This window comes from Moschus berezovskii, chromosome 8 (genome assembly GCF_049115385.1).
Source record: "Moschus berezovskii isolate FMDL1 chromosome 8, NW_MosBer_1.0, whole genome shotgun sequence".
NCBI classification, from domain to species: Eukaryota; Metazoa; Chordata; class Mammalia; order Artiodactyla; family Moschidae; genus Moschus; species Moschus berezovskii.
In genome coordinates, this window is record NC_142467.1 from 34,105,486 (window position 1) to 34,177,574 (window position 72,089).

At 37.1% G+C, this 72,089-nt stretch overlaps 1 pseudogene; it reads left to right on the forward strand.

The window, feature by feature from the left end:
• The first annotated feature begins 20,701 nt into the window (after positions 1-20,701).
• On the forward strand, positions 20,702-52,667 carry LOC129558965 (mitochondrial adenyl nucleotide antiporter SLC25A23 pseudogene; annotated as a pseudogene).
• Positions 52,668-72,089: the final 19,422 nt, after the last annotated feature.

Sequence of the window (72,089 nt, forward strand, 5' to 3'; positions counted from 1 at the left end):
GTACTTTAATTCCTAGATTGAATGTGGATTTGCACTAAAAGAATCTGCCTGAAATGCAGGAGACACACAGGAGATACACAGGAGATATGGGTCCAATCCCTGGGTCAGGAAGATACCCAGGAAAAGGAAATGGCAACCCAATATTCTTGCTTGGAAAATCCTGTGGACAGAGGATTCTGGGGGGTACAGTCCATGGGGTCTCAAAGAGTCAGACATGACTTAGAGACTAAACAACAACAACATTATTACATTTGTTTCTTGGTTCTTCTGAACAACAGATATGGAGTAAGCTAAGACTAACTCCGCTTAGGGAGAAGGCTAAGAATAGGGAATAAAAGAAATTGCAACACATCCTTCTTTGTCAACCAATAGCATATATCATTGTAATGTAACCAACCTACAGCAAAAACAAGAGTAATGTTCTTCTAATCTAGTGAAGCCAGAGGAATAAGATGGTCTCCAACACGAATCACTAGGATAAATCTCCTCCACGGTATTTGATAGGTTCAGTTCACTTCAGTCGCTCAGTCGTGTCCGACTCTTTGCAACCCCATGAATCACAGCACGCCAGGCCTCCCTGTCCATCACCAACTCCCGGAGTTCACTCAAACTCATGTCCATCAAGTCGGTGATGCCATCCAGCCATCTCACTCTCTGTCTTCCCCAGCTCCTCCCGACCCCAATTCCTCCCAGCAACAGACTCTTTTCCAGTGAGTCAACTCGTTGCATGAGGTGGCCAAAGTATTGGAGTATCAGTTTTAGCATCAGTCCTTCCAATGAACACCCAGGATTGATCTCCTCTAGAATGGACTGGTTGGATCTCCTTGCAGTCCAAGGGACTCTCAAGAATCTTCTCCAGCACCACAGTTCAAAAGCATCAATTCTTCGGTGCTCAGCTTTCTTCACAGTCCAACTCTCACATCCATACATGACCACGGGAAAAACCATAGCCTTGACTAGATGGACCTTGGTTGGCAAAGTAATGTCTCTGCTTTTTAATATGCTGTCTAGGTTGGTCATAACTTTGCTTCCAAGGAGCAAGCGTCTTTTAATTTCATGGCTGCAATCAGCATTTGCAGTGATTTTGGAGCCCAAAAAAATAAAGTCTGACACTGTTTCCACTGTTTCCCCATCTATTTCCCATGAAGTGATGGGGCCAGATGCCATGATCTTAGTTTCTGACTGTTGAGCTTCAAGCCAACCTTTTCACTCTCCTCTTTCACTTTCATCAAGAGGCTTTTGAGTTCCTCTTCACTTTCTGCCTTAAGGGCAGTGTCATCTGCATATCTGAGGTTATTGATGTTTCTCCCAGCAATCTTGCTTCCAGCTGTGCTTCTTCCAGCCCAGCGTTCCTCATGATGCACTCTGCATATAAATTAAATAAGCAGGGTGACAATATACAACATTGACGTACTCCTTTTCCTATTTGGAACCAGTCTGTTGTTCCATGTGCAGTTCTGACTGTTGCTTCCTGACCTGCATACAGGTTTCTCAAGAGTCAGGTCAGGTGGTCTGGGATTCCCATCTCTTTCAGAATGTTCCACAGTTATTGTGATCCACACAGTCAAAGGCTTTGGCATAGTCAATGAAGCAGAAATAGATGTTTTTCTGGAACTCTCTTGCTTTCTCCATGATCCAGCCGATGTTGGCAATTTGATCTCTGGTGCCTCTGCCTTTTCTAAAACCTGCTTGAACATCTGGGAGTTCACGGTTCACATATTGCTGAAGCCTGGCTTGGAGAATTTTGAGCATGACTTTACTAGCGTGTGAGATAAGTACAATTGTGTGGTAGTTTGAGCATTCTTTGGCATTGCCTTTCTTTGGGATTGGGATGAAGACTGACCTTTTCCAGTCCTGTGGCCACTGCTGAGTTTTCCAAATTTGTTGGCATATTGAGTGCAGCACTTTCACAGCATCATCTTTCAAGACTTGAAATAGCTCAACTGGAATTCCATCACCTACAATTCCATTGTTCATAGTGATACTTTTTAAGGCCCATTTGACTTCACATTCCAAGATGTCTGGCTCTAGGTCAGTGATCACGTTATCGTGATTATCTTGGTCGTGAAGATCTTTTTTGTACAGTTCTGTGTATTCTTGCCACCTCTTGTTAATATCTTCTGCTTCTGTTAGGGTCATACCATTTCTGTCCTTTATCAAGGCCATCTTTGCATGAAAAGTTCCCTTGGAATCTCTAATTTTCTTGAAGAGATCTCTTGTTTTTCCTATTCTATTGTTTTCCTCTATTTCTTTGCATTGATCACTGAGGAAGGCTTTCTTATCTCTCCTTGCTATTCTTTGGAACTCTGCATTCAGATACTTATATCTTTCCTTTTCTCCTTGCTTTTCGCTTCTCTTCTTTTCACAGCTATTTGTAAGGCTTCCTCAGACAGCCATTTTTCTTTTTTGCATTTCTTTTCCATGGGGATGGTCTTGGTCCCTGTCTCCTGTACAATGTCACGAACCTCCATCCAGAGTTCATCAGGCACTCTATCTATCGGATCTAGTCCCTTAAATCTATTTCTCACTTCCACTATATAATCAAAAGGGATTTGATTAAGGTCATATCTGAATGATCTGAATTGATAGGTACCAATATTCAATCTCACCACAAGCTACTGACAATCAGCTAGTATCTGAATATTAATATCAACCCAGCTGTTAAAACACTCAGATCCTTTTCCTTTTATTTTCTCTCCAATAGAGGATATTTAGATGAAAGTAAAAGGAAATATGCTACCACAGTGTTGTCCTGGGAGCTAGCAATTTTCAACATATAAGTAAATATAGATAAAGCTGATGGACAGATACTGATTTATTTTGAGTAGCACAGTCTTTTAGAATTAAATTCTTTCTAGATGCATTTCTGTGTTACATATACTCCTGAGGCACCTATTCGTTGGGAATGGAGAAAGACAAATTTCAAAGACTTTTAGAAGGGAGAATGAGAATAAGTCCTAGAAGAAAACTCTCAAAAAGCATTGAATGACAGATGGTCATAGTGGAAAAGGAAGGAATGATCAAAGGCAAACTGCCCACTGTGAATTTGCTTTGTTTGCCTGTAATTTCAAATAAAACACTCCCATGGTTGGAAGAAAATAAAATGGTTGTTGGTAATTGGAGGATACTCTGAACTGTTGTGCCACAAAGATGAGAGCAATGAGATTGCTTTCAGAAAGCTAAACTGCACCCAGCACCTCCTTAAAGTATTCTTACTAAACCCTGAACCCAACCATGTTTCCAGAGCTAACATCCATTAACAAGAAATACAAGGGAAAGAGAACACAGTAAAAAAAACACACCACAAGAAGGCAAAGAGAAAAAAGCAGAACATGGCATGAATGAAATATTGTTAACTTTGATAGATGGCCTAAAGGCACTGGGATAATCAATCTTATAAAATTATATTCCTTTTTAGAGATATATTTCTCTTGAAATATATAAGGTTTAAATATCATGATATTTGGAATTTTTTTTGAAAATGTTACAGTAAAAGTGAGAAAACGTAATACATGAAGCTAATGTGATAAAATCTTGATAATTCTGACTCTGGGTAATGAGTACAGAAAAATCTATTTTTCTAGGTTTTTTTCTTTAACATTAAAAATTTTTTTATAATAAAAAAGAAACATGTTAAGCTGAAAGAGTGATATATAATGAATCACTGTGAAGTTTTACAAATTCACTGGAAGAAGGCTGAATAGTTTCCAGGCCAAGAAGAATTCTGTATATGCTGATGGGATGGACTATCAGACTGAACGAATATGGCACTCTTCTGTAAGGTCAGAGAGTTAAAAGGAGTCACAGAAGCAAATACTTGTCTTTCCAGTTATTAAGATAGCAGGAAGTCTTCAACATTGGATTCTGAATATTTCTTGCCCCAAGGACAAGATGGTTTCTATACTGAAATAAACTAAAGGACAGAGGCAACAAACTGGGTCTTATTTGATACAACAATATCTTTTTTAAAATGTCTTAATTAGTTGGCAACATTTAAAAGCTAGATTATTTCACATAAACATTCTTTGTTTTTTAAAAAAATCTTGTCGACTCGGTTCTATTGTCTGATGTGGTCATTCAGTAAGACTAAGGATCCACTCATCCTTCAGATATGGACTTGCACCCTCCAATCTCCACGAATGGGTAACAATTCATGATAGTATCACATCCATGTTAGGCACTATTATCCTGGCTCCTGTATGCATTCAGTTTTGTAACACTTGATATGCTGTGTTCGGTACTCTTCCAATAAGACCATTTGTTACACATAGGATGAAATAACTGTCTAGGCTTTCTGCATCAAATACTACTTAACATTTGTTCATTATGTTCCATGTTTTTAACTCCAAACTCACCAAGCAATCTAGACATTCTCATGGAGAACTGTCTGCAGGGTACGAATGTGCAGTACTTGTACATTCATAGATTTGAATCTCAGTTCTTTTGTTCCCTGACCTCAAATCTTTTATGTCTAAGTTTACTAGTCACTAACATGGGGTTAATAAATTTAGATGGTCATAAAGTTGTTTTAAATATTAATTACATAAAGCATTTAGTTCAATGATTGGCATATCTTAAAAATAGTAGCTGTTTCTTTTACTAGAAGTACAATAGTAATGGTACTGGTGTTTCACGAGATTTGAGTATATTTTAGCCTATGACAGTGAGGTCTTGTTTCAAATGAGTAAAATGTTTCTAAGGTATGAGTCAACTTTCCATGCTATGTGACTGTAGAAGTTGAAGAGATTGATAAGGCAAAAATGCTGTGGGTCAGTTATCAACTTATTTAGTTGCTTAGCTTAGTTCCACAACTACTCTTCTTTGCACAATTCAGTTTGATCCTGTAAACATTTCTCCTTTAGCAGCTGGCCCAATTGTTGACTAATAGTACTGGAGAGTCACAGCAACATAAAGAGTCTTCTCTTCTTTTAATGCACCTAATATGTTGCTTTTTTGCCCCCACAATAGATGGAATTGAGCAGGACAGCCAGTGGTGCGCAGTCTCCAGTGAGTTGGCCCAGCATACTGTCAGGAAGTCTCCCAGTAAGTTTCGGTGGAACTTACTGCAAGTTCAGAAGGATACTTCCCAGAAAACGTCAGTATCCTGGTGAGAGTCTTCATTGTTAGTGCTTCCAGCAGGCCAAAATTATCCTAGGGACTCTAGCATGGTTCTTTGGTTTTCTTTTATCTGCTGCCAGTACTGGCCTACAGCATCTCAGCAACCATTTATATCATCTAAAGGACCGCAGTTACATCTCTTGGAACGAGGCTTGAACCTCATTTTGGGGAGGATACAGACCTCCTCCAGCTTGGTTCCTTCCTCAAATGCTCTCTCTTAGCATTTGAGGAAATAGCTGATCCCTACATCTGCTATTCCTACATTCTTGGGGCTTTAGACTTCTTAGAAAATAATTCCTTGTCACTGGTTAACAATTTTTATTTTTAGTAAAATTTCCCTTCATATTACTAGTTTGGTGCCTGTTACCTTACTGGACCCTAACTGACAGAGTACTTAGTATTCAGAGGAGTGTCTCGATAGATATATCAATAACAATTTATATCTATATTTGTACCTTTATCTATAGTAATATCTCTGTCTATGTCTGTTGTTTAGATCCACCTAGCATCCCTGTTCTAGAGAAGGCAGTGGCACCCCACTCCAGTACTCTTGCTTGGAAAATCCCATGGATGGAGGAGCCTGGTTGGCTGCAGTCCATGGGGTCACTAAGAGTCGGACACGACTGAGCGACTTAGCAGCAGCAGCAGCATCCCTGTTCAGTGCCTCTGGTAATGTTTATTTCACATCCTTGGAGAACTAACTTCTTTCCAACATTTGTGGTCCTGGAGTAAATAAAAATCATAGTCCTTCAGTCTCATCTTTTCCTCCCAAGTCCCAGGCTTCCCTTATGTAGTTAACATATGATGTAGACTAGATAAATCACAGCAGTTCATCAATATTGATTCATTCTGAGATGTCTTCTGATCCAATTTAGGGAAATCATAGTTTGGATTTATTTATTTATATTTGGCTTAAGGGGAGAGTCACATTTCTCTTTCCTCTTGGATTATCAAATCAAAAGATGTGAAATGCCTTCCTCCAGCCTCTCCAGAAGTAAAATAAGACCCAAATAGAGAGAACTAGAGGAAAGCAAAACAGAGCAAGTGAATTGTGAGAGAGCTTGGGAGAAAAAAGGAAAAGAAAAGAGCCAGACTCTAGGCCAATAGCATTATTAAAAATCATGAATTTCCTGAATCAGTTTTGACCTTAGGACTTACAATGGCATGAATCAACTTTTTGTTTTATTTTGTATGGTATTTGTGTTGTTGCAAAAAAAGGAGTCAGAACCAGTCCCACTGTCAATAAATTGAAATCATATGCTATCTCAATATCATGGTGATGTTAGTTTTTTTGAGCCTGTATTTCATGGCATGCCAACCAATGGTATTGAGGAAAAAAAAAATCTTGGTATTCAATACAAAGAACTATATACAAATGAATTTTTCATAGCCAAACATTTGTATTTCTAGGTGTTCTTTTAATTTGTTTACATTTATTGTGCAATATGAGAACCTTCTTGAAGGCATCTCTGAAAAACTAATGTCCACTTCTTCCTAGAATCCTTCCAGATAAGGGAACTCTGGAGACCAAATAAGTTATTGAAGTTAGTTTTAAATACATTGTTTTTAAATAAATGAGGTCACTTTTCTCCAACTATTGTATCACTTCCAATTATTCACTATTTCTACCCCTTGTGCTATATAGAAAAAGCATTATAAATAGCTTTTCAATTAAAAGTTGTATAGCTAAAGAACCCACTGAATGTCATCAAAGTTTACTCAAAAGTTATCTACTTTCTACATACTGAGATTCACCAACTTTTTATAGTTTTTCCAAAGCATTTTTAGTTAAAAAATTAAACTCTATACCATTTTTGAGTTATAATTAGTGTATAATGAAATGCACAGATATAAAGTGCAGAGTTTGAATCATTTTGACAAATAAATTCATCCTTGTCCTATACTCAATAAAGATAGAGGACATTTCTATAATCTCAGTTACTTAGTGCCTTTTGCAATTAATGTTTATCATACTCAGAAAATACTGTTCTATTTACTAGCAGTGTAAGATATCAGTTTTCCCATATTTAAACACCACGTAATACAATCATACTATTTAGATTCTGAATTCCTCCATTCAACATGATGTTTTGGAGTTCTATCCATGTTATTACATGCATGTATAATATTGCTAAACACTATTTTATTATATGAATATATAACTCTTTTCTTATCCATTCTCCTATTTGTGGACATTTTTTCATGCTACAGTTGTTCACTATTAGGGATAAACCTGTCTTGAACACTTTTGTATGAAAGTTTTGGGGCATTTTAATTTCATTTATCTTGGATAAATCCTCACAAGTAAAAATTACTAGTTCATAGGAGAGATGTAACTTTAACTACATAAGAAATATGCAAATATTATATGAGAATTGTAGTTGCTCCACCTCCATGGAAACATTTGACATTGGTTTCAGTTTTATCCATTCTGTTAAATACATAGCAGTGCCTCATTGTAATTTTAATTTGCATTTCGCTAATGAGTAAGGCTGTCAAGAGTCTTGTATGTGAATTTCCTTTTGTGCTAATTGTGTCTTCGAATCTTACGTCGTTTTATTTTTTGGGGGGCTGTTACCTTTATTATTTGGTCATGAACTTCACTGTATATTCTAAATATGCCTTTTATCAGATACACACATTGCCAATGTTTCAGTTCAGTTCAGTTCAGTCACTCAGTCGTGTCCGACTCTTTGTGACCCCATGAATCACAGCACACCAGGCCTCCCTGTCCATCACCAACTCCCGGAGTTCACTCAAACTCATGTCCATCGAGTCAGTAATGCCATCCAGCCATCTCATTCTCTGTCATCCCCGTCTCCTCCCACCCCCAATCCCTCCCAGCATATAAATTGTATTTTCATTGTCTTATGTTTGTGAGAAAATTATTTAAATTTTGATGAAGAAATATTCATTTTAGGCATTTTTTAATGGCTAGTGCTTTTTGTGTACAATCTAAGAAATCTTTTCCAGTCTTAAACATAGTTTTCAAAATAAATTTTATGTTTGGGTCTATAATATACATCAAATTAATTATTGTTTATGGAGCAATACAGGGGTTGAAGTTACTTATGTTTCACACATCTACCTAGTTTCAGGTTGGTTTATTGAAAGGACTGTATTTTCCACCATTAAGCTGTTTTGGTGTTTTTCTCAAAAAACAGTTGAGCACTATATTAGAGATTTATTTCCAGACTTTGTATCCTGCTTCATTTCATTAAGATGAGAAACATCATTGTGTTTCCATAGAAAGGGTCCTGTGCCCTTACCTACTCCTTGTCTTCACCAACAAGATGGGACAAAGACAGAAACCATGGGCAGTTTCAGGGGCATAACAGCAGAGAGAAATTGTGCTTCACTCAGCAGTTAAAATTAGCTTAAATATTTACAGTGGTGAATAGAGAGAGAGAGATATAATATAGTGGAGATGGCTGGTGTAGGAGCATGTCCAGGTAAAGATAGTTTAAAGCCTTTCTGTGCCTCCAACAAAGAACATAAGTTTGAGCAATGAACATGAGTTTGAACAAAACTCGATGGACATAAGTTTGAGCAGGCTCCAGGAGTTGGTGATGGACAGGGAAGCCTGGAATGCTGCAGTCCACGGGGTCACAAGAGTCGTACCTGACTGAACGACTGAACTGACTGATGTGCCTCCAACAGAGCATTCAGGTGTACTCATACACCTCTAAGAGATCTGAGGCAGCAGCTGAGGAAAAAAACCTGTAGTCCTGCAGAGTCCCCAGGATCACTAACTGGAGATTACAATCATCACCACCGCTCATCAGACAAGGGTACAGATAGCTCAGAGGAAACAGCTTAACAGACAATGTCCCACAAGTACCACATACCCCTTTCCAATATTGCCATGGCAATAGATACACCTTCTAGACCTGAGACTCAACCAGGTAGAAATGAAAAGGTAGAGCTTCCAACATGGCTGAGAAGACTCTGAATTGACTGGATTATTCTTGACTTCACAAAGATGGTAGCATTTTCCTTTATGTTGATTTGCATTTTGCTGATAATAAATATGAACTTGAGAGTTAAAAAAAAAAAAGAAAGGAGATTCTTTTCTTTTAATAAAATTTACAATTTGAGGAATTCATGTTAGCTAAATGAAATTTCAATTTGTAAATCTGGCATCTTTCGTATAAAAATAGAAGTGTGGTGTGTAAGAAAAAAATCAACGTGGAGTCAAAAGACTTTAATACAGTCTCAGTCTTGCTGCTTTTTAGCTACGCACCACTGGGAAAACATCTTTAAACTTTATTATTTTTTTATATTGCTTTTTTGTAATATCAGAATTACTTATTAAATCTCTGGAATGTACCAAGCACCCTGATACCTATTTATAATAAATGTAAAATTCAATTTATAAGACAGTCCAGAGAGATAGGTATCATGTTATTTCCATTTTACAGAGGAAGAAACATTAAACCTTTCATTGAAAGGCAAAACGGTAGTCACATTTCTGTCTCAGAAGGTTGTATATGTCTCATTGTTTGTGACAATGCATGTGAACATGTTCCACACATCAAAGAGCCAAATCCTTGCTATCGTTATTTATATTCTCAGGGTTCTTCAAGTTGATTTATATTTCTCTTTTCTGGATTCATTACTCTACAATGCCCCTTAGCAGCAACTCCAATTCATCTGCTATCCTTTATGCAAACTGTTTGCCTCACCTATAACCATACGTATGAATACAGTTTTTCCTTTACCTGGAATTAGATAAACTTAAGCCCATTTGAACTCAGGTGTCTTCCTGTTTGAAATGCAGCTAAAAACCAACCATGTCTAGAATCTCTTCTGTGAAGACCTCTACCCATCTCCATTTTGTATTTCCTGCTCTCTTTTGGAGTATGTGCATTTAGGATATACTCTATGTACGCATTTCTCTAATCATTACAATTGAAGAGAGATGTTTTAAACGTAGTTCAAACAGCCTATTTTATAATCTTTGAACTTCAACTCTAAATATCAGTAGTGTTCCAAATATATAAGCTTATGCTCATATACATATGTGTATGGAAATTTTCCCGTCCATTTCTAAAACACTTGGTTGCTATAGTTTCTAAGCATACAATCACCATAATACTTTTTAATTAGCTTAATGCAATACTCTGTTAATATTAAAGCATTCATGTAACGTTGAACAATAAGGTTGTATTTTTAATTAACTATAAACTCCTTGAAGTTAGAGATTATCTCTTAAATTTCTTTGTAGCACACATTTATCAGTTCAGTTCAGTTCAGTTCAGTTCAGTCGCTCAGTCGTGTCCGACTCTCTGCGACCCCTTGAATCACAGCACACCAGGCCTCCCTGTCCATCACCAACTCCTGGAGTTCACTCAAACTCATGTCCATTGAGTCGGTGATGCCATCAAGCCATCTCATTCTCTGTCATCCCCGTCTCCTCCCACCCCCAATCCCTCCTAGCATCAGACTCTTTTCCAGTGAGTCAACTCGTCGCATGAGGTGGCCAAAGTATTGGAGTTTCAGCTTTAACATCAGTCCTTCCAATGAACACCCAGGATTGATCTCCTCTAGAATGGACTGGTTGGATCTCCTTGCAGTCCAAGGGACTCTCAAGAATCTTCTCCAGCACCACAGCTCAAAAGCATCAATTCTTCGGCAATCAGCTTTCTTCACAGTCCAACTCTCACATCCATACATGACCACGGGAAAAACCATAGACTTGACTAGATGGACCTTGGTTGGCAAAGTAATGTCTCTGCTTTTCAATATGCTATCTAGGTTGGTCATAATTTTCCTTCCAAAGAGTAAGCATCTTTTAATTTCATGGCTGAAATCAGCATTTGCAGTGATTTTGGAGCCCCCCAAAATAAAGTTTGACATTTATAGAGCAGTGTTAAGATTTACTGATTGGCAAATTTTGGGTATTAGTAAGGTGTCAATCATAATACTAGCTAATAAGTAAAGCAAGCATATGTGCATTATTTACTCTTTTTATCTATGAAAAGTATGGGAGTATTCTAGTAGCATTCATTTACTGCTATTTAATTTCAATTTTTTCTGAGTATGACTGATTTGTAAAGTCTATTTTTGTTCTTTCCTTTTTGTACTTCTTAAGCAATCAGACATGACAGAATTTGCAATTATTCTGAGGGGTGGGGCCATGCCCCTACTTACATAGATTTTGCTTTACTCATGCTTTCAATTATGACAAATATGCAATTATTATACAACTGTGTTGAAACCATCAAAATAGTCAGTTATTTATAAAAACAAGAAAGAACCTACACAAATGCATTTCCAAATTAGACTGCTGAGATATTTTCATTCCAACTTAACATTTGTATTTCTAAGTAATTATGAGCCTGCTCTTTGTAGATTTCTTAGACTATCCTACATATAAGTATATTCATTATTATTTTGTTCATATTTCTCATATATTAAAAAATGTGGTTTATACTTTGTTTTTATTTAGTCACTAATTTGTGCCTATCTCTTTGCAATTCCGTGGACTGCAACATGCCAGGCTCCTCTGTCCATGGGATTTTCTAGGCAAAAGTATTAGAGTGGGTTGCCATTTCCATCTCCAAGAGATCTTCCTGACCCAGGGATCGAACCCAAGTCTCCTGTATTTGCAAATATTGGCAAGTGGACTCTTTACCACTGAGCCACCAGGGAAGCTGATTTATACATATATATATAACTCATTGACTATTCAGAATGAATCTCCCTAACTCTAATTTAGCTATATTCATTTTTAAATAATAAATAATTGGATAAATATAGAAAACAAATTCAATGAATTTAAGCCTCAAAATGTAAAAAGCATGGATATTTTTCTATGCATTTGGTTCGGAAATATCTGAATGCGAGTAAATTGAACTTTTTGCTGAGTAAACACAAATGCAGGCTGAGTCTATCTGAAGCATGCTAGACTATGAAATAGTAAATATCTCATTCTCTTGTCCCTAATGATATGATAAAAATGTGGGCTCCCTACATGGCTTTACAGCTAGTACACTAAATGTTCTAATGCCTTTTAATTTGGTGAGCTTCATTGTTCTCTTTTCATCAATAATATAATAAAATTGAAACAAAATGGATAGCTCCATATTTCTACAGACTGCTAATATGTTCAATCTGAACTCTCAACATTTAATTCTTCACATAAAGCTAAGGTATATTAGTAAGCCAAATGTTTAATATAAAGTTTTACTTATGACTAGAGATGGGTTACATAATTTGGCTACAAGCCAAAAAATAAATAAATAAAAGACTTTCTTCAACTCTTCTTGATCTGATGACATCTAACAATCCTAAAATGGACTGGAATAACATATTGTACCTTAATGATGGACGTAATGTAACGTTTAATTCTGATTATGTTTTAACTTGGTTTGGGGTGGGAGGAGACGGGGACGACAGAGAATGAGATGGCTGGATGGCATCACTGACTCGATGGACACGAGTTTGAGTGAACTCCGGGAGTTGGTGATGGACAGGGAGGCCTGGCGTGCTGTGATTCATGGGGTCGCAAAGAGTCGGACACGACTGAGCGACTGAAATGAACTGAACTGAATGACAGTTTTGCCTTACATCTGTAACTGCAGAATAGGGTTCGTTTGTAACCATCTGAAAGTTTTAAGTTACAAATGGTTGTCCAGTCTCTTAGGAGTGCCACAGCCTCCTCCAACTATTACTTGGGGGCCCTAGATTAGAGAGCCTCAATATGAGGGTTAGGAGAATATGCTGCCTCAACAATTTAGGGACAATGCCCCTCAACAGCAGGAAGTAGTTACGGAATGAAAATGGTGCTCCCTTTGCTTAGTATCATAATTCTCCTAAAAGAAAGGGAGGAGTGAGAGAGTCAATTGCTAGGCAGGTTGATAAGACGTCCTGTTTCCCCAAGGATGAGAGGAAGGTCTGGGGCTCTCAAAGAGGAGATAGGGGTCTGGGATTCTCAAGAAGGAGGAAAGGACAAATGTCTTTTTCTTTTTTCTCTCTATAATCCTTCATTTTAGTCACCTAAAAGGTTTTTCTTTAAGCCTGGAACTGATGATTACAGAACAAACAACTCAGTTTAAACTCTGTACTAAGGATTATATAACAACAATATATCATGCTTGAGGACAGTTTCTCCTTCCTAAAAAACTTTTGACTAATCCTGATAGTTTAGACTGTATATAATGGGAGTGGGTCTGGTAAAAATCTTACTATTATTAAGTTCTAATCCTGTTATTTTAAAATGTAAATTGGATAGGAGCGATCCAAACGTCTACAAGCAATAAATGCTGGAGAGGGTGTGGAGGAAAGGGAACCCTCTTACACTGTTGGTGGGAATGCAAACTAGTACAGCCACTATGGAGAACAGTGTGATTTCTTAAAAAACTGGAAATAGAACTGCCATACGACCCAGCAATCCCACTCCTGGGCATACACACCGAGGAAACCAGAATTGAAAGAGACATGTATTCCAATGTTCATCGCAGCACTGTTTATAATAGCCAGTACATGGAAGCAACCTAGATGTCCATCTGCAGATGAGTGGATAAGAAAGCTGTGGTACATATACTCAATGGAATATTACTCAGCAATTAAAAAGAATACATTTGAATCAGTTCTAATGAGGTGGATGAACTGGAGCCTATTATACAGAGTGAAGTAAGCCAGGAAGAAAAACAGCAATACAGTATACTAATGCATATATATGGAATTTAGAAAGATGATAACAATAACCCTGTATACGAGACAGAAAAAGAGACACAGATGTATTAAACAGTCTTTGGTACTCTGTGGGAGAGGGTGAGGGTGGGATGATTTGGGAGAATGGCACTGAAACATGTATATTATCATATGTGAAATGAATTGCCAGTCCAGGTTCGATGCATGATACAGGATGCTCAGGTCTGGTGTATTGGGATGACCCAGAGGGATGGGATGGGGAGGGAAGTGGGAGGGGGGTTCAAGATGGGGAACACATGTACACCTGGGGCGGATTCATGTCAATGTATGGCAAAACCAATACAATAATGTAAAGTAACCAAAGAAAGGCAATGCCAAAGAATGCTCAAACTACCGCACAATTGCACTCATCTCACACGCTAGTAAAGTCATGCTCAAAATTCTCCAAGCCAGGCTTCAGCAGTATATAAACTGTGAACTCCCAGATGTTCAAGCAGGTTTTAGAAAAGGCAGAGGCACCAGAGATCAAATGGCCAACATCCGCTGGATCATGGAGAAAGCAAGAGAGTTTCAGAAAAACATCTATTTCTGCTTTATTGACTATGCCAAAGCCTTTGACTGTGTCGATCACAATAAACTGTGGAACATTCTGAAAGAGATGGGAATCCCAGACCACCTGACCTGCCTCTTGAGAAACCTGTATGCAGGTCAGGAAGCAACTGTTAGAACTGGACATGGAACAACAAACTGGTTCCAAATAGGAAAAGGTGTACGTCAAGGTTGTATATTGTCACCTTGCTTATTTAACTTATATGCAGAGTACATCATGAGGAACGCTGGGCTGGAAGAAGCACAAGCTGGAATCAAGATTGCCGGGAGAAATATCAATAACCTCAGATATGCAGATGACACTACCCTTATGGCAGAAAGTGAAGAGGAACTGAAAAGCCTCTTGATGAAAGTGAAAGAGGAGAGTGAAAAGGTTGGCTTGAAGCTCAACATTCAGAAAACAAAGATCATGGCATCTGGTCCCATCACTTCATGGGAAATAGATGGAAAAACAGTGGAAACAGTGTCAGACTTCGTTTTTTTGGGCTCCAAAATCACTGCAGATGCTGATTACAGCCATGAAATTAAAAGACGCTTGCTCCTTGGAAGGAAAGTTATGACCAACCTTGATAGTATATTAAAAAGCAGAGACATTACTTTGCCAACCAAGGTCCGTCTAGTCAAGGCAATGGTTTTTCCCGTGGTCATGTATGGATGTGAGAGTTGGACTGTGAAGAAGGCTGATCGCCGAGGAATCGATGCTTTTGAACTGTGGTGTTGGAGAAGACTCTTGAGAGTCCCTTATACTGCAAGGAGATCCAACCAGTCCATTCTAGAGGAGATCAATCCTGGATGTTCATTGGAGGGACTGATGCTAAAGCTGCAACTGCAATACTTTGGCCACCTCATGCGACGAGTTGACTCACTGGAAAAGACTCTGATGCTGGGAAAGGTTGGGGGCGGGAGGAGAAGGGGACGACGGAGAATGAGATGGCTGGATGGCATCACCGACTCGATGGACATGAGTTTGAGTGTACTCCGGGAGTTGGTGATGGACAGGGAGGCCTGGCGTGCTGTGATTCATGGGGTCGCGGAGAGTCGGACACGACTGAGTGACTGAACTGAACTGAACTGAACTGAACTGAATTAGCCTCCAATTAAAATTAATTTAAAAAATTAAAATTAAAAAAATAAATAAAATATAAATTGTGGGAGTGGGTCTAGTAAAATGTTTGCAACCTTGAGACATTCTTTTGATTTATTGAAATAACTATTTTAAAAAGTATACAATTGCCTTGCTAAAGACTAGCGAGGGGGGCACTCTCCGTCCCCCTCCTGATGTCAGTGTCAGAAGTTTTCTCTATCCCTTTTTCACTTTAATAAAGCTCTGCTACACACACACACACACAGAAAAGTAGCTCAATTCAAAGAATGACCAGTAATTTGCAATAATTTACTACTTGTTTCTGCTCCAATTATCAAATACCTTGCTTCTGGTTTCTAGCTGTCCTCTTTTTTTATCAGACTAGTTCAATAAATGATTTCTAAATGCACACCTATCTTTTATACTCAAACATTGGAACCTTTACTTCAAACATCAGGCAATCATCTTTGAAGGCTTACAATACATTATGCACTACACAGGAATAAATTATTAAACTTATTTTTACACTCTGGATAGCAAAAGACTGAATACCCAAATATAAGTGTACATACTGAGACAATATAATTGAAATAAATATGCTGAACATATGTCCAAAATTTAAATATGTCCATTTAAATTATTATGAAAAATAGCAATGATAAAGGTGAGGGTTAGATAAAAAAAAAATATGTTCAGGTCAAATAGGTTTAGCATATGTTGTATACCATTTTTCTACTTGAGAGGTTCACAGTACACATTTGCATGTTAAATGTTCTGAGAAGTACAAAAAAAACCTAGTTTTGTTTATTACTTATTACCAAAACTGGGATATGTATTTTATCTATTTATGTGTCTATTTTTTAGAAAGTCATATTTATATACATGGAACATCATTTTGTGTTATGCTACTTCAGAAAATGTTATTCTAGAAAAATTATCTGAATAAACAAAATCAGAAGCAGTTTACATTAATGTTATCATTTTTTATTACTATAATTATTACTATTATCATCCTTTAGATCAGGGAATTTTACTTAAGTTGAAGGAGAAACCAGAATTGCAGAATCACTTTTTAAAAATCTCTCTCTTTAGGCCCATCCAATAATTGTTGAGTCATATCTGAATGAGAAAAGCCCAGGGAGATAAATCCTTTGGAAAAGCTCTACAGATGATTTGAATACTGAGATAGTAACACTTCCTCCTCCAGTTTTGTCTTCCCCTCAACGATTGATCTATGTAATCGTTCCAGTGTTTCACTTCACTTTGGCTTCCCTGGTGGCTCAGACAGTAAAGTGTCTGCATGCAATGCGGGAGGCCTGGGTTAGATCCCTGGGTTGGGAAGATCCCTTGGAGAAGGAAATAGCAATCCACTCCAGTACTCTTGCCTGGAAAATTCCAAGGATGGAGGAGCCTGGTAGGCTACAGTCCATGGGGTCGCAAAGAGTCGAACACGACTAAGCACCTTCACTTCGCTTCAGTTTATTTTGTAAAAGAGCATAATAATTTTTCAAAACCAAATCTTACAAACATAAACTTTGAAATTATTCTTTAGCTTTAATTGTTCAGCACAAGACTTGTTCTTATTTCCAATTTTAGTATCATCATCTAAACTGTACAATTTTAGATAGCTATATTTATATATAAGTATTAATCTATATGTTATCTAAGTTTACAGAAACATTGGTGCATTTGTTTTCAAGAGTTCTCAATGTTTCTTGAACCTCAAATATCTACTAAACAGAATTTTCCCCTTCAAAACTATAAGCAGTCATTTCTCATAAAGAACACAAATCCCACCAACGGAGTGCATCAAGTATTTCACTTCTGGGCAGACATTTCCCTTAAAATAGCTGTACTGGGCCCATAGATTGTGCTTCAAACTTTCTTATAGTTAATTAAAAATTATTCAGACCTGTAGTATCCTGGCGGGCTACTATCCAAAAGGTCTGAAAACAGACTCTTAGATTTAATGACTAAGCAGTTAGCCTTAGAGACTAAACAGCAAACTACAAAAGTATTTCAGCTAAGTATTACAGCCTAGCAAGACCCATGTGAATGTTTTCACTGGGAAAATATAATCACTACATTTATAAAATTACAGTTTTATTACTTAAAATAATATTCAAATATGCTGAAGCAGTAGATAAAATTCAGGTAGAATTAGATTTACCAGAGAGATATTTTTTCATATCATTGAGTGGTATGATTCACTTAAAGCTAAATGGATCTGGCATTGATCATCTTGGATTGATTGTCTGTTTTGACCACATAGGCCAAGATGCTTGTCAGACATTTAACTTCAAGCTCCAGTTGGCTTCCACTATAAATACATGCATTCGAGGTTCATTCATCTGGCTTTAGCAACAGTCCCACTTAATTTGCAAGTATGTGTCCACTTTGTAAACTGATGCTTATTCATTTTATTTGACTTCAAATTGCCAAGATATTTCTAGCACGATTACATGGAATCCAAACTTACAAGACTGTTCAAATTTCAGATGCAGGTCACAATAAACTATGACCTTCTATTTATCCCTCAAAAATTCACTGAGGACACAGTTCTTTTCTTGTACTCTGCCCAGTAGGCAGAAGAACAGCGGGGAAGACATTTCATAAGTGTTATGAAGACATGGTTACTCCCTTCAGAAGGTTTAGTCTGGTGAATCCTCCTTTTACATTCAACTTGTGTGTCATTCAGTTCTGTCCATGAATTATAAATCAACATTATTTTATAGCCATCTTACTTAAAAGAGCCAACTCTTTTTTTCTTTGTGGCTGGGGTGTGCATATGTAAAGAAGCCATATGCCTACTTTTTATACAGATTCATAAAACATCACCTTGTTTATAATTCCACTACTGACTTATACAACTAATGCTTAGAAGTATATCTCTGCTAGTACATCATACAATTAAAATAGTATCTATTGATTAGAAATATTTTGACATAGTAAATATGTTTTCAACTCATTAGAAGGTAAAAAAAAAAAAAATTAAGAAGTCTACCATAACACCTATGGACCTAGATTTGAATATTACCTTTCAATCTCTACCCAGGAAACCTTGATGTGAGCACCAATGTTTAAAAACTGTCATGTGAGCAGTTAGTTCTCAAAAGCAAACTGATCTTTCAGGAAATCCATACTGGGTTTGTTTCTATTTCCACTGAGCATTTTTCTTTCCAGAGAAAAGAGGCATATCTGTGAGTAAATTGCCGAGAAGATCTGCATGCAGTCAGCATCACGTATCTCCAAAGTCAGTAGCTTGCTTGGGGCAGAGGTGAATTATCTGGTTTATGGGGGCTCAGATAGAGGTCACTGCTTGGATTGCAGTTCTGACTTGTCTGAGGTTTGTTTTGTGTAAATGTGGAAGTAGCAGCTTCTGAATTCCTGTAGTGAAGCAAACCTTATCTTCTGTTTGAAGCTGGATTTACTCCAAGTTTCCATGATGAGATCTTATAAAAAGAACTCTCCTCTTAGCAGATATAAATATGAAGAGATGTATCTTTTGACCTTCTCTGTGGAATCTTTATAGGTTCCAAAATGTGACTATTAACATGTCAAAGAACATTTAGGGTAGAGAGTGGACATGCTCATTTCTAAAATGTATAAACTGAGGCTCAAATCAGTTATTTTTCGTGGAAAAAAAAATAAAGCATTCAACATCAGACAGCTTTTCTAAATAATTCAGAATTTAATTATTTGAGAAGAGAATTTACACTTCTATATTTATAAAACAACTAGGAAATGATTTTAGCAATGTTATTAAGGCAATAGCAAAATTGGGACTAAGGAAACATTGTTGTATCATTTTCTTGAGAATAAGATGTTGTGCCATGGGCAGTGATGGGGGAAAAAAACAAAACACTTTAGTGTCTTTGCCAATTTCAAAATGCCTAGCCTTAGTAAAGAACTAGCTATGTTTCAAATACCCCTGGAAAGGTCATCATCTTGAGGCAGGATAAGCACATACAACTGACTGTTTTTATGTCACTAAACAGCACGTTTTAGAACAGAATCCTCCGGGTCTCAAAGTTGGAAATTCATGAAGGTAGAGTATATTGCCAAAAATACTCTTTCGAACAGGAGGTGCTTAATGAAACCAGATTGTGTTTCTCAGATACTGAGGTTTTAAATTTTTTTTTTATAGTTACTCTTGCCTGGAAAATCCCATGGACGGAGGAGCTTGGTAGGATACAGTCGATGGGGTTGCAAAGAGTCGGACACGACTGATCAACTTCACTTTCGCTTTCATTACGTGAGCTGTTTGCAATAATGGAAAATCCATTTATTCCTGGAGAAGGTATTCAAAGACAATACAATTATTGTCAAACTGGTGTTGGCTCTACAGAACATGATTTCAAAATGTCCTTTGTTGAGATTCTCTTTCTATGTAACTACTATGGAAATGATGGTGATAGAGATAATAAACTAATCATCGTCAGATTTTTAGTGAGCAAGTGTGAACTCTTGGTCGAATTTAAGTAAGGAAAACTGGACTATATCACACAAATCTGAACATCAGGATATTATATCAATTAACCACATGTAAATATATGTTTTTAAGTTGGGTTGATTTTATCTTGATAACAAGGAGCTTTCACTTAACCTTACTTCAGTCAGTTCAGTTCAGTTCAGTTCAGTCGATTAGTCGTGTCCGACTCTTTGCGACCCCATGAACCACAGCATGCCAGGCCTCCCTGTCCATCACCAACTCCCGGAGTTCACTCAAACTCATGTCCATCGAGTCTGTGATGCCATCCAGCCATCTCATTCTCTGCCGTCCCCGTCTCCTCCTACCCCCAATCCCTCCTAGCATCAGACTCTTTTCCAATGAGTAGCTCTAGGTAAAGAATTTAGAATGTCCTTCCCTCTTTGGCCTTCTTAAAACATAGTTTATCTTTTTCCTACATTACCTCTCATTTGGAGAGGACAAAAAGGAAACATTGCAGGGAAGAATTCAAAGGTATGAGCTCTAGACTCCAGCTTTCTTGAGGGGCACTGAGGATAGCAGTTAGGCTTGACCCACTTATTTATAAATTTGTCCATCAAATGATTATAGGCTGTCTACCATGTTCTGGGGATTATTCTGAACGTTAACGATATCATAGTGAGTAAGACAGACAGGTTCCTTACTTATATTCTTAAGGAGAAACAGCAAACAGGCAATCAAGCTCATAATTTTAGGCAGTACAAAAAGATAAAATAAGGTAGAGGATAGAGAATTAGACGAGAATGGTAAAGCAGTTGGCTATTTCAGATGTAGCTTATACTGGTTCAAGAAAGTTTATTGTGAAATATTCAGGACGTTGGCAAGTAGGTTTTTAAGTCATCTGTCCAGCTTGAAATCAAGGAAATTGGTGATGGCTATAATCAGAACTCCCACCCCTTCTTGAAGAGTCAATTTACCAGCATACCTTTGGAAATGATAGGCAAAGAAAGTGCTTTTCCAGAGATAAACAGAGACTTGAATGTATTGAAGAAGTAAGTTATGAAAAGATGATGGGAAGAACATTCCGGGTAGGCTGGAACTCTAAGTACAGAAGCCCTGAGATAGAAATAAATAGCTTAAAAATATGGACATAGTGTGAAAAGCAAGGTAAAATGTATCCAGAGATCTAGGAGAACTTATATAATGTAGGCTATGATAAGGAATCTATCTTTTAACTACAAGAGAGATCTACAAAGGTAGGTTTTGAGTAGGGAAGGAATATAATTTGTTTTCATTATTTTAAGGATCATTCTAGTTGTTCCATGGGATAAGATGTAAGGAGATGAGATTAAAAATAGAAAGTTGAGCTTGGGTGTTATTGTGATTCTGCCTTGCAAGAGATGATGGTGGGCTCAACTAGCATCACTGTGGATGTGGTGAGAAGTAGTAACACTAGCATATATTTTAAAGTAGAATCTGTAGAGCACAGTGACAGTGTGAGGGTGAGCGAAATCAAAGATAATCTTTATTTTTGCCCAAAGCAAAAATGCAAGTACTGATATCATTTTCTAAAATGAAAAGGTTGGGAGACAGTCTTGATAAGTTGGCACCTAAGAATTAACATTCTATTTTGTATACAAAATGTCATATTAGGTTTAAAATAATATGAGTCTATGTATACCCCTCTAATAGAATTGTCCTATTGTTCATCATGATACTGATCTGATGAATTGATTCAATTTATGGGAAAGCTTCCTGTGAATTGTATGGTTCTGTCTGTGATCAACTTTTACCCAGAATTAGTATTGACAAGGTTACTAGGAAGATGTTGAATTCTATAGTACTGGAAGTAATTTCTTCTCACAATTAACATACAATAGTCCAGTATCATTCCTTTTGATTTCCCAGTTTTAGAACTTTATAAATTATGTGGTATATTCTATATCAAATATTAGTTTGGAACTTCCATTGAATTGTAGGAAAAGATCACAAAATCAATTTTTTAAATAATATATTTAAAGAGATTCATTTAGAAACTTATCCGATATAGATACATTTATTTAAAATTACTGAATATTTAAAAGTTAAAGTTTTATCTATGTTCACAGGCAAAGATGAACTGTATGAAAAGTAACATAAAGACAGACAGTCTTTAGAACCAGATTACAGATAAATTCTATAAATCTCAAAAAGGTAAGATCTTCATATAAACTGTGTAAACTTGTTTAAATAGATATACAGTTTCTGTTTCCAAGTGTTATCCTTCATAAATACTGCATTCATCCAATATTACCATAAAAAAATTAAATCCCTGAAAATGAAGTCACTAGTACTTACAACACTCAACTCTTATGAAGCTTAATTTCCATTTGTTATTATAGCCTTCATTATTCTCAATCATTAATTCTTTAAATGCATATCACATGCTATGTAGTAAGTATTAAAATACATTTCAACTCAGGTTTAGTCTTTTTTTGCTGGGTGGCAGGCAGATTTAAGAAAAGTGAATATAGATAGAAATGGGTTACCTTCAATAAATACGAATCACCTTGCGAACAGAAGGGTCTGCTTCCTTCCATGTGAAGTTTGTCTCTATCACTGGTTATCTATAGCTAATACTGTTAAATAAATTAGCTTCTCAAAATGAAAAATCACATGTTTCCTTAAAGAAGCACTCTGATTGAAGAAGGAAGGTTAAAGTATGTGACGGAAATTCACTGTACAATGATGCAAAAGGAAAACTTCAAACCTCTTCCCAAGGGAAAAAAAAAAACAATCAAATTCAAGTTCTAACAAGTAATTGAAAAAGATTCCAGTAAACAGAAGGCATCTTTCATTTTTATCTTCTTTGACTGTTATTGGCAGAAGGTTGATATGTGTGACTTTTATTGATTTAATATACACATCTAACATATAAACTGTCTTATATTTCACACCTCTTATATTAATATAATGTGGAAATTGTAGTTTGAGCTACCAGGGGAATAAGAACACTGAAAAAGATCCTGTGTGGCCACCACAGCTGTTGAAGTGGGATGAGGTTATACCTGCCATTGTAGGAGATACATCAGGTAAATTAATTTCTATGGAATTGAAGTTCCCTTTCATGAACATAATCCTCAAGATTATGCTGGCCTAGGGGTAGAAATTTACCCGTACTTATAATAACATGACTATAGGGCACAAGATGATACCATGTCTAACCATGATTACAAGGCAATGTTTGAAACAAAACATCGTACCATCAGTCACTCATTCTTTATCTGTAAAATGAGGATAAGAGTACACACCTTATAGAATTTCCATGAAGATTAAAAGAGAAATTACATATAGAGTCCTAAATGATAATTTGCTATTTCTTGAAATAATAGGTCAAATGATGATTTTTGTACTTTGAGTAGCAAGAGATAGGTGTGTATCATGGGAGGAAAGATCATTTTGTTTCAGTTGAAAGAAAATACACTATAAAGGTAAGTATATTTATTTTATGTAATAGTTGAAAGTGAAAGTGGAAGTTGTTCACTTGTGTCCAACTCTTTGTGACCCCATGGACTACATAGTCCATGGATTTCTCCAGGCCAGAATACTAAAGTGGGCAACCTTTCCTTTTTCCAGGGGATCATCCCAACCCAGGGATCAAATGAACCAGTTGTTGCTTTAAATGCTTTACAAATAAGAACTCATAACAAACCTATGAATAAAGAAGTATTTTTTTTCACATTGTATAGGACATAACACTAAGGCACAGGGAATAACCTCTGTAAGAAGCAGAGCCAGCAGGCAACCCAAGGTAGCTGATGCCAAGAACACTGAAACCACATACTCTGCTACTGTCTCTTTTGAGTGTTACAAAACTTACACTTTTACCTGACAGACTTTGTCATTTGAATATCATATGTCATGTATATGTGTATGTATGCCTTTCTAAAAAGTATTGCATCATTCAAATTCTTTGAATAAGTCCACATTCAAAGCAAATAACTATAAAAGCATAATGATACTCCATTTCCTTTTGAGGAGAAAATAGATATCATCAGTTATGTCATTGTTTATAGTTAGGCATATTTTTCCCTAAACAGAATTAAATTTGCATTTTGAAGACTCACCTTATCAAAAGTATATTTAAAATTAATCACCTCAAGCTGACCTTGGTCGGTAGTTTACTGTTCTAGGTGCTGTTTTAGTGATTATTTTTTAAATAACTTGTTTTATTTTTAAATACATAAATAGCACCAGGTTTTTTTGGTGGTCAATATTGAACTTCCTGAATAGATTTAGGTTGATCCAGTATCTGAATTATTTTCTCTTACTCTGGTTTAACCTAGACTTTCTCTCTTTAAGTTTGTGGATTTAATGAGAATTTTAAAAAATTTAAAAAGAATATATATGTCTCACTAAATGGCAAGCCACTCCAGTACTCTTGCCTGGAGAATCCCATGGATGGAGGAGCCTGGTGGGCTGCAGTCCATGGGGTCGCTAAGGGTCGGACTCTACTGAGCGACTTCACTTTCACTTTTCACTTTCACACATTGGAGAAGGAAATGGTAACCCACTCCAGTGTTCTTGCCTGGAGAATCCCAGGGACGGGGGAGCCTGTTGGGCTTCTGTCTATGGGGTCACACAGAGTCGGACACGACTGAAGTGACTTAGCAGCAGCAGCAGCAAAAATCAGAAGAGGAAAAAATTTCAACTTCTCTTTCTCATTTCCCTTCAGTCAGTCAGTTCAGTCGCTCAGTCATGTCCGACTCTTTGAGACCACATGGACTGCAGCATGCCAGGCCTCCCTGTCCATCACCAACTCTGGAGCTTACTCAAACTCAAGTCTACTGAGTTGGTGATGCCATCCAGCCATCTCATCCTCTGTCATCCCCTTCTCCTCCTGCCTTCAATCTTTCCCAGCATCAGGGTCTTTTCCAACGAGTCACTACTTTGCATCAGGTGGCCAAAGTATTGGAGCTTCAGCTTCAGCATCAGTCCTTCCAATGAATATTCAGGACTGATTTCCTTTAGGATGGACTGGTTGGATCTCTTTGCAGTCCAAGGGACTCTCAAGAGTCTCCTCCAACACCGCAGTTCAAAAGCATCAATTCTTCAGTGCTCAGTTTTCTTTTGGAGAAGGAAATGACAACCCACTCCAGTATTCTTGCCTTGAGAATCCTATGGACAGAGGAGCCTGGCAGGCTGCTGTCCATAGTGTTGCGCAGAGTTGGACACATCTGAAGCGACTTGGCAGCAGCAGCAGCAGCAGCTTTTTTATAGTCCAACTCTCACATCCATTCATGACTACTGGAAAAACCATAGCTTTGATTAGATGGACCTTTGTTGGCAAAATAATGCCTCTGCTTTTTAATATGCTGTCTAATTTGGTCATAACTTTTCTTCCAAGGAACAAGTGTCTTTTAATTTCATGGCTGCAGTCACCATCTGCATTGATTTTGGAGCCCCCCAAAATAAAGTCTGTCATTTTTTCCTCATCTATTCACCGTGAAGTGATGGGAGAAGATGCTATTATCTTAGTTTTCTGAATGTTGAGTTTTAAGCCAACTTTTTCACTCTCCTCTTTCACTTTCATCAAGAGGCTCTTTAGTTCTTTGCGTTCTGCCATGAGCATGGTGTCATCTGCATATCTGAGGTTATTGATATTTCTCCCTGCAATCTTGATTCCATCCTGTGCTTCAAGAAGCCCAGCGTTCCTCATGATGTACTCTGCATGTAAGTTAAGAATCGTGACAATATACAGCCTTGATATACTCCTTTCCCAATTTGGAACCAGTCTGTTGCTCTATGTCCAGTTTTAACTGTTGCTTCCTGACCTACATACAAATTTCTCAAGAGGAAGGTCAGGTGTTCTAGTATTCCCATCTCTAAGAATTTTCCACAGTTTGTTGTGATCTACTGTTTAGTTCTGTTTATTTCCCTTCAATAACACTTAAAAGATCTACTGCAATCATTTTACAAATTTAGAATTAAAATATTTGTAAGACAGAAGCAAAATATTAGCTGCCTGTTTTGAGTGCTTCTTTGGTACCAGATCCATAATCACATGTAAACCGTACACTGTTCTCTGTGCTTGGTATTATTATTGTTGTTATTCAGTCACTCAGTCATGTCTCACTCTTTGTGACCCCATGGACTGCAGGATGCCAGGCGTCCCAGTCCTTTACCATCTCCCAGAGCTTGCTCAAACTCAGGATTATTAGCCCTATTCTACTTTTAAGAAATCAGCACAACTAAGCCTCAGAAATACCTGCTAGCTTGCTCAAGGGCATAAGTTCCAGAGAAAGGGAATGTCTGTGTCTGTGAAACCTGACTGCCTGCAAAACCCAGCCTCCTGCCTGCCAAACAGTTGGTTGACACCACAACCTACATTGCACTTATGAAGAGAAGGCCTCTTGAGATGTAAGCAAGGCCTCTGCTCTTTTAACTCTTGTTCCCGCATGAGTAAAAAGCCAAGATAGACTTATGGTATCTCTAAAACATTCAGGATAAGAGAGGGCTATAGTCTCTTTAAGTTTGCCAGTTATGATGAAAAAGAGAAAGAAAAAAAATAAGCAAACATTTCAGTTGTCAGTCTCTTGCTCAGTTGTGTCCAACTCTTTGTGACCCCATGGACTGCAGCATGCCGTGCTTCCCTGTCCATCACCAACTCCTGGAGATTGCTCAAACTCATGTCCATCAAGTCCATGATGCCATTTGTCAATAAGTTGACACAATAAAAGATACACTCCTAAATCTAGTGCCTAAGTTTATATAAAACCTATTTTCTTAATTTTATATTGTTTACAGGTTATATATATATATATGTATTATTTTAATGGTTTTGAGGTTATATATAGCAGTTAATTATTGCTTAAAACTAGTTTTATAAAGTTATCCACAGGAAAGCATGCATTCATATGCTCTCAATTGCATCATTTGAACTAAAATTATTCTTTTTCTTCTTACTAATATTAAAGTAGAAAAATGAAATGTCCCATTTGCCATACATTGTACTCAATATGATTTGCTGAAAATAATTTTCCAGTCTGCCAAAGAAATCTACACCTGCACAAAGATCACAACCTTAGTCATAATTAACCTATGGAAAAGAAATTAAATAGACAAGTGATAGTGGTACTGAGGAGATTAAAAGAAACATCCTCTATTGTATTTCTCAGAGAATATTAGATTAAAATTCAAATTCTCTTTAGTGACAGATTGTTATAAGAATAAGAAATGGCACAAACAATCCATTTCAGGACAAAGATTTAACAAAAATAGGAAGGTTAATTATAATTGAATATTCCCTATGGATATCTCAGAAGATATGCCTCAGTCTATTTCTTATTGACAGGTGGTACTGTAAATTAAATGTGGTATTATGCATTCAAATTGGATTTCAACTACTCATCATCCATAGTGTAACATTAGAATTAGCCCTGATGATGACAGTCTAAAGATCATAATGAGAACAGGTGCCCTTTTCCATTCATATTGTGGTGGAGAAGGTCGGAGTTAGAGATTGGATTTATAATTTTGTTATAATCTTTGCTGCCTGAAAAATTAATTCTATGTATCAACTATCAAGAATATTAATACTGTGCTGATAGTCTCTGAATTAATGACAAAGACCACTTGTCTTCTATAAGTATTGCGCCAAATTAAAAAAAAATGGCATTTGAAATCCTGTCATCAATCACTGTTTATATAAACACGAGGATGTTTTTGTATTCTTCAGAGCCTCCGGAAGAAACAAAACAAACCAAAAACAGCAACACTGTTAAACAAGATAATCCTTAAAAAAAAAAAGAAAAAGAGTGGAAAGAGAGGAGGAGGGAGAAGAAATGGATGAAGGTTTGTGTCTCTAATAATAGTCATGAGTAACTTCAGTCTTGTGGATCAGTGCTTCTCATTCAGAGATAATCTGCAAAAATCTGCTGTGGAATTCTATGAAGGTATTTATATACTTGGACATGCAAACGTTCAAATCATTCCCTGTGTAATTCTGATGCATTGCTTGCCTCATGACCCTATATGTTATTTCTCAGAGCAAGAGCTGTGCATTACCTGCATTAGAAAAAGCACTGGGAACAGTAAAAGGGGATGCTTGTTGAAAATTATGGTTCCTACTAATTCAGATTCTCTGGAAGTGAGGCCTGTGAGGTTTCATTTTTTAACACCATCTGCAGGTGAGCCTGATGATTCTCAATCATCTGTGGCATCTTGGCCATGCACTCTGTGGTGAGCTGCTCCCTGGCCTGATGCTTCTGCTCTTCGGCCAACTGCTATCCTTATGGAGTATAAGAATCTCTGGAGCGAGGTTGGAGAATTAGTACTTGGCAACTCAGTCATTATGGCAATCTCAAAACCCAAGTAAGAAAGATTAAAGTAGGGATGTCACATGATGAGTTACTCTGGTTGTTTTGTTTGTGAAATTAATATATTATTTCCTCTGTTAAAGAATATCTTTATATGACAGGACGATGGCATTTTCAAGCCACAATCTCATCAGATATTTCATACGTTTCTGGTTAGTCATTGAGACTAACAACCAAGATTGATTTCATTTAAAATTATTGCTAGTTACCATGTATGAAGATTGAAGAAAAACAGTTGGCACATAATGCTAGATATCTGAATACAAATATAACACATAACAAGTACTTTCAATAAAACAAATGTCCATTTTGTTTTAATTTGTCTCCAAACAATTGCCTAAAATTTAAACTGCAAGAAACAGTGATTATAATAGCATCTGGTAGATTTTCTATCTCAACAGAGTATTTTTTTAAATAACGGCATGTAATTATTCATGACATTTGGAATTATTGAACACAAATACAAGAAAGGGAATGAAATATTAAGCCGTCCTGGGGATAAAAAATATTGTATATCTTTATTATAACTCCTAATTTAATTAATGTATTCTTAATGCCATCTGGTGAGATTATCTTAAAAGTGAACAAAAGAGATCAATCTGATACTTAACATAAATCTGAAAGAGTATAATACTGGGACATGGATATTATGCAATCAACATAACTAGAATAATGCAAAAAGTAATAAAAGAAGGAAACCATCTTAGTTCTAGTGCACATTCAATGTCATTTTGGGATGAAGAACAGTGACTCATTATTCTCTCACTCATGACGTTAGATAATAATGATCATGTGTGTGTGTGTTAGTCGCTTAGTTGCGTCTGACTCTTTGTGACCTGATGGACTATAGCCCACAAGGCTCCTCTGACCATGGAATTCTCCAGTCAAGAACACTGGAGTGGGTAGCTATTTCCTCCTTCAGGGGATCTTCCCAATTCAGAGATTGAACCCCATTCTCTTGCATTGAAGGCAGTTTCTTTACCTTCTGAGCCACCAGGGAAATCCCAAATAATAATTATATATTTAAATAAAAATGATACGTGTACCTGTTCCAAATGGTAGAAGGTAGGAATGTGTAGTCAGGAACAACACAAGCCTGAAGTCAAATACTCAAGATCTCCATCTCTTTACCAATTGTCAGAAATGTGTAAGTTGTTTAACTTCTTCAGAATTTGGAGTCCTCATTTGAAAGATCCATATAATGCATTTAGAAAAGTACTGGGCATATAGCACTATAGATATCTTTATATACCATGTATAATTTCTTTAACATGACTTAAAATTAGAAAATGCCTTCAGATTCCTTTTCTGTCATGGAGGCAAATCACTTAACTTTTCAGAAATTTAGTGTTTTTTTTGAAATATAAGGTATTATTTTACAAGTTTATTATTAGGATTAAATAAAATTACCTTTCTTGCCTGGAAAGTTCCATAGATAGAGGAGCCTTGTGGGCTATAGTCCATCAGGTCACAAAGAGTCAGACCCAACTGAACATGGACACAAAACTACCTTTGCTCAAGTAGCCATCAAGTTTCTGATGACTATTAGGTGTCTGATGAGTTTCTTCTTTAAGTCTCAATTTGATATAGAATTCTAGCCATGACCAGAGGGCAAAGAATATAGATTTCAAAATCTGTAGGTAACTCTGAATTTGTTTTCATAATGAGTACAATTTGGTATGGGAAATAAAAAAAGCCTCTTTTCTTAGCTCTGTAGTCTGACATCTGAGATCAATAAAGGAATTTAACCCATATGTTTAGCTAATTCAGTCTATTTCTTTGAGTTTGTTTCAAAGGCCAGCCTAGTCTTTTTAATAACTATAAGCTGCACACATTTGGATATGTCAAAAGAACTGATGTGTTCTACAGTTCTGAGCAATGAATCCTATCTGGAAAGCAGTTAGTCTGTTTTTCTGTTCTTGCGCACCTGAAGCTGTGAAGTATTAGGAGATTCTAAAGTATCACACTTAGCAACCTCAATTATTTATATTTTATGCCATTCTAAATACTAATAGTTCTTTAAATATTATGGAAAATTCCACAAAATACTATTCAAGAAAATTATTTTCCTCATTCGATTGATACTATATCATGAATACAATTTTTTTCAACATAAAGGTAATACAGTTCAGTTCAGTTCAGTGGCTCAGTCTTGACCGACTCTTTAGCCGTGTCTGACTCTTTGAGAGCCTATGTCCTGGAGCTGCCAAGCTCCTCTGTCCAGGGGATTGTCCAGGCAAAATTACTCAAGTGGGTTTCTGTGCCCTTCTCCAAGGGATATTCCTGACCCATGGGTCGAACTCAAGTCTGTTTACATCTCCTACAGTGGAGGTGTGTTCTTTACAGCACCACAATATAACACCAGGAAAATGCATTCAGACAATATGGTATTCTATTAAGAACAAGATGTGAGCATACAAATTCATCATTTAGGGAGCTTTAAAAGGCTTCAGCAATATGTGAACCATGAACTCCCAGATGTTCAAGCAGGTTTTAGAAAAGGCAGAGGCACCAGAGATCAAATTGCCAACATCCGCTGGATCATGGAGAAAGCGAGAGAGTTCCAGAAAACCATCTATTTCTGCTTCATTGACTATGCCAAAGCCTTTGACTGTGTGGATCACAATAAACTGGAAAATTCTGAAAGAGATGGGAATCCCAGACCACCTGACCTGCCTCTTGAGAAACCTGTACGCAGGTCAGGAAGCAACAGTTAGAACTGGACATGGAACAACAGACTGGTTCCAAGTAGGAAAAGGAGTACGTCAAGGCTGTATATTGTCACCTTGTTTATTTAACTTATATGCAGAGTACATCATGAGGAATGCTGGGCTGGAAGAAGCACAAGCTGGAATCAAGATTGCCGGGAGAAATATCAATAAACTCAGATATGCAGATGACACCACCCTTATGGCAGAAAGTGAAGAGGAACTCAAAAGCCTCTTGATGAAAGTGAAAGAGGAGAGTGAAAGGGTTGGCTTGAAGCTCAACATTCAGAAAACGAAGATCATGGCATCTGGTCCCATCACTTCATGGGAAATAGATGGAGAAACAGTGGAAACAGTGTCAGATTTTATTTTTTGGGGCTCCAAAATCACTGCAGATGGTGATTGCAGCCATGAAATTAAAAGACGCTTACTCCTTGGAAGAAAAGTTATAACCAACCTAGACAGTATATTAAAAAGCAGAGACATTACTTTGCCAACAAAGGTCCGTCTAGTCAAGGCTATGGTTTTTCCCGTGGTCATGTATGGATGTGAGAGTTGGACTGTGAAGAAGGCTGACCACCGAAGAATTGATGCTTTTGAACTGTGGTGCTGGAGAAGACTCTTGAGAGTCCCTTATACTGCAAGGAGATCCAACCAGTCTATTCTAGAGGAGATCAATCTTGGGTGTTCATTGGAGGGACTGATGCTAAAGCTGAAACTCCAATATTTTGGCCACCTCATGCGACTAGTTGATTCACTGGAAAAGACTCTGATGCTGGGAAAGGTTGAGGGCGGGAGGAGAAGGGGATGACAGAGAATGAGATGGCTGGATGGCATCACCAACTCTATGGACATGAGTTTGAATGAACTCCGGGAGTTGGTGATGGACAGGGAGGCCTGGCGTGCTGTGATTCATGGGGTCGCAGAGAGTCAGACATGACTAAGCAACTGAACTGGACTGAAATGACTGAAAAAGTAATCAATTCAGTTAAGAACAGAGTAAATAAGATATAAACTTGTATAACTGTGAAAGAAAATCAAGCCAGGTGAAAGTATCTTTTAATTTTTTTCAAGAAAAATAAGGTTTTTTTGAAATATTTCAAATTCATTGTCGTACACTGAATTGATTACATTCACGAATTGTATTGACAGCCTGTAACTTTTTCTTCGACATTAACTTATTTTCCATGCCTTATAACATGCAAATACATGTATCAATTTGCAGAGAAAGAGTAAATGTAAGTTATTTTTGCTGTTTATTCATATGTTAGATTAACTTTATCAACCCATATATTAAAATGTAATCATTTCATTGTCAGGAGCCTAAAGCTAATGTTAATTACAGTTTGAAACTTCGATTATTAATGCATCTTTACCTACTGAAGTGTGAAATAAGCAATAGTAGTTGAAATTCACCAATTAAATTAGCTTCTGAGACAAGAATTCATAAGTAGGCATTTGTTCATAATGAACAAATGCTGCAGAATTTCATGTTCTAAACTACGCTCATGAAATATTAGACCCAACGAGTGAGAAAAATTGTTCAAACAAAACAAAATTAAAAACTTCAATATATGAAATAAATACAATAGATGTGATAAGCATCCTATATTATTTATTTTCACATTCCATATGTCACCAGAAAAAAGAATGCATAGGCTCAGTCCATAGAAGAATACAAAAGTTTTTTGTTTTATTTTAAATTAATAGGGAATATAGAGGTATTTTGTTTACATAGTAATGCTTTAGTCCATTCAGGATATTATAACAATACCATAGACTAGATGGCTTATTAACAATAGAAACATCTGGAGCCTGGGAAATCCAAGATGAAGGAGCCAGGAGATTCAATATCTAGTAAGCCTCTCCTTGGGCTTAGTGGTAGAGAATCTGCCTGCCAATGCATAAGAAGTAGATTCGATCCCTGGGTCTGAGATATCACCTGGAGAAGAAAATGGCAATCCACTCCACCACAATATTCTTGCCTGGGGAATCCCATGGACAGAGGAGCCTGGCAGGCTATACAGTCCATGGGGTCACAAAAGAGTCAGACATGACATAGCAGACTAAACAATAACAGAGACCCAGAGGACTCCACTGACCCTTCTACTAAGGAAAAACATAGTGAGAAATGGCCATATGAACCATGAAGGAGAGGCTTGTGGGAATTGTTGTTTAGACTGCTAAGTCATGTCTGACTCTTGCAACCCCATGGACTGGAGATTACTAGGTTCTTCTCTCCATGGGATTTCCCAGGCAAGAATGCTGGAGTGGGTTGCCATTTCTTTCTCCAAGTGATCTTCCTGATCCAGGAATCGACCAGAGTCTCCTACTTGGCAGATGGATTCTTTACCACTGAGCAAACTGGGAAGTCTGGATCTCTATTATAAGGTCACTGATTGGATGAGATGATTGGGTGGCATCACCGACTCAATGGACATGGGTTTGGGTGGACTCTGGGAGCTGGTGATGGACAGGGAGGCCTGGCATCCTGCGGTCCATGGGGTCGCGAAGAGTTTGACATGACTGAGTGACTGAACTGAACTGAACTGATCTAATTCATTAATCCCATTCCTGCACTGGTAGGAGTCACCTACAAGAGCCAGAGCCTGGGCAGGCAGCGCGGAGGCCTGCGGGGCCCTGGGAGGGGTAGGGGAGAGGGAAGCCGTCAAGCCACCTCTGAGGCCGTGGCTGCCAGCCTCCCCTCCCTGCCGCGGGCGAGTGCCATGCAGGGTGGGGCTGGGGGCAGGCGATGCCTAGCGGTGTCAGCGCTGGGGTCACCTCTTCAAGGAGCTGGACAGTAACAAGTATGGTCATGTGGACATCCGTGAGTCGCACCTGGGCTGGGCCAGCTGGGTGGGGGTGACCCGAACTGCAGCGCCCAACAGGGCATCTCCCCTGAGGGTGACGCTGACCCAGATTGCGGCCTTGACCTGGAGTTCATCCTCTACCTGCAAGAACAGGATCTGCACCTTCTACTTCTTGTTTCATTCGCTGGAGAACATGGAAGATGTGCTGTATTTCTGGAAGCATTTCATGGTCCTGGATATTGGCAAGGGCCTGCCCATCCGAATGAGTTCTTGGAGCAGGAGACGCTGACTGGCATGTGGTGGAAGCAGCTGGTGGCAGGTGCCGTGTCCAGGAGAGACACAGACCCTCTAGACCGCCTCAAGATCTTCATGCAGATCCATGCCTCCAAGACAAAATGGCTGAACATCCTGGGGGGCCTCCAGAGGGAGCATGATCCAAGAGCGGTGTATGTGCTCCCTGTGGCGTGGCAACGGGATTAACGTGCTCAAGATTGCACCTGAGTTGTTCATGGCCTATAAGCAGATCAAGTGGACCATTCAGGGGCAACAGGAGACACTTCACTTTCAGGAGCACTTTGTGGCTGGCTCCCTGGCTGGAGCCACATACCAAACCATCGTCTACCCCCATGGAGGTGCTGAAGACGCGGCTGATCCTTTGCCGGATGGGCCAGTATAAGATGCTGCTAGATTGTGCGCAGAGGATCCTGGAGCAAGAAGGGCCCCGCGCCTTCTACAATGGCTACCTGCCCAACAATCTGGGCATCATCCCCTAAGCAGGCATCAACCTGGCCATCTATGAGGAGACACGCCTTCGATCCCTGGATCAGGAAGATCCCTTGGAGGAGGAAATGGCAACCCACTCCAGTATTCTCACCTGGAGAATTCCACGCACAGAGGAGCCTGTCAGGCTCCAGTCCATGGGGTCACAAAGAGCTGGGACATGACTGAGTGACTGACACACACACAGTTCTTTTCATGAGGACTCTGTCCTCCTGATCTAATAACTTCCCAAAGCTCCACTCCTATTGCCTTCATATTAAGGATTAGGATTTAAAATACAAAGTATCATCTTATACTTTGGCAATAACTTATTGTCTCAATTTTTTAAAATATATATTTATGTAAGAATTTCATCATTCATCTGATTCCTTATTTGATTTTTCAGGTAAAGTCTTGTTTCCTACATGCTTAGTCAGTTCAGTTGCTCAGTCTTGTCTGACTCTTTGCCACCCCATGGACTGCAGCACGCCAGGCTTCCCTGTCTGTCACCAACTCCCTGAAATTTCTCAAACTCATGTCCATTCAGTCAGTGATGCCATCCAACCATTTCATCCTCTGTCATCCCCTTCTCCTCCTGGCTTCAATCTTTCCCAGCATCAGGGTCTTTTCCAATGAGTCTGTAATTTGCATCAGGTGGCCAAAGTACTGGAGTTTCAGCTTCAGCATCAGTCCTTCCAGTGAATATTCAGGACTATTTTCTTCAGGATTGACTGGTTTGATCTCCTTGCAAGGAGATCAAAGTCTCCAGTGCAAGGGACTCTCAAGAGTCTTCTCCAACACCACAGTTCAAAAGCATCAATTCTTCCACGCTCAGCTTTCTTATGGTCCATCACTCACATCCATATAAGACTACTGGAAAAACCATAGCTTTGACCAGATGGACCTGTGTTGGCAAAGTAATATGTCTGCTTTTTAATATGCTGTCTAGGTTGGTCATAGCTTTTCTTCCAAGCTAATTGGTTATTTATGCTTCTCTCGTGCCACATGCAAAACAAATAGCTTAATTCTTATGAAGGATGATTCTAATATTTATTACAAGTTTATTACTATCCATTATAGCACAATAACCCTCAGAGTGCTCTTTTTATATATGTATAGTTTGTATGATTATTTTATAGGTATGGAACCAGGACCACAGAAAGATTAAGTAACTGATCTAAGATGCCATGATTTGGAAGGACTACCCCAAACTCTATAAAATGTTTTCTAAGAGTTTGTTCCTAATGAAATTTTAAACACAGAACATGATAGAGATTGATGGACTCCTATGTACAACTACCAAGAATTCACACTTTCATAATTTTCTAATGTTTTTAATGAATGAGAGTATTACAAATGAAGTTAAAGTCCTTTTTGAACTACTCCATAATCGTATTACCCTAGGATTAACTTCTATGAGTAATTTGTTGTTTAAATCCTGATGCCATAATTTTATACTTTATCAAGGAATGCTTATATGTTTTTCTGTTCTAAAACTTGATGTAAATATTATCATGCTCTACTACAGTAGCATTGAAAAACTTTCTTTGTCATTTCAGATTTTTTTTGTATTTAGATATATTTAATACATATTTTTAGCTTATTTTCTCTGGATTCTCATTTAATATATCATGGACTATAGTTGAGCAGCTCTTACTAGAAAGCTTCTATGTATGCACTTATGCATATTTTTTACTTGATTTCTTAAGTTATATTTTATCAGAGATTCTTGTCCCTCAGTTCTGGAAAATTCTCTGCTCTAAGATTTATGTCTATGTATGTATGCATTTTATCTACATATATCTATTCTGATTACTTTGAGTTTCTTTGAAATACCTTCAGTTCAGTTCAGTTCATTTCAGTTGCTCAGTCGTGTCTGACTCTTTGCGACCCTGTGAATCACAGCACACCAGGCCTCCCTCCCTGTCCATCGCCAACTCCCAGAGTTCACTCAAACCCATGTCCATTGAGTCGATGATGCCATCCAGCCATCTCATTCTCTGTCATCCCCTTCTCCTCCTGCCCCCAATCCCTCCCAGCATCAGGGTCTTTTCCACTGAGTCAACTCTTCGCATGAGGTGGCCAAAGTATTGGAGTTTGGACTTTTTATACCTTTGCACCTTTCTTCTATTCTGTTTGCAATTTAAGAATAAAAAATATTCCTAAGAGTAAAATCTGTAATTTTACCATATATATCTCTTAACTTCTACTTTCTGTCTTGGCCCAAAACAGATGCTGAGAGGGTCAGGATACTCTTGCCGTATTTTTAGTATTTTGGTGAATTACTAGCAATTCATTTAAAGAAGAAATAAATGCTGAAAAATTAATCAATCATGTATTCTCACATAATTTCAGATATAGTCATACACACAAACTGATACATATATATGTGTGTGTCTGTGTAAATATATGTATATGTATGTCATTTCTGTATGTTTAGACTATTAAGGTATATTAAAATTATACAAAAATTATGAGATATACATGTAAGAATATATAAACATATATTTATATATTTGGAGAGAAACAAAAAATGGTATATAGCTACACATCATACATATATATGACAGTGGAAATAAAAATTAACTACTTGATTTCTACAGAATTTTTCTCAACAATAGAAGTACCATTGTTCAAGAATACATCTTTAATAAGTATATTTATTATAAGGATATGGCATTATGGATATATTAATCTGAATAGCTACAAAAGATGAGTAAACTGATAAACTATTTTCTGTGAGAGTAAATCTTTGGGACTTGACAGTGAAGTATATTCTGTTAAAAATATTGATAGGTATATATCAGTAGATAGCAAGTAATAGAAAAAAGTGGCTGACAATAATTTCATTGAGAAAAGGATTAATACCATTATGTTGTACCTATACATTCCTTATTCCTGGCATTTTTTTTTTCCAGTCTCATTTTTTTCAATTGAGGTGGGACATGTAAGATGAATAGATGTCAATCTAGATTGCACAAATTATTTCAAGGTTTCCAATCTTTAAATATACATTGGTGATTTTTGAATCAAAAGAAAAAAAAGTCTACAAATAATACATCCAAAAAGGAACCCTCCTACACTCTTCAGTTCAGTTCAGTTCAGTTCAGTCACTCAGTCGTGTCCAACTCTTTGCGACCCCATGAATCACAGCATGCCAGGCCTCCCTGTCCATCACCAACTCCCGGAGTTCACTCAAACTCATCTCCATTGAGTTGGTGATACCATCTAGCCATCTCATTCTCTGTCGTCCCCTTCTCCTCCTGCCCCCAATCCTTTCCAGCATCAGAGTCTTTTCCAGTGAGTCAACACGTCGCATGGGGTGGCCAAAGTATTGCAGTTTCAGCTTTAGCATCAGTCCTTCCAATGAACACCCAGGATTGATCCCCTTTAGAATGGACTGGTTGGATCTCCTTGCAGTCCAAGGGACTCTCAAGAGTCTTCTCCAGAACCACAGTTCAAAAGCATCAATTCTTCGGCAATCAGCTTTCTTCACAGTCCAACTCTCACATCCATACATGACCACTGGAAAAACCATAGCCTTGACTAGACGGATCTTTGTTGGCAAAGTAATGTCTCTGCTTTTTAATACACTATCTAGGTTGGTCATAACTTTCCTTCCAAGGAGTAAGCATCTTTTAATTTCATGGCTGCAATCAGCATCCACAGTGATTTTGGAGCCCCCCAAAATAAAGTAAACTGGTACAACCATTATGAAGGGAAGTAAATCAGAAACAGAAAGATAAATATCATATGATATCACTCATATGTGGAATTAAAAAAAAGGGTACAAATAAACTTAAATACAAAGTAGAAACAGAGTTATAGATGTAGAAAACAAACATGGTTACCAGGGGATAGAGGGAGGGATAAATTGGGAGACTGGGCTTGGGATTGGAACACCACTATATATAAAATAGATAACCAATAAGGACCTACTGTATGGCACAGAGAACTCTATTCAATACTCTGTAATGGCGTATATGAGAAAAGAATGTAAATAATCTAAAGATAATGGAGATATATATATATATGTGTGTGTGTGTGTATGTGTGTTTGTGTGTAACTGATTCTCTTTACTGTACACCTGAAACTAAAACATTGTAAGTCAATTATACTACAATAAAAATCATTTATCATTTATTTTAAAAAAATCAGTTCAGTTAATTTGCTCAGTCACATTCGACTCTTTGCAACCCCACAGACTGCAGCACACCAGGCTTCCCAGTATATCACCAACTTCCAGAGCTTTCTCATACTCATGTCTATCTAGTTGGTGATACCATCCAATCATCTCATCCTCTGTCATCTCCTTCTCCTCCTGCCTTCAATCTTTCCCAGCATCAGGGTCTTTTCTAATGACTCAGTTCTTTCCATTGAGTGGCCAAAGTATTGGAGCTTCAGCTTCAGCATCAGTCCTTCCAATGAAAATTCAGAACTGATTTCCTTTGTTGGTTTGAACTCCTTGCAGTCAAGGGACTCTCAAGATTCTTCTCCAACAACACAGTTCAAAAGCATCGATTATTTGGCACTCAGCTTTCTTTATGGTCCATCTCTCACATACATACTGACTACTGGAAAAACCATAGCTTTGACTAGACGGAACTTTGTTGCCAAAGGAATGTCTCTGCTTTTTTTTTTTGGAGACTAATTACTTTACAAATTGTGGTGTTTTTTTTGCCATACATTTACATGAATCAGCCATGTGTGTATATGTGTTCCCCATCCTGAACCCAACTTCCACCTCCCTCCCCATCCTATCCCTCAGGGTCATCCCAGTGCACCAGCCCTGAACACCCTGTCTCATGCATGGAACCTGGACTTTAGAGCTGTTTCACATAGTAATATACAAGTATCAATGCTATTCTTTCAAATCATCCCACTCTCACCTTCTCCTACAGAGTCCAAAAGTCTGTTCTTTACATCTGTGTCTCTTTTGCTGTCTCTCATATAGGGTCATTGTTACCATCTTTCTAATTTCCATATATATGTGTTAATATACTGTATTGGTGTTTTTCTTTCTGACTTACTTCACTCTGTACAATAGGCTCCGGTATCATCCACCTCATTAGAACTGATTCAAATGCATTCTTAATATGCTGTGTAGGTTGGTCATAGCTTTTCTTCCAAGGAGCAAGCATCTTTTAATTTCACGGCTGCAGTCACCATCTGCAGTGATTTTAGACCCCAAGAAAATAAAGTCTTTCACTGTTTCCATTGTTTCCCCATCTATTTGCCATTTTTTGAATGATGAGCTTTAAGTCAACTTTTTCACTCTCCTCTTTCACTTTCATCAAGAGTCTCTTTAGTTCTTCTTCACTTTCTGCCACAAGGGTGGTGTCATCTGCATATCTGAGGTTATTCACATTTCTCCTGGCAATCTTGATTCCAGCTCGTGCTTTATCCAGCCTGGTATTTCGCAAATGTACAGTGCATATAAGTTAAACAAGCAGGGTGACAATATACAGCCTTGACATACTCTTTTCTCAATTTGGAACCAGTCCGTTATTCCATGTCCAGTTCTGTTGCTTCTTGACCTGCATACAGATTTCACAGGAGGCAGATAAGGTGGTCTCATATTCCCATCTCTTTCAGAATTTTCTGTAGTTTGTTGTGATTCACATAGTCAAAGAATAATTAAATCAATTTGAAAAGGCATGCATTAAAAAGAACCAAATCCTGTCTATATAATGGTATATTATTTGGCATTAAAAAGAAATGAAGTATTGAAACATATTATACAACTGAATAATCTTGAAACTTTATCCTGCATGAAAAAAGCCAGTCACAAAAAAACATAGCTTGTATTATTTCATTATGTGAAGTGTCCAGACTAGTATCATCTATAGAGACAGACAGTACAATAACTATTGCCTGGGACTTGTGCTGCTGGAGACAAATGGAACATGAATTAATGGGTCCTAGTGGATTAGTTTTGAGGGTGATAAAAATGTTCTAAAATTTGTTGTGGTTACAGTTAAACAACTCTGTGAATGTACTAAAAATAATTTATTTTTACAATTTATAAGGATGCTTGTATGGTATGTGAATTATATTTCACTAAACTCACACAAAGAACTGACTCACTGGAAAAGACCCTGATGCTGGGAAAGATTGAAAGCAGGAGGAGAAGGGGACAACAGAGGATGAGATGGTTGGATGGCATCACCAACTCTACAGACATGAGTTTCAGCAAGTTCAGAGGGTTGGTTATGGACAGGGAAGCCTGGCGTGCCTCAGTTCATGGGGTCACAAAGAGTCAGACACAACTGAGCAAGCACACTGAACTGAAAGCTGGCCAAGAGAAAATAAAAAACCTTTTGTGTTTAACATATGCAAATATGAAATATTATAGCATGAAAGAAAAGTGTGCTAAGAACTTAAGGGAATGATTAAATTAAATTACAGTGTGACTTCCACAAGAGTTTCAAATTCACTGCATTGAAAGTCACAATAGAAGTCCACCCACTCCACTAAGAGATGGAAATAATGACAATAGGACAGTAATTTTATAGGGATCCAGGATTCCTCATTTTACTAAAGACAAGTGTATATTGAAGAACCACATTAAAAGAATGAAAATAGATTGTCTATAGTTTTAGTTTACCTCCTATATACCCTTAGAACTCCTATATACCCTTAGATTAGATCTGGTACAGGGTGCCTGAAGAACTATGGACTGCAGTTCATAACATTGTACAGGAGGTGGTGACCAAAACCATCCCTAAGAAAAAGAAATGCAAGAAGGCAACGTGGTTGTTTGAGAAGGCTTTGCAAATAGCTGAGGAAAGAAGAAAAATGAAGGCAAGGGAGAAAAGGAAAGATATACTCAACTGAATGCAGAGTTCCAGAGAAAAGCAAAGAGAGATAAAAAGACGTTCTTAACTAAACAATGTGAAGAAATAGAGGAAGAAAATAGAATGGGAAAGACTAGAGGTCTTTTCAAGAAAACTGGAAATATCAAGAGAACATTTTATGCAAGGGTAAGAAACAGACAGAAACAGTAAGGACCTAAAAGAAGAAGAGATTAAGAAGAGGCAGCAAAAATACACAGAAGAAATATACAAAAAAGATCTTAATGAACCAGATAACCACAATGGTGTGGTCACTCACCTAGAGCTCTACATCCTAGAGTATGAAGTCAAGAGGGTCTTAGGAAACATTACTGTGAACAAAACTAGAGGAGATGATGGCGTTCTAGCTGAGCTATTTAAAATCCTAAAAGATGATGCTGCCAATACATCAGCAAAATGCAGCAGTGGCCACAGGACTGGAAATGGTCAGTTTTCATTTCAGTCCCAAAGGGCAATGTCAAAGAATGCTCAAACTACCATACATTTGCACTCATTTCACATGCTAGTAAGATTATGTTCGAAATCCTTCAAGCTAGACCTTCAGTACTACATAAACTGAGAATTTCCAGATGTACAAGCTGGCTTTAGAAAAGGCAGAGGAACTAGAGATCAAACTGCCAACATTTGTTAGATCATGGAGAAAGCAAGAGGGAGTTCCAGAAAACATCTACTTCTGTTTCATTGACTACACTAAAGCCTTTGACTGTGTGGATCACAACAAACTGGAAAATTCTTAAACATATGGGACTTCCATATCACCTTAGCTGTCTCCTGAGAAACCTGTAGGCAGGTCAAGAAGCAACAGTTAGAGCCAGATATGAAACAACAGAATGATTCAAAATTGGGAAAGGAGAATGACAACACTGTATGTTATCACCCTGCTTATTTAACTAGTGTGTAGAGTACATCATAAGAAGTGCCAGGCTGAATGAATCATAAACTGGCATTAAGATTGCTGGCAGAAATATAAAAAAAAATATCAGACATACAGATGATATGACTCCAGTGGCAGAAATTGAAGAGGAACTAAAGATCCTGCTGAAGTGTGAAAGAGGCAAGTAAAAAAAAAAACTGGCTTACAACTCCAGATTTAGAAAACTAAGATCATGGCATCTGATTCCATCTCTTCATGGCAAATGGGGAAAATGTGGAAGCAGTAACAGATTTTAGTTTCTTGGGCCCCCAAAATCACTGCAGATGGTTACTGCAGCCATGAAAATAAAAGACACTTGCTTCTTGGAAGGAAAGCTATGACAAACCTAGACATCACTTTGCTGACAAATGTCCTTAATAGTCATAGCTGTGGTTTGTCGAGTAGTCATATACAGATGTGAGAACTGGACCATAAAGAAGACTAAGCACTGAAGAACTGATGCTCTTGAACTAGAGAAGACTGAAAGTCCCTTGGACAGTAAGGAGATCAAATCAGTCAATCATTAAGGAAATCAATACTTAATGTTCATTAGAAGAACCAATGCTGAAGTTTCAATACTTTGGCCACCTGATACAAACAGCCAACTCATTGCAAAAGACTGTGGGAAAGATTGAAGGCAAAAGGAGAACAGGGCAGCAGAGGATGAGATGGTTAGATACCATCACCAACTCAAAGGACAAGAGTTTGAGCAAACTCCAGGAGACAATGGAGGGCAGAGGAACCTGGCATACTGCAGTCCTTGAGTCACAAGGGGTCAGACATGACCTAGTGACCAAACAACAACACCTTTAGAAAGTGAGACGAGGGAAAAGAGCAAAAGTATAATAATAAATCTTAAAACAGTTCTAATTCTTCATTAAAAATTGATAGGACCAGTAGCCACTTGTTTCATTTGTTTTAAGTGAAACACTTTTGACAGTGCAACAATATCTAATGGCTTCAGTACTGCAATATTTTAAGAGCTGCAATATTTACAATAACTCTTATTTGATGTTAATAAAATCTGTCATTGATTTGGGAAGAAAAAGAAGAAAAAAAAAATTCTTGACACAGAATAGTGGCCAAGTATGGATTTTAAGTTTCTGCAAAACAAGAGTGCTGGAATTTAGTCCAAAGCCCTTGGGCTGTCTTGGCAATGAGTTCACCTTCTGGAACAGAGAATACCTCAGATTGCCTAATAAATGGGACTCTCACTGACCATGAGATAGTTTACTCTGCCAGAAGCAAAATGTTGCAGAACTACTGCTACCTCTGCATTTCTTAAAATAAACAAATAAATGAAAACTTAAAAAAAAAAAAAAATGAGGAATCCTACTCAGCTTAGAGTTAAGCCAAGGGGAGATTTCCTCTGTGTTCTCAAGGTAGACAATCTGAAGACCAAGCAATTTTGTTTACTATTACCAAAAAATTTTTCTAGAAAAAAAGCATGTTTTATTTATCTTCAAGCACTGTATATAGTGACACTTTGTGCCTGCATACCCTCTTTTTTCTTGATGTGAGAGTGCTAATTTTCCAAGTATCTGCCCTCAAGGGGTCACTGCAAATATAATCACCTTCCATGTCTTGACTGATCTAAACTATTTAATTTAATCCATTTCCCTAAATGTTTGATTTAAACAAGGACAAAAGCATTTCTGACTTATAACAAATAAAAGGTGTTTGCTGGGACTCTTCTGAAAAACATTTTATCACTTTAAAGTTAAAATTTTGTATATGTGATAAACTATATATATATATATATATATAGCATGATTAAATTTGAAAGTCAGATAAATAAAAAATTATAGTGTAACTATATATAAAATATTGCATGGGGCATATTTAAATTTTTTAAAAAATAATTGTTTCTCTGAAATTTAAATCAAACAGGATGTCCTATATTATAACTCTCAACCCTAAATGTTTTTCCTTTATTTCCTATAACGGTGCAAGGTTTCAGATAAATCGTGTTCACTTTTGTTTAAAGATTAATTTAATTCCAGTTCTGAATCTGAAACTTTCAAACTTGAGTTAGAACAGATAAAATGCAGCAAAGAGTTCTTCATATAGGGCAGAAAAATTTGTCACCCCAAAACATGTCTTTGGCATGAGTATTATTTCAAGCTGAAAACAATCAAGGCCCAAAATACCTAGGAAGAAACTTCGACATTCCCCATAACTTCCTCAAGAATGTAGATAGAAAATCTATTCTATGAAAGGAGCTATTACCATAGGTAACTATAATATAAACCAGCAGGTAGACAAGACAAGCCTAGCAAAGTCTGTGTTTAAACTCCTTTCTTTGTCTCATTACTTCTGTGTGATCCAACAACCATTTATTTATGCCAATTACCTTCCTCCCCGGGAGTTGGTGATGGACAGGGAGGCCTGGCGTGCTGTGATTCATGGGGTCGCGGAGAGTCAGACACGACTGAGCGACTGAACTGAACTGAACTGAACTGAACCTTCCTCCCATTGGAGATCCCAAGGCACTACTCCCAATATTCTTTTTATCTTTAGCTGAAGACAGCATTTAAGGTGATGGTTTCAGCCATTTTGCTGAGTTATAAGTTTTCCTGAGTGTTTCCCATGTTTACATATTACAGCATTTTTGTTCGATTTTTTTCCTGTTAATCTGTCTCACACCAATTTAATTTTTAGACCAGCCAGAAGAAACTAAAAGGTTAGAGGAAAATTTCTTCCTCCCTGACACTGGGAAGGGGTAAACTCTTAAAAAGAGGTACATAAATAGTATACTTATTTCTCTTTGTATTTGTGGCCTTGAGGCAATATAAAATAAAAAATGAAATCTTCAGATTTTTTTGTTGTTGTTACATAAAACCCTACATGCTGCGGAAGTCAAACAATATTCCAATTTAAACCTAACACAGGAAGAGAACATGGTAGCCAGGTCCATGAGAATCAGAAAATTAGTCAACTTCTTTGTGCTCACTGTCCTCATCTATAAAATGAAACATTGCTAAAAACAGCATTATAGACTGTTATGAGATTAAATAAGATAAAAATTATAACGGGCTTAAGATAGTTATTGAAACATAAGAAGCTCACAGCTGTTGTATTGATACACTTTTGTAGCTGTTATAATTATTTTAATTAGTATTATTACTATATTGTGTCTGTATCAAGTTTGTTGGTATAATAGCTGTGACTGAGACTAAAATCTAGAAGCTTGGATTTTTTTTTTAACAAAAGTGTTGAGCTCTGTGCAAAGAAGAAAAAGTGATTATGCACATATTTGACTCTACAAAGTTAACTCCTTAAAGAGCTTTCTAACAAAACAGAAATTTTGAAAAATTTCTGGCCTTTACAAATTTATTGCTAATTCTCCTTTTTGTTAGTCTTCCATGTGAATAAAAATATTACAATTGCAAAAAGTAACTCCAAAAATTTCAGGGTTTCAAGGAATACCAAGGAGAGACAAGAAAGCCTTCCTAAATAATTAATGCAAAGAAATAGAGGAAAACAATAGAATGGGAAAGATCAGAAATCTCTTCAAGAAAATTAGAGACACCAAGAAAATTAGAGACACCAAGGGAACATTTCATGCAAAGATGGGCACATTAAGCACAGAAATAGTATGGACCTAACTGAAGCAGCGGAGAAGGCAATGGCAAGCCACTCCAGTACTCTTGCCTAGAAAGTCCCATGGATGGAGGAGCCTGGTAGGCTGCGGTCCGTGGGGTCGCTGGGGGTCGGACACGACTGAGCGACTTCACTTTCACTTTTCACTTTCACACATTGGAGAAGGAAGTGGCAACCCACTCCAGTGTTCTTGCCTGGAGAATCCCAGTGATGGGGGAGCCTGGTGGGCTTACGTCTATGGGGTCACACAGAGTCGGACATGACTGAAGTGACTTAGCAGCAGCAGTAGCAGCAACTGAAGCAGAAGATATTAGAAAGAAGTGGCAAGACCACACAGAAGAACTATGCAAAAAAGATCTTCATGATGCAGATAACAATGATGGCGTGATCATTCACCTAAAGGCAGACATCCTGGAGTAAAAATCACTGGGCCTTACGAAGCATCACTACTGAACAAAGCTAGTGGAGGTGATGGAATTCCAACTAAGCTATTTGAAATCCTAAAATATGATGCTGTAAAAGTGCTGCACTCAATATGTCAGCTAATTTGGAAAACTCACAAGACTGGAAAAGTCTAGTTTTGATTCCAATCCCAAAGACTCTGTGGGAGAGGGTGAGGGTGGGATGATTTGGGAGAATGGCATTGAAACATGTATATTATCATATGTGAAATGAATCGCCAATTCAGGGTCGATGTATGTTACAGGATGCTCGGGGCTGGTGTGTGGGGATAAGCCAGAGGGAGGATAGGGGGAGGAGGGAGGTGGGAGAGGGGTTCAGGAGGGGGAACTCTTGTGCACCCGGGGCAGATTCATGTCAGTGTATGGCAAAACCAACCAGTATAATATTGTGAAATAATTAGCCCCCAATTAAAAAAAATAGAAAAAATATAAAATAAAAAGCAGACATTACTTTGCCAAAAAAAAAGCAATGCCAAAAAATGCTCAAACTACCACACAAATGCACTCATCTCACACACTACCAAAGTAATGCTCAAAGTTCTCCAAGCTAGGCTTCAATGGTACATGAACTGAGAACTTTGAGTTGATATTCAATTCAACTTATACAGATGTTCAAGTTGAATTTATTTATTCATTTAACTTTTATTGGAGGCTAATTATTTTACAATATTATATTGGTTGGTTTTGCCATACATTGACATGAATCCGCCCCGGGTGTACATGAGTTCCCCTTCCTGAACCCCCCTCCCACTTCCCTCCTCCCCTTATCCTCCCTCTAGGTCATCCCCTCACACCAGCCCCGAGCATCCTATAACATGCATCGACCCTGAACTGGTGATTCATTTCACATATGACAATATACATGTTTCAATGCCATTCTCCCAAATCATCCCACCCTCACCCTCTCCCACAGAGTCCCAAAGACTGTTTTTTTTGGTAATTAATTTATTTTTTATTGGAGGCAAATTATTTTACAATATTATATTGGTTGGTTTTGCCATACATTGACATGAATTCGCCCCGGGTCCACATAAGCTCCCCCTCCCGAACCCCCCTCCCACCTCCCTCCTCCCTTTATCCTCCCACATCTGTGTCTCTTTTGCTGTCTCGTATACAGGGTTATCATTTGCATCTTTCTAAATTCCATATATATGCATTAGTATACTGTATTGCTGTTTTTCTTTCTGGCTTACTTCACTCTGTATGATAGGCTCTAGTTTCATCCACCTCATTAGAACTGATTCAAATGCATTCTTTTTAATGGCTGAGTAATACACCATTGTGTATATGTACCACAGCTTTCTTATCCATTCGTCTGCAGATGGACATCTAGGTAGCTTCCATGTCCTGGCTATTATAAACAGTGCTGCAATGAACATTGGAGTACATGTGTCTCTTTCAATTCTAGTTTCCTTGGTGTGTACGCCCAAGAGTGCGATTGCTGGATCATATGGCAGTTCTATTTCCAGTTTTTTGAGGAATCTCCACACTGTTCTCCATAGTGGCTGTACTAGTTTGCATTCCAACCAGCAGTATAAGAGGGTTCCCTTTTCTCCACACCCTCTCCAGCATTTATTGCATGTAGACTTATGGATAGCAGCCATTCTGACTGGTGTGAAATGGTATCTTATTGTGGTTTTGATTTGCATTTCTCTGATTATGAGGGATGTTGAGCATTTTTTCATGTGTTTGTTAGCCATCTTTATGTCTTCTTTGGAGAAATGTCTGTTTAGTTCTTTGGCTCATTTTTTGATTGGGTCATTTATTTTTCTGGAATTGAGCTGCAGGTACTGCTTGTATATTTTGGAGATTAATCCTTTATCAGTTGCTTCATTTGCTATTATTTTCTCCCATTCTGAAAAGGCAGAGGAGCCAGAGGTCCAATTGCCAACATTTCTTGAGTCATAGGAAAAGCAAGATAATTCCAGAAAAAGATCTACTTCTGCTTTATTGACAACCCTAAAAGCATTGACTGTGTGCATCACAACAAACTGTGGAAAATACTTAAAGAGATGGGAATATCAGGCCACTTTACCTGCTTCCTAAGAAATCTGTGTGCAGGTTAAGAAGCAACAGTTAGAACTGGACATGGAACAACAAAGGAATACGTCAAGGCTGCATATTGTCACCCTGCTTATTTAACTTATTTTATGCACAGTTCATCATGTGAAATGCCAGGATGGAAGAAGCACAAGCTGGAATCAAGATTGCCAGAGAAATATCAATAACCTCAGATACACAGATGACACCACCCTTATGGCAGAAAGCAGAGAGTAACTAAAGAGACTCTTGATGAACGTGAAAGAGGAGAGTGAAAAAGTTGGCTTAAAACTCAACATTCAAAAATTAAGATCATGGCATCCAGTTCCATCAGTTTATGGCAAATAGAAGGGGAAGCAATGGAAACCATGACAGACTTTATTTTCTTGCACTCCAAAATTACTGCAGATGGTGACTGCAGCCACGAAATTAAAAGATGCTTGTTTCTTGGAAGAACAGCTATGATCAACCTACACAGCATATTAAAAAGCAGAGACATTCCTTTGCCAACAATGTCTGTCTAGTCAAATATATGGTTTTTCCAGTAGTAATGCATGGATATGAGAGTTGAACCATAAAGAAAGCTGAGTGCCAAAGGATTGATGCTTTTGAACTGTAGTGTTACAAAAGACTCTTGAGGGTCCTTGGACTGCAAGGATTTCAAACCAGTAAAGGAATCAGTTCTGTATTTTCATTGGAAGAACTGATGCTGAAGGTGAAGCTCCAATACTTTGGCCACCTGATGCAAAGAACTGAGTCATTTGAAAAGACCCTGATGCTGGGAAAGATTGAAGGCAGGAGGAGAAGGGGATGGCAGAAGATGAGATGGTTGGATGGCATCACTGACTCGATGGACATGAGTTTGAGTAAGCTCTGGGACTTGGTGATGGACAGGGAAGCCTGGCGTGCTGCAGTCCATGGGGTCACAGAGTTGGACATGACTCACCAACTGAACTGATCTGAACTGAGGTAACATTGTGCTGTTTTCTGCCATCCATCAACATGAATCAGTCATAGGTATACATATGTTCCCTCTCTCTTTAATCTCCCTCCTATCTTCACCCCATCCTAAACTCCTCTAGGATTCACAGAGCACCAGGTTTGTGCTCCCTACATCATATTTTTTAAAAGTAGGTTTAGCTGTAATTTGCCAATTCGTAGTAGCTTTAATCTAACACTTTTCCCCTGAATGTTAAAAACTGTGTATTTATCAAGCTGTTGCTATATTTAGTGACAAATTCTATGAAATTCTGTACCTCACAAGCATATATGTACATGCAGAGGAAATTACTGCCTTGCCTCATTTTCACATCCACCCAAAATTGGAAGAAATATCTACTAAAGTTTCTCTCTCTTTTTTTAAATCCATTTGAAACAAACAAACAAAAACTCACGAGGAGAAGACTTTTAAGCTATCCTAGTTTCCTGAGTGTCTTAAATTTAATTTTTCATACAACTTATATTTATTAAGAAATCTTAAGAATCATATTTGAAGTTTTTCATATCTCTTATACTGTAAGCAACAGTAAGGTAAAAACAGGTTAACTTCCTGGCATAACAGTAAGGTAAAAACAGTTTAACTTCCCGGCATAACATACTAGCAACGGAAGAGCTTCTTACAAATTTACTGATAAATCTAAAAAAAGATGGGGTATATTTTAGAAAACGGTTGATGAAAATCACTGAGCGTCTACATAAGTATTTATCTTTCCCTTTCCTTGAATCAGAGACATCCATATAATTTACATGCTTTTTTCCTACCTTCGATAACAGATAATAAATGTTAAGTGGGACCTTAGCATATATTAAGCACTTGGATCCTGTTCAGACAGCTTCCTCACTCTTCCTGAGCATCTTTGTAAACCAGGGAAACAGGATACATCACAGATCAATTCAATCAATCAACTTTAATCATAACAGAAGAATTAAGCTGCTTTTCAGGCATGATGCAATAGAGAAAATTGCTTGGAGCTTTTTTTTTAAGCCACCAGAGATCCCACAAGGGCTGTCATTTTGCTTCTGCATCTGCTCGCTATTCCAAAAGTCTGCATTTTCTTGAGAAATATACAAGAAAGGCTGAAGCAGTTGAAATCTGGGGGCATAATGAATGCACTTTATGTCATTTTAAACACACACAGGATCACTGACAAGAAATAAAAACAGAAAGTCAAAATCTTTGCTGAAAGAGAGAGAGAACCCCAGAAGGATTTTTCCCTCCATTATTTGTTGCTTTGGGTTATGTCAGTTTATTTTATGGCTGCACTAATTTTAAATGCCTTTTCCTCCCCTGTGAGATTCACTCTTTCCTGGAGGCAAGTTTGAGAGTTTGATTGATGGTCAGATGTGTGCACACGTGTGCACACATCTGACCATAAAACATACATACAGTAATTCAGCATTTACTTTTGGAAGGCATGTTCTCTCTGTTTTGTTCCTTACTCATGGGATCAGACCTTTCTTGCTATATAAAACTACTTAATGATTTTTCTGGAACACACACACACACATACACACACACATGTACACACACACGTACACATACACACACATATACACACAGAAGGAACATCCAAACAATAGAGTTTTCTATTTTTTTCTTAAAGGAAATATTTCAAATAATTATTAATGGACCTAAGAAAATAAAAATATTTGTTTTTTTAAATACTTGGACAGAAATATTCCAAGTCAAAAAACAACTGCAACATAAACCTCCCTTTAAACAAATAAAACAAAATGCTATAAAGTTTTTTCACCTCTTATTAATTTCAATAACCTAGTTAATGAACAAAAGAACATTTTCAATTTAAATAATATAAAAGCAAAATAAATCGCCCTGTCACCCTCACAGTACATAGTCAAAAAAAAAAAGAAAAAGGCAACTAGAATTTCATTTAAGCAATAATTTTCCCTCTAATTATAAATTATTTTCAGCTAAAATATCTAACCTGACAATAAAACAGAATAATTAAAAAATACTTTCCATTTTGTTTAAAACATAAAATACAAAATATAAAAGTCAGGATACTAGCTAATATGCTAATGGTAGAGAATTTCTGATGAATCAACTTGGCAAAATGCAGATAATTCACTTAACACCAAGGAATTCAACCAGGAGCAAGGATGACTTATGAGTTAAAAAAAAAAAAAACACAGAAAGATCAACTTTGCCGATTACTTTTAAGATAAAAATCCATTGTTAAAAGTTTTGACAATTCCCACATGTCTTTGCATTTTTCTATTCCAAGGTTAGAGGCAAAAAATACTCCCTCTTGCTGACAGGAGTTGCTGCCTAATCAGCATTTACTGTCCTTCTAATTACAGCACAGTTTTCTAGAGTAAGTGTCCCTTACTTCTCTCTACAGCCCATTGTGGACCAGAAGGAATTGGTGCCACATCCAGTTTCATAACCTGACACTACTGATATTTTGGAATGGATGATTCTTTATTTTGAGGTATGGGTCTGTTTTGTGTGTTGTAGGATATTTTGCAGCATCTCTGAAATCTACTACCAGAAATCAATGGCAACATTTCCCCTATTTTAACAATTACATTTATCCCTGATGTTATTGTTGTGAAGTCCCTAAGGCCTGCTTGACTTTTTTGTCAACCCCATGTTCTGTAGCCCAGCAGGCTCCTCTGTCCATAGTATTCTCCAGGTAAGAATACTGGAGTGGGTTGCTTTGCCCTTCTCCAAGGGATCTTTCCAAATCGGGGACTGAACCTATGTTTCCTGTCTTGGCTGGTGGATTCTTTAACACTGAGCTATCAGGGAAGCCCTATATATGTCCCTAGAGATTGAGAAAATTATACTTTCTACCACTCCACACTTAGAACCAACTCACAGTGTCATGGTTTTGCATGTGGGCTTATTTGGGACAAATCAGGACTTCCAAGAAAGGGAAGTATATTTTATCACTTCCTATATCAGGGCTTCAAAGAGAGCAGTGCATTTTAGTTTACCAGATTCAAGCTTTGGGTTGGTTTTTGAAAAACTTGGAGGAAGTCTCAGTCCTAGAATGCAACCAAAACAGTCAGCAAAACATAACAAAGTAAAAAAAAAAAAAAAAAAACTGAATAGTGGAAAAGCCTGGATCTCTGAAAACATTTGCAGTTCTGGGTATAGCTAGCATTAGCCGATGAACCAAAAACTCTTCTTTTTTGTTTTTTTGCTTAGGCCATGTTTGAGGTGGTTTCTGACTTAACTAATGGACAATGTAAAAATAAATTACTTCATTCTGAAAGCTTTTCAACTTGCCAACAATAAAAGCAATATACACTTTGAATACCTCAAATATGTAGTTTTATGTGTATACTATACACAGGAAAAGGGCTTTCCAGATGGCGCTAGTGGTAAAGAATCCACCTGCAATACAGGTTCCATGCCTGAGTTGGGAAGTTTCCCTGGAGGAGGAAATGACTAACCCACTCCAGTATATCCATGTCTGGGAAATCCCATGGACAGAGGAGCCTGGTGAGCTACAACCCATGGAATCACAAAGAATCACATACAACTGAGTACACACACACCATACACAGGAAAACATATACCTTATTTTATGATGTTTACATCTGATGACAAATAAAATAATATGAAGTTCTCAACTTTTTCTCTGGCAGTCATTGCAAAGTATGTCTATTTCCAATAAATATGCTGCTATAGGTATGCTGGTTACATAAATGGGTAATGAATATATAATGGTCTGAAGATCATCATGCCCTTACGCATGACATTTTCTTTCCTGTATAGAGTCTGGTCAACTTCAGTCAACATTTCAGAACTTCAAATTGGCTTTTTGAAAAGATATGCAAGTAAGATTTTCTGCACAATTACTGAATCAAAATCACAGTTAACCAATATTGCAGTCCTGTCATTAAATAGGTTTACACAATTAAAATGAGAATCAGGAAAGAAGGGTGGAAGACAATTCATGTGGGATCCCTGCAATCATTCTTCATCTGTTAATAATTAAATGAAATGGCACAAATCCTGTTGAAGTCTCATAAGTGATAATGAAAATAGAAATTATTTTATAGGATTTGCTCAATTTGGTATTTTTTCATCTTACTCAAGGTAAGAAAGATTCAAGGCTTATGACATCTAAATAGAAAATACATGTTTCCATAGAGTTTGAATCTACTCTTTCTGACCAACAGTTTTGCCCCCGCCCTCATAGTTAGAAGAGTCTTTATAACCTCAAAAAATTACCTGGCAGAAAAGAACTAAAATAATACATTATGTCAAAATACATGCTTTAATTATTCAATATTAAATGCAATAAAAGACAAACAAAATTTATAAGGCAAATCAACATAGAAAAACAGTTGCTCAGAACACAGAGGAATATTCTCAAATAGTTATTATATTCCTGTTGATTATTTGAAACACATCAATGATATTATATGTGGCACAGGTGGTCCCTGATCTGTTAATCTGTTGTAACTAATAAAATAATTTAGAGAGAAGACAAAATGTTCTCTATCAATATTGTTTTTGCTATTAAAATCAATATGTATATATTTCCTGTTAGTTGGAGGATTAGCACACTAAGCGATAATTTTCTTGTTTCTTAATGTTGAGAATCCAGATATTTTCTTCTTAAAAACATGAAGAAGAAAAAATTCCATTAATGCTTTTTCTATCAGAACTGCTTGTTATCATGCTTTACCACCAGCCTACCTTATATAATGTAGCCATCAATTCCAAAAAAGAAAATCATAATAATGTGGTTTTCCTGTAGGTTCTTAGAGAATTATTACCTAAAAAGTAAAATGCTTGCTATTAGGTGTGAAGGCTGTTTTAATCACCGGAGTCTGTACATATTATACAAATATGCAAGACCTTTTCACTTTTTCTTACTCCATATTGCTAAAAAAACTTCAAGAGAATGTTACCCTTACAATTTCATGAGAGAGAGAATACCAAGAGAGTTTTCTGAGCTCATTTGAAGTCTGAGAAGGCTATTGTACCCATTTTTAAAACCTGATCAAAATTCAGTCTGCTGTTTGTTACTAAATTATGTATCTCTGAAGCATAAATGTGTTGGCTTTAGAAAGTTACAAATTAGTGCATTTCCATATGACTTGGGAAATGTAATTTTAACCAATTTTGTTTGGGGTGAAAAAATATTGTTTGCATTATTTTATAACACAAGGGAGCTGTCAGCCCACATGGTCATCCAATTTCCATGGCAGAGAGAGCTCCCTTGCATCTCAAATGGTTAGCAATAAAGCTTACACTTTTCACATTAACGCTACCGATAACCTATAAAAATGCTTGCTTTATACACTTTATTTTTCAAAAGAAAATGTGGCAAGTCTAACAGAAGAATTTGGTATCTCCTTGAGTAGATATTCCATTTCTCACTCCATTATCTTTAATTCAAAAGTGTGAAACAGTATTTGAAATTGTCCTGAAACTTATTATTTTTAATCCTTTTCAGATATGCTGATTTTATTGTATTCTAGGCAGTTTAGTTGCACTAGCTTCTCCTTCTGCCATCTCCAGTGTTACTGGGCTGTCATTCTTTGTTCTGTTAGTCAGTAGAAGCAGATGTTACTATTTCTAAAAATGTCAATTTGAAGACTAAATCATAAGGCCTATATAATATTGATAAAAATTCATTAAATATAACTTTTCACTATGACTATTAGAAAAGATAAATGAGATGTACTAAGAAAACAAAAAAGAGTAGGAAATGTGAAAGGACAAAAATAAATGGGGGAATTAAAATAGAGGGAAAAGTACGCAGGAAGGCAAGGAAACAGGTAAAGAATGAATATAAATAGCAGAAGGAAATATACGCAACATGAATCCTATGACATCAGTTAGTGAGTACTTGAAAGGCATCTTTTAATATATATGTACACACATGCGTGTATATGTGTGTGTACATATGTACATATACACATGTGCATATACATATATGCAACAATATATATATATGTACACACACACACATATAGTTCTTGTTTAGTCGCTAAATTGTGTCTGACTCTTTGTGACCCCCATGGGCTGTATCCTCCCAGGCTCCTCTGTCCATGGGATTCTCCAAGCAAGAATACTGGACTGGGTTGTCATTTCCTTCTCTAGGGAATCTTTCCAATCCAAGGATGAAATCCATGTCTCCAGCATTGGCAGGTGGATTCTTTACCACTGAGCCACCTGAAAAGCCTACATACATATTATGTCTTTGTTCAAGTTCTATGAGTTGAAAATTATGAATTCAATTCCAAGTTATAGATGTAAAGCCTGGTAATATCTGTATGATGACAAAAGATAAAATGATATTTACCTATGGCTCTTGCTTTCAATAAGGGACACTCTACCAGGGGACATTTTCGGTTTTCACAACTAAACTGTGTGTGTGTGTGTGTGTGTGTAGTGATGTGACTGACATTCAGTGGGTAGAGGTCAGGGATGCTACTAATCATCCTTCGATGCACAGAACAGTCTGCATGACAAAGAATTATCTGATCCCAATGTCAATAGTACTCAGGCAGAGAAACTCTGACCTAATAAATCAATAAATTCTTTAAGAATGGTAAAGTGAATTAATTTTCTGGTTGATGTTTGATTTCAAAGCACTTTATCTTGCCCAAATGCCCATTTGAACTTCAGGTCAGGAAAAAAAACGCCCATGGCCTTTGCACTGACTGATGCAAATCACAGTTTAACATAAATTATTGTGAGGGTTCATAGCTCAGTTGGTAAAGAATTTGCCTGCAATGCAGGAGACCCGGTTGGATTCCTGGGTCAGGAAGATCCACTGGAGAAGGGATAGGCTACCCACTCCTTTATTCTTAGGGTTCCCTTGTGACTCAGCTGGTAAAGAATCTGCCTGCAGTGTAGGAGACCTGGGTTTGATCCCTGGGTTGGGAAGATCCCCTGGAGAAGGGAAAGGCTACACACTCCAGTATTCTGGCCTGGAGAATTCCATGGACTGTATAGTCCATGGGGGCGCAAAGAGTTGGGCACAACTGAGCGAATTTCACTTCTATTCAATAAGTAATCACTGATCACTGGTTAGTAGAGATACAATCAAGAGTTCTGTGTGCCTCTAACCTCGAATTCGAGTTAAGTTGATCAACTGCATCCCAAAGATGATAAAATATGTATCTTTTTGAGTGGAAAGACTGCAAAAGGACAAGTGGCGTTTCCAAAGGTCCCTGATCTAGATGTTCCAATATGATCAATAAAATATTTAACATCATTTTAAGTGCAACATGAAGATTGTAATTTCTGTAGAATGTGGAGATTTGAGTTTTGCAAGTCAAACTATTATATAATTGTTAAGTATCTCATAACTAGTAATCCAAAATATATGTGTATTTTCACAAGGACTTGAAAGAGAAAAAAATCTAGAGAAGAAAAAGGGTATGAATCAATAGAGGTACTTCTTGGACACAAGGATATAATTTTCTGTGGTTTAAAAATTTTTGAAGATAATACATAAACCTTTAAAGCCTATGTTTGTTCTTTACTTTGTTAAAGGTATCCACACAATTGCAGCATGTACAAAGAATGGGAGACAGAAGTCTTGGTCCATAATGACAGGGCATGTTTTGCTAGTTTTGTTAGCCCTAACTTAGCCTTCCTAGAAATGAGTTGCTACAATAAAATAGTTTAAAGCTATAGTCAAAATCTCTTCTAGACCTACACCTTTTTAAAAGGCTCAGAAAATATAACTTCAAATTGCTATCTTCAAAACATTTAAATTTGTTACCAAATGTATGATATTCAAACATATAATTCTTACTTCGTCTCTGATTTTGCTGCCGTGTAAGCAAGTCCATGACAGTTTTGACGAATTTAAGCTTTCACCTGGCATTCTGCAAAAGAACTTTTAAGGATCACAGGCCGAATGCAGGTTTTGTCATGAATAGTGCCAATGCCATGTTATATTGTGCTGATGGTCCACACACAGTGGCTGCTTTGAGTCAAGCCTGTAGCTCACTTGGGTATCATCTCCATGGTAACTTGTTTACAAGGGCTGAAATACAAGCTGAAAATTCAAGGTTAGCTTTTTCTTTGTTGCTGTTTTGATGTTTTTGGCAGTCGAAATAATGTGGGTATAAGACTTGATTTAAACAGCTTCATGGCAGGCTGAGTCAAAACAAAACTCCATACAAAATGTGCTTTATTCATCTCCATTAAAAAGGAGAGAATTTAAAATGATTAATCAGAACCATCAGCTATATCTCCCTTTCATATTCCAAACAACAGTCCTCCTGCCACATTTTGGAATCCCATCTTGGGAAACAGGTTTAAGGCTTCATAGTTTTTGAAGCAATAATTTTGCGTGTGTGCATATGTTCTGCCTTAGATGAAGAATTTAGTTTATTTTAAACCATAACTATGTTGGGGAGGGGGTAGGGTATGAAGAGTTTTAGGACCTATGCTAAGGCATTTCACCCTCCAAGTGGATCAGCCCTTCAAATTATTAAAATTGACTTCATTTTCAATATTATGAAAAACACTTACTACGCACAATTACTCTTTCCAAGAAATAATTATAAAATGACTCTAAATGTAACATTAGTTTAATGGAATGCTTATTGTGATTATGGAAATTTTAAATTTAGATTGTTTAAAAAGAACTGCTATTTTTTGAAGGCAAGTTATAACCCAGCATGATCTTAAATCTATACAGTATTTGAGCCTCTGAATGAATTTTCACTAAATAGTAGCATAGAAAAATACTGCTATATATCTTATCTTTTCTTTATAATGCTTTATGAGTTTCATAAGTATTTAAAGAATTCAATATAAACCCCCTAAAACAAATCAAGATCCCTACTACTTTTCTTTCATTAAAATCTCCATCATGTACAATATAACTGATATGGAAATACAATAATATGCCAACTAGCATAAAAGTGTTGTTTAAGAAAAAAACAAAGACAAGTTTAAGACAGAAAGTTAAATTTGGAGTTGGCGTTATTCTAGTTTATGAAATTGATAACACTCCTTTGGACCCAGATCCTACTCTTCCCTGCTCCTATCCATACTCTTGAAATATATAGATATAGATGTATAAAGAAACATTATCTACTATAATCATTGATTTAACTTCTTGGTCTCACTAATCACGCCATCACAGTATCTGATATAGGATGACAGACAATACTCTTTATGTAATAAATATCTGATTTTGTCATAGGTGAGTCAGTTCAATCGCTGTCATGTCTGACTCTTTGTGACCCCATGGACTGCAGCACGCCAGGCTTCCCTGTCCATCACCAAATCCTGGAGCTTGCTCAAACTCATGTCCATTGAGTCAGTGATGCTATCCAACCATCTCATCCTATGTCATCCCCTTCTCCTCCTGCCTTCAATCTTTCCCAGCATCAGGGTCTTTTCTAAATGAGTCAGTTCTTCTCATCAGGTGGCCAAAGTATTGGAGTTTCAGCTTCAATATCAGTCCTTCCAATGAATATTCAGGAATGATTTCCTTTAGGGTTGACTGGTTTGATCTCCTTGCGGCCCAAGGGACTCTCAAGAGTCTTCTCTAACACCATTGTTCAAAAGCAGCAATTCTTTGGCACTCAGGTTTCTTTATAGTCCAACTCTCACATCCATACATGACTACTGTAAAAATTATAGCTTTGATGGACCTCTTTACTGTACTCAGCAAACTAAGGTTTCAGCTTTTTAATATGCTTTCTAGGTCGGTCATAGCTTTTCTTCCAAGAAGAAAAAGTCATAGTCAGTATGATTTCTAGGGCTTTGTTAGGAATGTTGACTTTTCTACCACAATATCCCCATTGATTTTGCTTTTGTTTTCCCAATGTAGATTTGTGGAACATTCTATTTTTCTTTAATATCACACGGGAGAAAGAACAGACAGTTATTTGCCCAACACATTCTAAAGCATGCTTTAGATTCAGATCTTCCTACACCTAAACCCTTCCCTCACATGAAAACACTTTTTATTTTCCACACAAACTGCACTTAAAAGTCTCTCTGATTTTTCCCCTAAATAGAGCTAAGGGAATGGGTTTCACTCTAACAGTGATTCCTCTGCATTTCATTTGGATGTAGCTTTTTCATTGTTTGGGACTGACATCCACACACTGCTATATTTAAAACTGATTATCAACAAGGACTTTCTCTGGGCTTCCCTGGTGGCTCAGCTGGTAAAGAATCTGCCTACAATGTGGGAGACCTGTGTTCGATCCCTGGATTGGGAAGATACCCTGGATAAGGGAACAGCTACCCACGCCAGTATTCTGGCCTGGAGAATCCATGGACTTACTGTATAGCACAAGGAACTCTTTTCAACAACTATTTTCTAAAAACCTACTGGAAAAAGAACTTGGAAAAGAAGAGATACATGGACATGCTTTAAAAAATCCCTCTAGTAAAGATAGGCGGTAGGAATGCTTGTGAATGTTGATGTTACAGTACTTGGAGGGATTTAGTTTAACTTAAAATATTCACTTCACTTGATTAAATTTTACCTTGATTAGACTATTTTTTCAGTTCTGTTCTTAATGATGTTGAGGAAAAAAAATTTTTTTCTACCGCATTCTTTGTTTTGCACAACTTAATCTTAGGACAGTTTTCCCATGCACTATCAATTCTTTTTATTTTCTTACAATTCAACCATTAAACATACAAAGATTACTATTAGAAAACATTGTAAATCAAGTGTCTAATTACCAAATAACTTATTTAAAGTATCTTCTTGAGCAAGACTGAAGTAAGCTAAATATGTGAGTGTGTGTGCACTCATTGCAACCCCATGGAGCATATAGCCCATCAGGCTCCTCTGTCTGTGGAATTCTACAGGTAAGAATACTGGAGTGGGTAACCAAACCCTTCTCCAGAGGATCTTGCTGACCCAGGGATTCAACCTGGGTCTCCCACATTGCAGGCAGATTCTTTATGATCCGAGTCACCAGGGAAGTTAAATTATAAAAGAAGGAGAGGGGTGGTTATACATTTACTTCTCACATGGTTACAACCAGAGACCTATAAATTCCTAAAGAGTAGCATATAGGTGATTTTGACCCATAGACTATGGGTTTAGTTTTGAAATAAAGAGCAAAGAAAGATATTTTGATTTTTTTCCCTTTATGAACTCCTCAGGCAGATGATATTGTAAAAATGGGAGCATCAGTGTTTAATAATTATTTAGGGTTTCCTAGCTGCCTACAAGGTTCTAAGATTTGATAGAATAAACATAAGAATTCTCTCTTATTTTTATTAGAATCAATAAATAAATTTTTATAAGAAATGAAGATCCAAATGTAACTTTGTAGCCTCAGAATATATTATTAAGTTGGTTAGACAGATCTCTTATGACACTTAAGCGACAGAAATTACTTTTAAAAAGTCAGTCTCTAAAGAGAAGGATTATGGTTATTCATTAAATCAAATCCACACTAATGATACTATATACTGGAAGAGAGATAACTAGCAACTGATAATTTTAAAAAATCCCTTTAGCTGGCCCTCCAAAAGTGAGTGGTAAGATATACTACATAATACAACATTATGATAAAGAATCAATACAAAATAGTATACAAAGTCATGGACTAAACTGTGAAAAGTGAAGGTGAAAGTGAAGTTGCTCAGTCGTGTCCAACTCTTTGTGACCCCATGGACTATAGCCTACCAGGCTCCTCAGTCCATAGAATTTTCCAGGCAAGAGTACTGGAGTGGGTTGCCATTTCCTTCTCCAGGGGATCTTTCCAACCCAGAGATCGAACCCAGGTCTCCCTCATTGCAGGCAGACGCTTTACCATCTGAGCCACCAGGAATAAATTACATGATGTACTAAAGGCACAACAGGCTTTCAAAGTAGAGAATTATTAACCAAGGGCCAGTCAAAAAAATCTTTCACGGAAAATAGAATTTTTAATTTTAACTTGAATTTTCAAGTTCTGAATGAGTAAAATTTTATATTCATGTAAAGATAAAAATGAATACAGAGTTCATGGAGATAGAAGAGCATTTAAAAGAAAATATTCTGATGAGGGCAGAAATGTCTGTTACACAAACATGGCTAAAATAGTTCATAAATATCTGGGCTCAGATAGTTCTAATCATATAAAACTAGACAGATAATTTTAGACTTAAATCAGAAAGTAATTCATGTTTTTGGAAAGATTAATTCTGTAGAAATTTTTTAGATGAAAAGAACATCAAAAGAATATTTGCATGACCTATTGAAATAAATTAGTTAAGTCAAGAAGTATATTTTGAAAGACAACTGAAGGGATCCTGTTTTGTTTAGTCTGGTATCAATAAGAATAAAACAACCAGAGTAACACAGAATTTGTTGCCCTACTAATTACAAAGCTGTGTGTTGTCACCCTGCTCATTTAACTTATATGCAGAGTGCATCATGAGAAATGTTGGGCTGGATGAACCACAGGCTGGAAGCAAGATAGCTGGGAGAAATATCAACAACTTCAGATATGCAGATGATATGACCCTAATGGCATAAAGTGAAGAGGAACTAAAGAGCCTCTTGATGAGATGAAAGCAGAGAGTGAAAAAACTGGCTTGAAACTCAATATTCAAGAAGCTAAGATCACGGCATCCAGTCCTACAACTTCATTGCAAACAGAAGGGGAAATGTGGACGCAGTGACAGATTTTACTTTCTTGGGCTCCAAAATCACTATGGATAGTGACTGCAGCCATGAAATTAAAGGATGTTTGCTCCTTGGAGGAAAGGAATGACAAACCTAGATAAGTGTATTAAAAATCGGAGAAATTACTTTGCTGACAAGGTCCATAAAGTCAAAGCTATCTTTTTTCCAGTAGTCATGTATGGATGTGAGAATTGGACCATAAAGAAGACTGAGTGCCGAAGAATTGATGCTTTTGAATTGTGGTGCTAGAGGACTCTTTAGCATCCCTTGGACTGCAAGGAGATCAAACCAATCAATCCTAAAGGAAATCAACTGTGAATATTCATTGAAAAGACTGTTGCTGAAGCTCCACTTCTTTGGCCTACCTGGTGCGAAGAGCGGACTCATTGAAAAAGATCCTGATGCTGGGAAAGATTGAAGGTAAAAGGATAAGTGGATGGCAGAGGATAAGATGGTTAGTTAGCATCACCGATTCAATGGACATGAATTTGAGCAGACTCCAGGAGACGGTGGAGGACAGGGCAGTCTTACATGCTGCACTCTATGGAGTCACAAAGAGTCTGACATGACTTAGTGGCTTAACAACAACAGTAACTAATTATATGCAATGGATAAGAGGAATTTGTCAAATTTCAAATTGCAAGCTTGACAACAAAGAGAATATAATCTTAATGAGAGAAATAGAATATTTCATATTTGTAAAAGGAGTCTTGAACATCTTCTTGTTACACCTGTGAGACAATCTGTTTTATCTGTTCATTCCCTAGTTTTATAGCAAACTCCTGCTTTTAGAGCATGTTTCAAAGACCAATGAAGTTCTCTCCATTTCACTTAAGTTACTTTGTGCTAGAGTCACCAATACTCCTGAATTCCTTTAGAGTCTATCTAATATGTGCCATTTATTGATTTTCTTTGCTCAAGAAATCATACTTTGGATATACAAATATAGTTTCAGGATAAATTCATTTACATAATTATTTTTGTGACATTAATGTAGGTTAAATTTTCAGCGCTAGACACAATGGTTTACATGCTGATTTAATAAACTAAAGGAGTGAAGGTATAAGAAAGATATTTAGATCAACCTCATTTTCTGTCCTACCACTAACATACTTTAGAAGAAATGCAAAGTACTTCAATAAATCAGATTCTTTACTAGTATTAGGAATATTTCTAACACTTGACTCCCCCCAAATAAGTTGTCTAGTTACTTTAGACTCTCTTTTCATGATAAAACTTAAGTAATATATACATTTGAGTTCTAAGAAATGCTGCCCACACATCAAGGCATGAAATCATAGGGCATTAAAATCTCCTACTCTGCAGGCAAATGTTTTGATTAGGAAAACACAGAAGTCTATATAAATTCTCCAGTATATGATTTACATCTAGTTTTAAAATACTTTAAGAATTTATTAGCTCTACAAAAAATCCGATGAGTTAGAAATGAAAAGAAAAATGCCTCAGCTTTGCAAACCAATGCAGATCCTACAAATCATTGAATGTGCAGGTCATGGAGTATACAATACAGAATATTTCTGCCCTTGAAGACAGGGCAGAACCACAGGCCAGCACAGACAATAAGGAAATCAAACTAAGTGCTTTGTATGATTGTAACCATGGCATCTGGTCCCATCACTTCATGGGAAATAGATGGGGAAACAGTGGAAACAGTGTCAGACTTTATTTTTGGGGGCTGCAGATGCTGATTGCAGCCATGAAATTAAAAGACGCTTACTCCTTAGAAGGAAAGTTATGACCAACCTAGATAGCATATTAAAAAGCAGAGACATTACTTTGCCAACCAAGGTCCATCTAGTCAAGGCTATGGTTTTCCCCGTGGTCATGTATGGATGTGTGAGAGTTGGACTGTGAAGAAAGCTGATCGCCGAAGAATTGATGCTTTTGAACTGTGGTGCTGGAGAAGACTCTTGAGAGTCCCTTGGACTGCAAGGAGATCCAACCAGTCCATTCTAAAGGAGATCAATCCTGGGTGTTCATTGGAAGGACTGATGCTAAAGCTGAAACTGCAATGCTTTGGCCACCTCATGCGACGAGTTGACTCACTGGAAAAGAGTCTGATGCTGGGAAGGATTGGGGGTGGGAGGAGACAGGGACGACAGAGAATGAGATGGCTGGATGGCATCACCGACTCGATGGACGTGAGTTGAGTGAACTTTGGGAGTTGGTGATGGACAGGGAGGCCTGGCGTGCTGTGATTCATGGGGTTGCAAAGAGTTGGACACGACTGAGCGACTGAACTGAACTGAACTGAACCATCTTTAAATGCACTTGAATAAAGATCAAGTTTAAAATTTTATACTTACAGTACTACAGAGGCCAATTCTCTGCAAGTCAGTAATAAGGAAACTGATATAAGGTAATACATGTTCTGGCATAAGTTAGTGTAGAACAAGAAGAGAATCCACAAACCAGCCAATGAAAAGAGAAACCCACATTCAATATTTCAAAAATTATTGTTTTAGTAAAATTAGGTAAAGAATTTGCCTTCAATGCAGGAGACCTGGGTTCAGTTCCTGGGTTGGGAAGATCCCCTGGAGAAGGAAATGGCAACCCACTCCTGTATTCTTGCCTGGAGAATCCCTATGGACAGAGGCTCATGGCAGGCTATAGTCCATGGGGTCACAAGAGTCACACAACTTAGCGACTAAAGCACCACTGAACTAGGAGGACTTCTCTAGTGGTTCAGAGGTTAAGAATTCACCTTCCAGTCCAGATGACATGGGTTCCATCTCTGGTCTGGAAAGATCCCATATGCCTCAGCGCAACTAAGCCTGTGTTCTAGAGCCCATAAAGGGAAAATGAAGTCGCTCAGTTGCTCATGTTCTGCAAACAAAGAAGCCATGGCAATGAGAAGGCTATGCACCACAACCAAAGAGTAGACTTCAGTCACCAAACTAGAGGAAGCCCGTGCACAGCAGTGAAGAGCCAGCACAGCCAAAAGAAATTATTAAACAATACTTTCTAAAAAGGAAGGAGTCTTATAGGAATCTAAAAGAGGCTCCAGTGAATCCCAATGGTTATTACTGCTAGGTAACTGTATGTTAGGTTTAAATTAACTCTACTGCGAATGACAAATAGTTCTTTTATAGTGTGGATTTGGACACCACTTTTAAAAAACAGCATATATATATAACCTGTACATAGTCAATATTTCAAATTCTGATTCTGGAAGAGTAAACGAGGTAAGCACAACTTGGAATGTTTCTTAATGTTTTATACTAGCAGAAAGCATTTCTTTTTTTTTTCTTTTTTCCACCATAATGCATTCAAGGAAGATTTCTTGAGACCTTTAATATGGATTTTTTCCCTGAAATTAATTAATAACAGTTATCAAAAATAGGTTCATGCCCTGAGTGAAAAGAAATAATTAGCTAGTTTAAGATAATTAATTCCTACAACTTGTATACTTTTCAGGGACTACTTATATATGCCAATATTCCTTTGGCTGTCTGCCAAATAATGAGCTGCTGTTTTTTGTTTTATGTTTTTTTAAGGTTAGCCATATCATCGCTGCTAAGAATACTCTAAGCACTGAGTTGTATATGGGATAGCATATGCTCTCCATATTACTTTCAACTCAAACATTTTAGTTTTGTCCACAATTTTAGAAAGTATTTGCCTGTTAATTTTCTTTCTGATGAATTACTTTAGGCTGCCTTTTAAAACTCATTATAAATCACGAGTGTTTGGTAGTGAAATTTTAAAAACTCATTACTTAGTCCTATCAAGATTTCTTTTAAATTGCATCACACTTAGCAATATGTACAACTGAGAAGTAATGGAAACCTAGAAGAGGTATGCTAAGTGTGCTGTACATATGAACACTGAGATTAAAGAAGAGATTAAGGGCTGAAGGAAGAGGGAAGAAATGAAAAAAAAATTCTAGTATAAAAGAAAACTGCTGTAAATTGATTGAGTTCTATCATACCACTTTCTCTAAGACGGTTGTCTCTTTAACTGAACCTCTTTAAGATGCATATTTAAAGATGCCATTCGACCCGTGAGACACAAAATTTTGATAGTTTTCTCTAACTATTTGAATTGAATTGCTTATATGACTGAAGTTGGTTTCATGGAAAGAACGAAAGGCAACAGTGACTCTGTGATCAAATAAGTATAATTTTGGTAGAGTAAAATCTGGGTAAAGGCACAAGAGGGGGAAGGTGAGCATTTTAACCCATTCATATTTATTTAAATTTCAAGATAAAACCAAAATTTGGTCAATTTAAGTAAGTGAAGTGAAAGTCGCTCAGTCGTGTCTTTGTGACTCCATGGACTATACAGTCCATGGAATTCTCTAGGCCAGAATACTAAAGTGGGTAGCCTTTCCCTTCTCCAGGGAATCTTCCCAACCCAGGGATCAAATCCAGGTCTCCCGCACTGCAGGCAGATTCTTTACCAGCTGAGCCACAAGAGAAGCCTAAGAATACTGGAGTGGGTAGCCTATCCCTTCTCCAGCAGTTCTTTCCAACCCAGGAATCAAACTGGGGTCTACTGCACTGTAGGTGGATTCTTTACCAAGTGACCTATCAGGGAAGCCTGATATTTGAATTGAATATAAAATAACATTAATATTTTGAATATTATGAATAACTTATGAAACAAACAAAAAAAAACTTATGAGAGGGACTCAGCAGTAGATTTGACCACAAAGAAGAATCAGTAAGTCTGAAGATGCCTCAACAAAGGTCTTCCAATCTGAGATACAAAAAGGAAAGTACATAAAATGAATAGATCCTCAGAGATCTGTGGGGCACAATCAAACAAAATGAAATGTGTATAATAATAGTACCAAAATGAGAAGGAATAGAGAAAGGGGAAGATAAATTGTTCAAAGAAGTAATTGGTAAAAAGTTTCTAAGTGAAAACTTTATACATCTAAGAAACTTAACAACTCCAAAAAGATAAGCTTAAAGAGATTTACATCTAGTCACCTCAAAGCCAGATAGGTGAAAGATAAAGACAAAAAAAAAAAAAAAAAACATGAAAATATCTAGGGAAAATGCACAAGAGAAACCCTTTAAGAGTAACAAGAGTAACAAATGATTTCTTATCAGAAACAATAGAAGCCAGGAGGCTGTGGTCAGGATAACATTTGAAATGATGACAGAGAAACAAACCAAACCAAACAAACAAACAAAGAACTGTCAATCAACAATCCTGCTAACTGTCTTTCAAAAATGAAGGCAAAGTATGACACAAGCAGATAGAATTTGTTGCTGGCATACCTACCTTACAAGAAAGATTCAGTCTAGATAGGAGTGACATCAGATGACAATTGAAATCCACATGATGAAACAAAAAGTACCAGTAAATGTAATTATATAAGGGATTATAAAATCTATTACAATTATATATTTTGTCCTCCATTTTCTTTTAATTAGTTTTAACTACAAAAACCTATAAAATTTTATCACTGTAAAAGCTATCTTATTAAATTTAATAGATGTAATTTATATGACATTAACAGCACAAAGAAAGGAGGAAAGAATAAGAATGGAGTTATATTTGAGCAAGAATATGACGCCAAGTAATAATTCAAATACATAGAACAAAAATGCCTATTCAAATATTTTTTTGCATTTTTTTAAAAAGGTCTTCTCCTAATCCATTCACTTACTTGCCCTACCCATATTGGCTAGTTGTTCCTGCACAAGTCAAGCTCAATTTTCCCTTATGACATTTACTTTCTGATCTGTCTCTGCTTGAGGCACTAGATTTTCAGAACTTCAAATCAGTAGGATTTGTCATGTATGGCTAATTTTATTCAGGATTCTACAGAAAAGTCACATGATAGAACTCCCCTTTACCAGTCTGAGACATCATTAAATCTTCTTTCATCATTTCTATCCCAGTTAGACACATATTTTATAAATACTCAGACACAGACAAAAAATTTGTAACAAACAACCATAAATAATCATAATTTCTATCAGGAAAGACATAAAAACCTGATACAGAACTTATCTTTCTAATAGTAATCATCTGACTTTATGTCGATTTATTAATAAAAAATTAAAATTCTATCCATAATTTCTTTACTTCAATATTTGCTTATTATTTCTCCTGAACAATATAGATACCCTATTTTTTAGTCACTACTCTGGGAGTTGGTGATGGACAGGGAGGCCTGGCGAGCTGTGATTCATGGGGTCGTGAAGAGTCGGTCACGAATGAGCGACTGAACTGAACTGATGTGCTTGTTCTTCTCTTCCCAGTGCAATCTGTACTCAGTGAACAGATGGTATATTTAGGGTGTATCAGGCATTTGAACTGATGATAACTCATTATCTGACAAGTACCAGTCAAAAGGCTTGAGTTTCTTAGGAATTTCTAAAAGATCCATCATAGAACTGAAATGGCCTACGAACTCCAGTGGATTACATAAAGTCCTGAGCTCCATTTAGAGGTATGCACAGTAGCTTTGTGTTGCTAGCTACAGTTCAGTTCAGTTCAGTCGCTCAGTCGTGTCTGACTCTCCGCGACCCCATGAATCACAGCACGCCAGGCCTCCCTGTCCATCACCAACTCCCGGAGTTCACTCAAACTCATGTCCACAGAGTCGGTTATGCCATCCAGCCGTCTCATTCTCTGTCGTTCCCTTCTCCTCCCGCCCCCAACCTTTCCCAGCATCAGAGTCTTTTCCAGTGAGTCAACTTGTTGCATGAGGTGGCCAAAGTATTGCAGTTTCAGCTTTAGCAACAGTCCTTCCAATGAACACCCAGGATTGATCTCCTCTAGAATGGACTGGTTGGATCTCCTTGCAGTACAAGGGACTCTCAAGAGTCTTCTCCAGCACCACAGTTCAAAAGCATCAATTCTTCGGTGCTCAGCTTTCTTCACAGTCCAACTCTCACATCCATACATGACCACGGGAAAAACCATAGCCTTGACTAGACGGACCTTTGTTGGCAAAGTAATGTCTCTGCTTTTTAATATATTATCAAGGTTGGTCTTAACTTTCCTTCCAAGGAGTAAGCGTCTTTTAATTTCATGGCTGCAATCAGCTACAGTTCTACCTTAAAATCTTTTCAAAACCAAAGGTTTTGTGTTTCACTAGTTGTACTAACTCTAAAAAAAGATAACACACAAGTGGGTGTGGTCTAGGCTTTAAAAAAATATTTTTTACAGTCTGGTATGTGAAATTAAAAACAAACAACAAATACCAATTGCAGTCTAACTTAAGCTTGTATCTTAATGTCATCAAGTAATTTGGTCATACTGAATGGGATTTAATAGAACCTCTGCATTAAGCCCTGGTCAAAGAATGGGGAAAGTGATCATTCATACACAATCCCAATGTTTAAAGAAATTGAAAGAACAAAATACACTTAACCTTAAAACCATACTTAATTAAACCTAATTTTCTTTTGGCTGTAGAAAAGACACTTGAGAATTTCACAGGGCTTTGGGTTTATTACAGACATCAATTATCATTGCACTGATAAGTATAAACAAGCCAGCTAATAGGGAATTATTGGAGAAGGAAATGGCAACTCACTCCAAAATTCTTGCCTGCAGGATCCCATGGACAGAGAATCCTGGTGAGCTACAGTCCATGGGGTCACAAAAGGGTTGAACACTACTTGGTGACCAAACAATAAGGAATTATGGTTAATAGGAAGCCAGAAAGACTATTTCATTAGATCTTTAATGTTGAACAATTTTGAAAAAGAAAATTCCAAAAGTCAATTATACAAAGTGTGGAGAAATAGAGGAGGAAAAGAGTATAAAATGACAGTTACTACCTTGGTTTAAATGCAACAGAAAGATAAAACAAACAAGAAAACAAAAGAAATACAGCCTGTTTGCCTTTCTATTTGATGAAAGGTTTTAAATTGGGATTTATTTTGCCTCCCAGGGGATCTTTTAAGATGTTTGGAGATACTTTGCTGTGACAAATTGAAGGTGCTATAGGACAGCCTCTCACAACAAAGAATTATGTGGTCCAAATGTTAATCCTTATAAAGTTGAGAAAGCCTCTGTTAGGAAATTCCATTTTTTAAGAATAAATTAATTGTATATATTATATTTTTTTCTATCTGCAATTTGCAGAAAAGAATTAGAACAAATGTGGAAAATTCTAGAACTTTGCTGGACAGATAATCAAGTAGGACTGGCAAACATTCAAAACTTAGATCCAAGTATAACTTTCTGAAGGTTAAATCCATTTTAACTTTATCCAAATCAAGATGGGATGTGTGTCTTGAGAGATTACAAATTCTGGTCATCCTTTGTCATGTTTCCCTATCTGTTAGAGAGTATATAGCAAATGCAGGTCAGGAATGTATCCCTGTCAATTTTCCTTTTTCTTCTACCTCAGCTCATTTTCTCTAGCTTGATAGAAATAAAGTAGACACAGACAGATCATGTGTGTAGAAGGGAAAAAGAGCTGGAAAGAAACTGAAAAGCTAATCCACTATGATGCCAGTCTACACCTAAGATAGTATGTCAGAACACTAAGGAGTCATTGGTTAGAAATGCTGACAGTGTTGGCTCCTATGATAGTCTTTGAAACAGTGACCTTCAACAGTTATACTCTCAAATTGTGAAGGCAATGGTGAACTTTATCCTAACTTTTTTTTTTTAATTTCTAGCTAAAATAGGTTTTTTTTTTTAATATCAAAATTAGTGTTTTCCAAAATACTTGGAGATTGTCTATTTTTCATTCTTGTAGTGTCTGGCAGTATCAAGATTTTATAATATTCTAAAAAATAAGTATTTGTTTGTTCTTGGGAATTTCACAGTTGAAATAACTTAGAGCCAACACCATGTCGTGAAATATCATGCTTTTGAATCACTATATTAACATATTGTCATATCTGAGAACGTAACAACTGTTTTAAAAATAATTTTCATTTAAATTCTGTAGAATATTAAGTATTATACACACAATAGTATCATTACTTTTTATCTTTAGCATTTTTCTTGCTGAGTTATGTGGTATAGAGGAAAGATGATCCCCTTTGCTTCAGAAAAAGTAAGGCTGCTCTAGACTACCTGGAGCCTTCCTGGCAACTAGAGGACACTATGGTTCCCTTCCATAATATATATGGCTTTGTTCCAGGCACATGTAGAACTAGCTTGGGTGCTTTTGGCCAATACTATTGTGAAACTTCTGGCCATTTCCCCCTGGTCCAGAGGACCCCAGAGGTCATTTTCCCCGCCTCTGTTCTCTTGAACAACTCCCCTCTACTCAGATTGTCTTCAGAAGAGCCTGACCAAGGATGTTGAGTCAGCTTTCATCACACAAGCAGATGGATTATGGCCTATATCTGGCCTTACTGTTCTTGTCACTACTTTCCAGTCCCACTATTTATGCTTAGAAAATAACCAGTGTTTGATTGCAGAAAACAAAACCAACAATAACAAAAATAAATTTAAAAAAATCACTTTCATTCGAATTATTTTGACATACATGAGTGGTTAAACTCTTCTCAGATGTTATAAAGTGAAGATAATAACAATAGCTACTCTAACAAGCTCAAAGTTATTCTCAGGTTCAAAAGAGATATCATTTATTATCTTCAAATGCTAGCATCTCCTTCTCCATTCTTACTTTGTCTCACTTGATGACTTATATATCTATCTACTTTACACCTTCAATTGGATGGTAACAGATATTCCAAACTCAACATGTTCAAAATTGAACTGAACTTTCCTCCAAATTTATTCTACCCACAGCCTTTCCAATCTCACTTGATCAAAACAACTCTCATTTTCTCAGGCTGAAATATTGGAGGTATAATTCATTTCGTTTTCCTTCAATCCCGATTTAATCTCTCAGGAAATGTTGCTTGTTTTACTTTCAAAATATATTTAGAATTTGACCTCTATAATTGGATGTGTTGAATTGTGTCCCACCAAAAAGATGTGTTGAAGTCTTAACCCCCAGTGCCTCAGAAAATGTTATTTGGAAATACAGTCTTTATAAAGGTAATAAGTCTAAAGTGAGGTCAATAGAATGGACCCTAAACAATATGATTGGTGTCTTTACCAAAAGAAACTAGGAGACAGACACATACAGAGAAGATAATCATGTGAAGATGGAAGACTGG